At 38.4% G+C, this 60948-nt stretch overlaps 1 protein-coding gene across 1 annotated transcript; it reads left to right on the top strand.

The window, feature by feature from the left end:
- Window positions 1-22868: 22868 nt before the first annotated feature.
- On the top strand, window positions 22869-26907 carry EMB1220 (pre-mRNA processing ribonucleoprotein binding region-containing protein). Its single transcript, XM_089396138.1, has 8 exons — window positions 22869-23323; window positions 23800-23865; window positions 24073-24210; window positions 24392-25284; window positions 25439-25509; window positions 25792-25894; window positions 26181-26256; window positions 26528-26907. The coding sequence occupies exons 1-8, from the start codon at window positions 23321-23323 to the stop codon at window positions 26633-26635; spliced, it is 1458 nt and encodes a 485-aa protein (XP_089252264.1). The 5' UTR covers window positions 22869-23320; the 3' UTR covers window positions 26636-26907.
- Window positions 26908-60948: the final 34041 nt, after the last annotated feature.

Genomic DNA, 60948 nt, shown 5'->3' with positions numbered 1-60948 from the left:
TACATGACCCCCTATGTCTACTTAATTACAATGGTTTTTATCTTGGGTGAATGCTCTTGCATCAGACTCCCAAAGTAGAAAGTATTCATGATCTCCTGATCATGTGTCTTCTGGTCTTCATCTTTCTGTATCCCACACTTTGTTTTGTAACTGTCCACATGCTTTGTTCCCTTGTTGTTGTTGCACTTTTGCTGTCTTTTGCTCCATTTTCTTCTTCTTGTCAATCAAATTCAAGTTCTGATTGATCTTGCTTCCTATTGCTACCATTTTCCTCCATTTGAACTGCTTCATCATCAGCTCCCACATTTTTTCAATTTCTGTTTCCAGTACATCTTTGAACTCGTCCATTTTCTGCTTTGTATTTCTGCCTCTTTCTTTTTGTTTCAGGTTGTTGTTGTCCACTATTTCTTCAATCTGCTGCTGGTTTTCTTTACTTACTTCAACTCTTTCTTGGTTGCATTGCTAACTTCTGTTTTGCTTGCTCCAACTTTAACTATGCTTGCTATGCTGACTCTTGCTTTGCTTGCTGCCTCCCTATCATCCTTACCCTCTTTCATGATTGAATCATGATTGTTCAACATTTTCTCTAGCAATTTAATTTCTCTATTCCATGGATTGAATTCTTCCACAAAATCTCCTTCTTCCATCTTTAAGTGGCTTAGCTGTGCCAAGTCTCCTCCAGCATTTGCAACAAAACCTACATTCAAAAAACACTTGTTAAAATTAAAAACACAAGGCTGTTGTGCCTTGTTTTCTTTTGGAAACAATTCAGTTTGTTGCACTGTTTCTTTCTCCTCTGTCAGCACATCAGTATGCTGATTTGAACTTTCAAACGAATTCATGAGATTGTCCATTAGTCTCTTTTCCACATCATTTCCTTCAATGATATCTTCTTTCTCTTGTTCACTATTGTGAACACCTGTTTCTGCAATCATACTATCATACTCTGAGTTCTTCAGCAAATATTCCAGCAATGCAATTTCTCTGTGACACTTTTCCAGTATTTCATCATCACTTGTGTTTCCTGTATTTACACCTAGATTATTAGTTTGGAAATCATAAGGTTCAACAGTCTCAACTGTTGCCTCACATATCGGCTCTTCAAACTGAACTTCATCTTCTTCTTCCACAAGAACTTGTTCCTGTGTTGTCACATCTTCACACATCCATGCATTGCTAAGTTCCTTCTGCTGCAATAAATCACTGCTTCTCTTATTTAAGAGACATTCTTCATCCTCCTTTACTTCAGAGTTTTTATCTTCTAAAAGATACTTCTCCATACTTCTAACAGTTTCAACAGATTGCTCATCCTCTATAAAACACTCTTTTACTAGTGTTCTTTCTCCCTCTGTTAAGTCTTTTGCATAGACTTCTTCCTTCTTAACATCTTTCAGTAGATGTCCTTCTTTTCCCTTGACTGTCTCAACAGCTTCCATGGCTATTTCCATGGTGCCTATCATCATGGTGGACTGATGATCCTTTACTATGTTTTTAGCTAACATAGTCTCTTCTCCAAGCTTGCCTTCAGTCTCTTGTTATCTACCTTCTCCAAGAACTATCCTTGTCTCATCATCTGCATTATCATTCTCCTGCATTTGATTTTCATCAATAACATCAATCAGACTCATTTGATTACCTTTCTGAGACAGTATTCCTTCATTCTTCATCAAGATAAGATCCTGATTCCTCATCTCCATGACGGCTTCTATAGACTCAACCATAAACTTTTTCTTTTGTATGCAGTCAAATTCTTTCTCTTTAGAAAAGTTTTCTCGGTCGCCTTTTGCTTCTAGATCTTCATCTCCTCTGAAGATATCTTCAAATGATTGCTTTTCTCCTACAATATCTGCCATCATACATAAATTATCAGTTTTAAAAACATAAGACTATGGTCTCACTTGATGGTTCAACCATCATATCTCCTTGTTGTTCTAAATCCTTCACATGATTTAGAATTTTTTGATAGTCTACTCTTCAATCTCTTCAAGCTCTTCACTTGGTTGCTTGACATCTTTCCCCAATTGCATATGAGACCTATCCATCTTATCCTCTTCCAAAACAGAATTTATATTTTGCTGGTCTTCTTCTTCTTTTATGACAATTTCAACAAATTGTCCTTCCTTAGATGTTTTACCTGTAAACATACACAAATTGTCATATTTAAATCCATGTGACCCTTTGGCTTCACTTGAAGTTTCAGTCTTCAGGTCTTCATCTTCACTCTCTTCCAGAATTTCTCCTTGTTCTAGTTCACAAATGGATTCTTCCATTTCTAACTCAACTTCCTTGAGTTTTTCCTTTAGCCACTTTACTTGCATTTGTTGTAGCGTTCTCTGTATTTCTTGCCACTTCACTGGCTTCCTCCTCAAGACCCAACCTAGTCTCTGGCTTTCCTCAAGCATTCTCCTTAATGCATTGAGTTGTTCTTTTAACTCTGCAACTTCCTAGTTAATTTCCTCTTGACTCATCTTTTTGACATTTGCCTTGGCATCCTTCTTCTCATATCTTCTATTGTGGCTTCTCTCTAAACCTTTGTTATGACTATCAGTAGTCATCTTCTTCTTCTCTCTCTTCATGAGTTCCTCACTCCTCTGCAACAAGCCTCTGCAACAACAATTACTCCTTACTGCGATCTTACCTCACTAAGCTCTCCTCACTCAGTCTTTTGGTAAGCACAATCCTTTATTTGGAACCTCCTCTTGAGAAACACCTTTGCTCCTTCTAGGCTTCTGAAATCTCTCTCTCTCTCTTGAGAACACTTAAGTTATCCTCTCTGTCCAAACTCTTATTGGATTCTTCAGGTTCACTGCCACTTCAGAGTGTTTTCCTTACTTTGCTTTTACGAACACATCTGGTTCTTCTCTCACAGCTTCTCTTACTGTCACCTGTGTATTAGTATAGAAATACACATTCTTCATTTGAAACATAACATATTACCTCACCTTAAGATCTCAACATGATCTTGTTTCACCATTCTTCTGCACTTTGAATGGATTGTCCTTTGTTTTGTCCCTCAAGTCCTCCTTTTTCAAAACTTGCATTAAATAATCCTGCTTTCTCTTTCCTTCAAGGAATCCTCTGTTCCTTCGTATTCCAAGCCTCTGCTGGAATGCTACAATCTCCCACTGTAGTCTTTATCATTCATCACATTACCTTTTCTTGTGTGCAAACTCCTTTTTGCTGAAATTTTTCCCACTCTGATTTCAATTCTGCTCTGATTACATACTTCTGCTCTGATACCACTAATGGTGCAGGGTCAAACCCGCACACATACCCATAGTATGCATCAATATGAATAAACACAACTGTCCCAGGTATTTAACTCTACAATGGAGTCAAATCTTCATACATAAAATGGTTAAGGCCCTCTTATACAGTTCCTTTGTATCGGAACCAATCACCTTGCCAAACCTCTTATCGGGGCTTTAAACAACTCTCAAGCCTTTATATAAGATTGTATCAGGGCCTTCCCTCTAATTCCTCTATCGGAACTTTGAACCCCATCTAAACCTTAATTAAGCCTTTTTAAACCCATCGGCGCATCTATAAATATATATCGCATAAAAACCTTTCTTCGAGCAATTTCTTTATAAAACCCTTTACAAAGGGAAATGTATACAAATCCTACCTTTTCCGCCCTTCCGTACGACTTCTGCACAGATTTCAAGGTTAAACCTCATTGTAATTGGCCATCGCATCTTTCATTGGTCATATATCAACATATATCCACCGCTTTCCAATATGTGATTTCCCTCTAGAATCGGGAAATACACTATCGGCACTTAATACATATCCTTTTCGTTTACAAAGGAAAACGCCACTCAAACGTATATGCGGAATTCAAATTCTTAAAACCCACGACTATATTTGTCGTCGGGTTCGCTTCTTATAGTTGCTCCACAGTGCCGCACTACGTTAAGGCCTAATCTCCGATTAGACAATATCTCCCTTCGCCAATAATCCCAAATGTTGAACGTCGATATATCGATATCGGCGATGTTGCAACTCTGTTAAACACCGCCGCTAACCATTGCACCTTCGACTTCCGATTGTGATTTAAATCGTGACCGTTGATCTGGCCACGATCCAACGGTCCACAATTAATCGCTGCTCGTGCTTCTCAAATCTCCAAGGCTAGTTCCAATCACTTTAAAAGGGTCTTCGCCGATGTGACTTAATCTTGGCCATTGATCTTAATGATCCAACGGCTGCTGAGCGTCGAACTTCACTTCTCTATTCTTCCTTTTTCACTTAGTTTTTGCACTAGACCTTAGTTCTTCTGTGGTTTACTCCTCTTCAAAGGCTTCGATTCTTTCACCGTTTCTGTTGCGACTCCCTCCTGAGCTTGATTCCTCAGCGAATCCTTACTTCGCTCCTTCTCTCCAGAGTTTTACTCTGCTTCTTCAATTTGATTCAAGGATCCTTTTACGATTCCTCTGAATCAACTCCATTCCCCTGCGTCCTTCAGAATTCTACCTACAACTTGTTGCAGAGCCTACGAATTCACAAGTAATTCATACATGAAATACTTCTTAAGAATACTGACACAGACAGGAAATAAACTCTGTATATATATGTAAAAACAAAGATTACATTCGAGACTTCTCTATCTCACACAGGCCTGAATTTTCACTATCAGTGGCCTCTCTTTCGACTCTGCCCGTAGGCTTACATATATTATATCTGTCTCGCTATCTATTAATTGAACGCGCAGGTTCACTATTTATAAGAATACATTGGATCGGATCACTATGAAGGATCCAATCACATCCTTTCGTTGAATCACTCAACTAAAGCCCTAAAGCTCGCTACATAATACATATATGGTATTACATTTAATATGTCTCCTCGAGACTTTATCCATTCCATCTTTTCTCTGTTTTAAAACAGATTTGTCCCCTGTTTTTCTCGATGGTCCATGTCTAGGTTCAATTAATTCCTTGAATCATGCAACTATTTAAGAGTTCTATTTGACATTCATCACTTAGTTCTCATTTATTTGAGAGCCTTTACAACTTCCTCCATTATCTAATTAAATCTCACTTAAAGGCCTAAATATTGCATTAGCTTGAGACATAGGAAACTACTTCTCTAAAGCTACATGACCCCCTATGTCTACTTAATTGCAATGGTTTTTATATTGGGTGAATGCTCCTGCATCAGACTCCCAAAGTAGAAAGTATTCATGATCTCCTGATCATGTGTCTTCTGGTCTTCGTCTTTCTGGATCCCACACTTTGTTTTGTATCTGTCCACATGCTTTGTTCCCTTGTTGTTGTTGCACTTTTGTTGTCTTTTGCTCCATTTTCTTCTTCTTGTCAATCAAATTCAAGTTCTGATTGATCTTGCTTCCTGTTGCTACCATTTTCCTCCATTTGAATTGCTTCATCATCAACTCCCATATTTTTTCAATTTATGTTTCCAGTACATCTTTGAACTCGTCCATTTTCTGCTTTGTATTTCTGCCTCTTTCTTTTTGTTTCAGGTTGTTGCTGTCCACTAGTTCTTCAATCTACTGCTAGTTTTCTTTACTTACTTCAACTTTTTCCTTGGTTGCATTGCTGACTTCTGTTTTGCTTGCTATGCTGACTCTTGCTTTGCTTGCTGCCTCCCTATCATCCTTACCCTCTTTCATGATTGAATCATGATTGTTCAACATTTTCTCTAGCAATTTTAATTTCTCTATTCCATGGATTGAATTCTTCCACAAAATCTCCTTCTTCCATCTTTAAGTGGATTAGCTGAGCCAAGTCTCCTCCAGCATTTGCAACAAAACCTGCATTCAAAAAACACTTGTTAAAATTAAAAGCACAAGGTTGTTGTGCCTTGTTTTCTTTTGGCAACAATTCAGTTTGTTGCACTGTTTCTTTCTCCTCTGTCAGCACATCAGTATGCTGAGTTGAACTTTCAAACGAATTCATGAGATTGTCCATTAGTCTCTCTTCCACATCATTTCCTTCAATGATATCTTCCTGCTCTTGTTCACTATTGTGAACTCCTTTTTCTGTAATCATACTATCATACTCTGAGTTCTTCAGCAAATATTCCAACAATGCAATTTCTCTGTGACACTTTGCCAGTATTTCATCATCACTTATGTTTCCTATATTTACACATAGATTATTATTTTGGAAATCATAAGGTTCAACAGTCTCAACTGTTGCCTCACATATCAGCTCTTCAAAATGAACTTCATCTTCTTCTTCCACAAGAACTTGTTCCTGTGTTGTCACATCTTCACACATCCATGCATTGTTAAGTTCCTTTTGCTGCAATAAATCACTGCTTCTCTTATTTAAGAGACATTCTTCACCTCCTTTACTTCAGAGTTTTTATCTTCTAAAAGATACTTCTCCATACTTCTGACAGTTTCAACAGATTGCTCATCCTCTACAAAACACTCTTTTAATAGTGTTCTTTCTCCCTCTGTTAAGTCTTTTGCATAGACTTATTCCTTCTTAACATCTTTCAGTAGATGTCCTTCTTTTCCCTTGACTGTCTCAACAACTTCCATGGCTATTTCCATGGTGCCTATCATCACGGTGGACTGATGATCCTTTACTATGTTTTTAGCTAACATAGTCTCTTCTCCAAGCTTGCCTTCGGTCTCTTGTTGTTTACCTTCTCCAAGAACTATCCTTGTCTCATCATCTGCATTATCATTCTCTTGCATTTGATTTTCATCAATAACATCAATAAAACTCATTTGATTACCTTTATGAGACAATATTCCTTCATTCTTCATCAGTATAAGATCCTAATTCCTCATCTCCATGACAACTTCTCTAGACTCAACCATAGAATTTTTCTTTTGTATGTAGTCAAATTCTTTCTCTTCTGAAAAGTTTTCTCGGTCGCCTTTTGCTTCTAGATCTTCATCTCCTCTGAAGATATCTTCAAATGGTTTCTTTTCTCCTACAATATCTACCATCATACACAAATTATCAGTTTTAAAAACATAAGACTCTATGGTCTCACTTGATGGTTCAACCATCATATCTCCTTGTTGTTCTAAATCCTTCACATGATTTAGAAATTCTTTGATAGTCTCCTCTTCAATCTCTTCAAGCGCTTCACTTGGTTGCTTGACATCTTTCCCCAACTGCATATGAGACCTATCCATCTTATCCTCTTCCAAAACAGAATTTAGATTCTGCTGGTCTTCTTCTTTTTTTATGACAATATCAACAAATTGTCCTTCCTTAGATGTTTTACCTATAAACATACACAAATTGTTATATTTAAATCCATGTGACCCTTTGGCTTCACTTGAAGTTTCAGTCTTCAGGTCTTCATCTTCACTCTCTTCCAGAATTTCTCCTTGTTCTGGTTCACAAATGGATTCTTCCATTTCTAACTCAACTTCCTTGAGTTTTTCCTTCAGCCACTTTACTTGCATTTGCTGTAGCCTTCTCTATATTTCTTGCCACTTCACTGACTTCCTCCTCAAGACCCAACCTAGTCTCTGGCTTTCCTCAAGCATTCTCCTTAATGCATTGAGTTTTTCTTTTAACTCTGCAACTTCCTGGTTAATTTCCTCTTGACTCATATTTTTGACATTTGCCTTGGCATCCTTCTTCTCATATATTCTATTGTGGCTTCTCTCTAAACCTTTGCTATGACTATCAATAGTTATCTTCTTATCCTCTCTCTTCATGAGCTCCTCACTCCTCTGCAACAAGCCTCTGCAACAACAAGTCCTCCTTACTGCGATCTTACCTCACTAAGCTCTCCTCACTTAGTCTTTTGGTAAGCACGGTCCTCTATCTGGAACCTCCTCTTGAGAAACACCTTGCTCCTTCTAGGCTTTTGCAATCTCCCACTCTCTCTTGAGAACACTTAAGCTGTCATCTCTGTCCAATCTCTTATTGGATTCTTCAGGTTCACTGCTCAGAGTGTTTTCCTTGCTCTGCTTTTACGAACACATCTGGTTCTTCTCTCATAGCTTCTCTTGCTGTCACCTGTGTATTAGTATAAGAATACACATTCTTCATTTGAAACATAACATATTACCTCACCTTCAGATCTCAACATGATCTTGTTTCACCATTCTTCTGCACTTTGAATGGATTGTCCTTTGTTTTGTCCCTCAAGTACTCCTTTTTCAAAACTTGCATTAAATAATCTTGCTTTCTCTTTCCTTCAAGGAATCCTCTGTTCCTTCCTATTCCAAGCCTCTGCTGGAATGCTACAATCTCCCACTGTAGTCTTTATCATTCAACACATTACCTTTTCTTGTGTGTAAACTCCCTTTCGCTGAAATTTTTCCCACTCTGATTTCAATTCTGCTCTGATTACATACTTCTGCTCTGATACCACTAATGGTGCAAGGTCAAACCCGCACACATACCCATAGTATGCATCAATATGCATAAACACAACTGTCCCAGGTATTTAAATCTACAATGGAGTCAAATCTTCATACATAAAATGGTTAAGGCCCTCTTATACAGTTCCTTTGTATCGGAACCAATCACCCCGCCAAACCTCCTATCAGGGCTTTAAACAACTCTCAAGCCTTTATATAAGATTGTATTAGGGCCTTCCCTCTAATTCCTCTATCGGAACTTTGAACCCCATCTAAACCTTAATTAAGCCTTCTTAAACCCATCGACGCATCTATAAATATATATCGCATAAAAACCTTTCTTCAAGCAATTTCTTTATAAAACCCTTTACAAAGGGAAATGTATACAAATCCTACCTTTTCCGCCCTTTCGTATGACTTCTGCATAGATTTCAAGGTTAAACCTCATTGTAATCGGCCATCGCGTCTTTCCTTGGTCATATATCAACATATATCTACCGCTTTCCAATATGTGATTTCCCTCTAGAATCGGGAAATACACTATCAACACTTAATACATATCCTTTTCGTTTACAAAGGAAAACGCCACCCGAACGTATATGCGGAATTCAAATTCATAAAACCCGCGACTATATTTGTCGTCGGGTTCGCTTCCTATAGTCGCTCCACAGTGTCGCACTACGTTAAGGCCCGATCTCCGATTAGACGATATCTCCCATTGCCAATAATCCCAAATGTCGAACGCCGATATATCGCTATCAACGAAGTCGCAACTCCGTTAAACACCGCCGCTGACCATTGCACCTCTGACTTCCGATTGTGATTTAAATCATGACCGTTGATTTGGCCATGATCCAACGACCTACAATTAATCGTTGCTCGTTCTTCGCAAATCTCCAAGGCTCGTTCCAATCACTTTAAAAGGGTCTTCGCCGATGTGACTTAATCTTGGCCATTGATCTTAATGATCCAATGGCTGTTGAGTGTCGAACTTCACTTCTTTATTCTTCCTTTTTCAGTTAGTTTTTGCGCTAGACCTCAGTTCTTCTGTGGTTTACTCCTCTTCAAAGGCTTCGATGCTTTCACCATTTATGTTGCGACTCCCTCCTGAGCTTGATTCCTCAGCGAATCCTTACTTCGCTCCTTCTCTCCAGAGTTTTACTCTGCTTCTTCAATTTGATTCAAGGATCCTTTTACGATTCCTCTGAATCAACTCCATTCCCCTGCGTCCTTCAGAATTCTACCTGCAACTTGTTGCAGAGCCTACTAATTCAGAAGTAATTCGTACATGAAATACTTCTTAAGCATACTGACTTAGACAGGAAATAAACTCTGTATATATATGTAAAAAGATTACATTCAGACTTCTCTGTCTCGCACAGGCCTGAATTTTCACTATCAGTGGCCTCTCTTTCGACTATGCCCGTAGGCTTACATATATTATATCTGTCTCTCTATCTATTAATTGAACGCACAAGTTCACTATTTATAAGAATACATTGGATCAGATCACTATGAAGGATCCAATCATATCCTTTCCTTGAATCACTCAACTAAAGCCCTAAAGATCTCTACATAATACATATATGGTATTACATTTAATAAGTCTCCTCGAGACTTTATCCATTCCATCTTTTCTCTGTTTAAAATAGATTTGTCCCCTGTGTTTCTCGATGGTCCACGTCTAGGTTCAATTAATTCCTCGAATCATGCAATTGTTTAAGAGTCATATTTGACATTCATCACTCAGTTCTCATTTATTTGAGAGCCTTTACAACTTCCTCCATTATCTAATTAAATCTCACTTAAAGGCCTAAATATTGCATTAGCTTAAGACTTAGGAAACTACTTCTCTAAAGCTACATGAACCCCTCTGTCTACTTAATTACAATGGTTTTTCTCTCGGGTGAATGCTCCTGCATCATCATCATTAGAAGAAGATATAAGATCATGGTTAACATTTGCAACTAGAAGAGGACAATTATGGTAAAGATGGTCATATTTATGGCACTTTCAACAACTAAGGTGGATATGCTCGTAATCCAGGGTTTTCTTCTAGAGCTCATCTTGATAATAAATATCTATGGATTTTGGGAAAGACTCTGAGATATTCACGAAAAAAAAATACATGCATAAGAAATAGACTTGGCTTGTTTTGGTGCTTCTAAATCTTCGACAAAATGGGTAAGGGTGTTGCCAATACTAGCCATAATTTCCTCGTCCCTCGTCCAAGAATTCCTATAGCAATGAGTACACTCTAATCTAGACCGGAGTTGCTCCGAAATCTTCCTTATTAGATACAAATCTTTCCATCCAAAAGTTGAGAGATACAACCTAACCATGTTGAAAAAGTACAGGCCATTTTTTGAAAACTGGAGTTCTATCTTCAATATTGGTGAATAATATAGTGAAAAAAATTTAAGCCCCAAATTTCAATTTAATTTTCCTCTCAGGCTTTCATTTTAACTGGATATAGTGGGAGAGTGCTTACTCTGAAGGCCAAATGTCAATATTTTTTTCTGATTAGGACATGATCCCGCATGTATTGGATATATTCTCTGATACAATTGGATTGAACTTTGAATTTAGGGTCTATTGATGCTTTAGGAAGATAGCTCCCTGACATTCATTTTCTAAGCGGGTATTGGGTTGCAAGAAAATTTTCTATTCCCCATTAGGGTTTTGGCCAGAGACATTGGGGTTAGAAGTAGGAGGTTACCCAAAAGAATTGTATCTTGCTATAATCCTATTGTAGGAACAAGATCTACTCTTTCCATTGGCATTAGCCATAAGAAGAGTGGCTGGAGAGCCACCATAAACACAATTGCTAGGGTCTAGCTGTAGAACCAAAATTTGTACACCATAGATCCTTAATATCAACCCTTTAAAACACAAGGGTAATGGTTTGAGTATTACAACAATCACCTTGGCAATAATTTTGTACAAACTATTGTTGAGGGAGATTGGCACGAAATCATTGAAACTAGTGGGGTAGTCAACCTTAAATATGAGGGAAATAAACATGGAATTGTAGCTACTATGCATCTTCCTTGACTGTCTAACCCTTTCCATTACCCTTGAGTTTTTAATATGTTATGGGAAAACATGTTTTTAATTTTGAAACATGAGTTTTTGCCTCCACAACATTATGATGAATGAGGTAGAATGTTTTTTTTTTAAGAAACTATTGATCTTTCATTAAAGTCCTTTATATATGGTTTCATATGGTTACATGGTGATTAGGTGCTCAATATTTAGCTAAAAAATCAAAGTTCTTAGACTGGCTCAAAACTTGAATGACCGCGTCCGTCTTAGAAAAACAAACTCAACACAACTCGTTTCGTCGAAAACCAAGTTTGTATGAGGAAGTTATTGTGTTTTCATCGCTTTGTTAAATAGGTGAAATTAAAAAAAAAAAAACCAGTCACTGCACAGTCAGTAGTCCGTACTGCTTACGTGGCAGGTGACTAGGCATGGTCAATAATTGGTCAACAGCGAATCAAGATCGAACAAGTGTCACCATATTGTTGGGTTGTACAACGATGATTTGGCGCGTTCTTATTGGTTTGATCTTAAACCAATGGAAGAATGCCACGTGGCAAGCCAGGAGGTCGCCACATGGCATTTCCCAAGGGTCGGTTTAGTGGTCTACATTGGAAAAAAATTTATTGGCGGATTTCTGGGTCTAACCCATGACCTATAGCCTGCAAACACTATGCCTTAACCGTCGCTCTATCCAATGGTTCTTAACCAATGTATTCACTGCATAAATTTGAATGTGTAAGGTTTGAAGGGTGGCGGTTAATGGAGGTACAACCGCAGGCCAACCTTCCCCCCATGTGAACACAACTCCATAATCCACAAGTGGTTGCAGTCTAGTTCCGACGGTTTTGGCCACCACTCCACGACGGTTTCATGTGAACACAAGTGGGGTAACGCCTAACTGTTAGTAGTTCTGACGGACCCTAACCGTAACGTTTTATGTGACTAACTATTCCATATGAACAGTCCAACATTGCCGCCGAAGGTCATAGTTTGTGCTTAGTGCTAATCCAATTTTGTATTAATTAAGCGTAGTTTTATATTAATTAACTGTAGTTTAAACTGGTAGTGATTTTGGCGGTGCCCCTAAATTCAGGCTTGCCACCAATTTTAGCGGCACTAACTGGAGATGTTCCAGATTTAGAGGAGAAAATGTAGGAAAAGGCTGACTGAGCTCTAGAGAAGTCAATTTTCGACCAAATTGAGCTTAGAAAGAGGTGTTCTCGGCTAATTTAGACATTCTGAACATATTGGTGCAGGTATCAGGAGCCATAGAGATTTGTAAACAACATTTTTGCCACATTGAGCTAATATAGAGTCCCAGGCCATGGAAGCTGGACCAAGGAGATGTAGCCCAGGAGGGGTGAACTCCTTCATCAAAACACTGTGTTAATGTGTCTCTTTGATGGATTTCTTCACTGTACATGTTTGTTGTTCAGTGTTTGTTTCTGAATCTATTTTTCTCATGAATGTCTTTTTAAACTTAAGGAAATTAACTGATTGTATGCACAAAAAACTATGGAAATCTCAGCACAAGAAGCAATAAGCATACACATGTTTATAAATATATAATTGTTATTAGCACAACAAAACTAATCATACAAAAACATATCAAGTTGATATCAGAGCAAATGTTGAATTGCTTGATTGCTTGAGTTTGTGAAATTAGGGTTTTAATGGTTGCAAAATTGTGATGCTTACAAGGTTAAAGTTGCAGAAAGGAGAAGGGAAGCTATTGGTTGCAAGTCCTGAGGTAATGCCCAAAAGAAGGAGAGCCACAAGGACAAAATCTCCACCACCCAAAGTTCCAATTCTAGTTGCACTTGAAACTCCTCAACTTTTGCCTTCAACTGAGATTGAAGAGGTACAAGAAGTACCAATTTCTGAGCTTGAATCCATAGCCATTATGTCTGGAGAAAGAGGGCCTAAAGGTCCCTCTTCAGAAGAGGAAGAATTCAATAAATCTTTCTATACTTTGACTGAGATGGTTAAAGTCCTCTATGAAGAGAGGAACACTATAATGGTTGAAGAGAGTTCTAAACCTCCCCATGGAGAAGGAAGCTCAGAGGACAAAAAAGATGAGAAGAAGGATTCCAAAGGGAATAGTGGAAATCCACCTCCATATCCACCATCCTCATCATCTTCCTCATCATCTTCACCATCTCACACATCATCATATTCCATTATCACCACTGAAACTTCCCATACTCATTCCAAAACCCCAAAAGGAAAGACTCCATTACTGAAATTGGACATAAAATTCGAACTTCCCATGAACAATGGAGAGTTGAATGCAAAAAAATTGGACAACTTAAAAGCAAAAAGCCATTATGAGTTGGCATAATTTTAGGCAACTTAAAAGCCAAACAATCCAAGATTATACATAGGATTTTAGGAAAAGGACTTTGTTATTAGGAGTGAATTTGGATTCCCAAGATACACTGCTGAAATATATTGGGGGTTTACATTCCTATCTGAAACATACTATCCTTATGTTTAATCCAAACAATTTAGATGAGGTATGTGTGCAAGCCACACACCTTGAATCTAGAGGAAAGAACATTCAGGAAGAGGGTAGTAAGAGGAAGCCATTCAAGGGTAAGGAGAAAGAAAAGGGTGGAAAATGGAAGGGAAAGAAGAATGCAAGTGTGAAGAAAGAAGGGGAGAAAATCACATGCAAACACTGTTCCAAAGAGGGGCATGATGAAGCCCACTGCTGGAAATTGCATCCCAAATTAAGGCCTAAGAAACAAAACAATAAGGGAAAACAAAAGACGACTGCTACCACACAACATGACCTTGGTTCAGATTCTGGTGATGAGACCAAGATTTCAGCCATGGTTACAAAAGGAAAAGAAACTGTTGCAAGCACTAGTTCATCACATAGTCAAAACAACACTCCAAATGAAGAGTCAAGAATAGAGTTGTTTCATGTAAGACTGATTTCAAATCATACAAAGATTGATGCATTATTTTATAGTGGGTCACAATCAAACTTGATTTCAGAAGACTTGGTTAAAAAACTAAACCTTGAAACTGTACCTCATCATAAGCCATATCCATTGGGTTGGATAGTAAACAATGCAAACTTACAGGTTGCAAGGAAGTGTTTATTCAAGTTCGCCATTGCTAAAAATTTCATTGATGAAGTTGAGTTAGATGTAGTTCCACTTGACATCCCAGGAATCATTTTGGGTAGTCCTTATTTGTATGATAGAAAAGCAGTATTTTATCGCCATGACAACAAATACATATTGCTCAAGAATAGGGTGGAGTACATAGTGAGAGTCCATCGCAAAAAGCTAAACATTTCTTTGGTTAATGCAGGCAGATGAAGAGACTAGTAAATGCAAGTGAAACTTTTGTGCTTCTCATGGTCAAGAAAAAGAATGATATTGATTATGAATCTTTTGAAGGTTGTGATGATAAATTGAAATCTGATTTGTTTGATGTGGTAAGCAAGCATGGCGAGATGTTTCAGGAACCAAAGGGGTTACCTCCCAAGAGGGGAATTCAACATGAGATTCAGTTGCAACAAGATGTTCCACTTCCAAACATTGGCATGTATCACATGTCTATTATGGAGAGCTTGGAAATCAAAAAGCAAATTCAAGAATTGTTTAACAAAGGTATCATACGCCCATCTACTTCACCATGTGGTTCGCCCATTGTCTTGGTGCCAAAGAAGGATGGAACTTGGCGCATGTGTGTGGATTTTCGTGCACTAAACAAAATCATGGTAAAGAATTGTTATCCACTCCCAAGAATTGATGATTTGCTTGATCAGTTGAGGTATGCAAAGTATTTCACTAAGTTAGACTTACGAAGTGGTTATCATCAAGTTAGGATAGCTGAAGAAGACATTTGGAAAATTGCATTTAAAACTAAACAAGGATTGTTTGAGTGGCTTGTTATGCCTTTCAGTCTTACAAACGCTCCAACTGCTTTCATGAGGGTAATGAATGATGTATTGAGACCATTTCTAGATTATTTTGTCATTGTCTACTTAGATGATATCCTCATATTCAGCAAGTCAAGAGATGAACATGTCATGCATGTAAACAAAGTACTTGATGTCTTGAGAAAAGAACAATTGTTTTTAAATATGCCGAAGTGTGAATTTGGCAAGATTTCTTTAGTGTATTTGGGACACGTTGTTGGAGGAGGTGAACTAAAGATAGATCCCTCTAAGGTTGAGGTCATTCTAAATTGGCCCAAGCCCAATACAATTACAAAGGTAAGAAGCTTTTTAGGGCCAACACAATATTGGAGAAAGTCTATTGCTAATTTTTCTTCCATTACGGCTCCATTACATGCATTGACATGTGTCAATAAAGTCTTCCATTGGGGACATGTACAACAGAAAGCATTTGATGCTTTGAAGCAAAAGATAAGTTCAACATCGGTACTGGCCCTTCCAGATCTTAGATAGCCATTCGACATTCAAACAGATGCAAGCGATTATGCCATGGGAGCAATTCTATTGCAGCATGGTAAGCCAATTTCATTTCATTTTGAAACCTTTAATGGAGTTGTAACTAACTAGCCTACATATGACAAAGAACTTTATGCATTGGTACAAAGTGTTAAGAAATGGAAGCACTATTTGATGGGGAAGGAGACCATCATCCATACCAACCATCACCCATTGCAGTATTTACAATCACAGTCAAAGTTGCAGCAATCACGACATTTCAGATGGATGGGTTTTCTACAACAATTTCATTTGGTTATGAGGTATAAAAAGGGAATCTACAATAAGGTAGCTGATATGGTTTCATTGCCTATTGTAAATTCATTTGTTATACTCAAGCATAATTCAGTTTTGCATGAAAGTTACATAGAACAATATGCAAATGATAGTGACTTTCAAGAAGTATATGCAAACTTGAGTAAAGGAAACCAAATTGAAGAGTTGGATTATCATGTACATAACAATTTGTTGTATCACTTGGGCAAGTTGTGTATTCCACAGGGAGAAAGAAACAATATCATAAGGGAGGCGCACACTTCATTGATTGCTGGACACTTTGGTGTAGGCAAGACAATAGCGAATCTTCAAAGGTATTGTTATTGGCCACACATGTTGGATAATGTTTCTCGTTTCATAAGAGGATGTTCTTTATGTGCTACAAGTAAGCCTAGCAATAGGAAACTTGGTTTATACACTCCACTTCTGGTACCTTCACGTCCATAGGAGAGTATCTCAATTGTATGTAGCTGTAGACAGGTTCATCAAAATGTGCATACTAACACCATGTAAAAAGCAAATTACAAATGAAAAAACAACTCATCTTTTCTTCCAAAAAATTTGGGTTCATTTTGGTCTTCCTACTTCTATTGTAAGCGATCGAGATTCTCGTTTTGTTGGGAATTTTTGGTCAAATTTGTGGGACATGATGGACACAATGTTAAAGAAGAGCACAACCTTTCATCTACAAACAGATGGACAAACTGAGGTGGTCAATCGAACAATTGTTCATCTTCTTTGAGGATATTGCAGCAAACATCCCAAGTTGTGGGATGAACAATTGCATTACATACAACATGCATAAAACAGGGCAAAGCATTCTTCCACAAACACATCACCATTTGAGGCATGTTATGGGTACTTTCCAAGATTTCCATTGGACTTCATCTTTGAGAAAGATGTCGCCATCAATGGTCACAATGACATCAATAAGGCAAGGAAGTTCATAGAGCAAATTCAGTTGATACATCATACAATGCAAGAACAACTTGAGAAAAGTCAAAGCAATTACAAGGCAAGGCATGACAAACATCGGGTTGATCACAAATTTCAAGTTGGAAATGAAGTTTGGTTATATATTAGAAAAGAGAGACTTCAAGGGGAAGGTAAAAAGCTTAAACCAATCTATTATGGTCCTTTTAAAATTTTGGAAAAGATTGGTAACAATGCATTTAAGCTTGGATTGCCTCCTTATATGCAAATATACTTTGTTGTTAATGTTGAGAATTTGAGATTGTTTGAGCCTCCTTTGATTGATGATCAAGGAGAGCATGTTCAGCTACCATCAATAGATGATTTCTCACCAGAATATCTAGATGAGTTTCAACAAGATCTCATACTTGATAAAAGAACCAAAACTTCAAAGAGAGGGGACGTTGAATACCTTAGAGTGAGACTCAAGGGACAAAAGCCTTCTCAAGCCAAATGGTTGCAGACCGAGAAGGTGAGGGAGATGTATCCTCACATGCTGAACAATTGATAGTATATTTTACGGTCCAAAAGGCTTCTAATGGGGAAAAATGATAAGATACTTAATATTTAGCTCAAAAATCATAGTTCTCAGATTGGCTCGAAACCTAAACGACCGCATCCGTCTCAGAAAAATGATCCCAATACAATTCGTTTCGTCGAAAACCGAGTTTGTATGAGGAAGTTATTGTGTTCTGATCACTTTGCTAAACAAGCAAAATTTAAAAAAACTGCCCAGTCACTACACAGTCAGCAGTCTGTTTTGCTGATGTGGTAGGTGACTAGGCATGGTCAATGATTGGTCAACAATGAATCAGGATCGGACAAGTGTCACCATATGGTTGGGTTGTACAATGGTGATTTGGTGCGTTTTTATTGGTTTGATTTTAGACCAATCGAAGAATGCTAGGTGGCAAGCTCGGAGGTTGCCATGTGGCAAGCCCGGAGGCTGCCACATGGCATCTCCCAAGGGTCGGTTTTGTGGTCTAGCAAAATTTATTAGTGGATGTCGAGGTCGAACCCACAACCTACCACCTGCAAACACTACGCCTTAACTGTATGCTCTACCCAATGGTTCTTAATCAATGTATTCATCACATAAATTTGAATGTGTAAGGTTTGAAGGGTGGCGGTTAGGGGAGGGCCAGCCTATAAGCTAGCCCTCCCCCCATGTGAACACAACTCCATAAACCGCAAGCAGTTGTAGTCTAGTTCCGACGGTTCTGACTACTACTCTGCGACGGTTTCATGTGAACGCAAGTGGGGTAACGCCTAACGGTTAGTAGTTTTGATGGTTCCGATGGACCCTAACTGTAACGTTTAATGCGACTAACCTTTCCATGTGAACAACCCAGCATTGCCGTCGAAGGTCACGGTTTGTGCTTAGCGCTAATCCTATTTTGTATTAATTAAGCACAATTCTATATTAATTAATTGCAGTTTAAACTGGCGGTGATTTTGGTGGTGCCCCTAAATTCGGGTCTGCCACCAATTTTAGCGGCACTAACTGGAGATGTTCTAGATTTAGAGGAGAAAATGTAGGAAAAGACTGACTGAGCTCTAGAGAAGTCAATTTTCGACCAAATTGAGCTTAGAAAGAGGTGTTCTTGGCTAATTTAGACATTCTGAACACATTGGTGCATGTATCAAGAGCCATAGAGCTTTGTAAATAATATTTTTTTTCCACATTGAGTTAATACAGAGGCCCAAGCCATGGAAGTTGGACCAAGGAGATGTAGCCCAGGAGGGGTGAAATCCTTCATCAAAACATTGTGTTAATATGTCTCTTTGATGGTTTGCTGCACTGTACATGTTTGTTGTTCAATATTTGTTTTTGAAGCTATTTTTCTCATGAATGTCTTTTTAAACTTAAGGAAATTTCACTAATTGTATGCACAAATAACTAATGAAACCTCAGCACAAGAAGCAATAAGAATACACATGTTTATAAATATGTAATTGTTATTAGCACAACAAAACTAATCATACAAAAACATATCACATGGTTAATGATTAACAAACCTTTAAACAATACATCAATATTATAGGTGGAATTGCATGGATTTTGGGCATTTGTCCTTGTGTTATACGTGGGATTACATGCATGCTGATTGTTTGCCTAATGTCGTCGAGGGAATTGCATGGGAAATGGATGTTAGTCTTGATGTTACATGATTGCATGGGTGTTGGTGTTAAGTTGGGCCACTAAGAGAAGATATCTTGAAGGGGGTTGAATAACTAACATCCACTTCTCGACATTGAACTTGTGCCGATTATTAAACACCATCTAGCTCAATGGTAGTTCAACCCATTGGTTAGAGATAGGTCATGGTTTAATTCTTTGGTCATACATTTTGTTTTCATGGTATCAAAGTCAAGTTGGCTAAGAGATCATAAGTCACACAAACTAGGGGGATAATGTGACATATTATTACAATGGATATATATAATGAAGCCTCACCATGACAGGTAACCCATATTTCATTTCATTATTCATCTAACATAATCTTTATAAACCACGTAATCATTTTACAAGCTAGCTACCATTTGGACTCTATGCCACTAAACATAACCTAAACTAATTGTAATAAACTCATATGGATTTATTATTCCACCACAACTTAAAAGACTATTATCTTTATATATAAAATCTCATTATAACCAAAAATACATGTTTTAAATGTTTAGTAACACTACAATTATTTGATGTCTATAAAAGTAATGAGTTCCTATAACATAATGACTGTTAAATAATTAAATAAATTATATATTTTTTTCTTTTCTCCAGTGGAAAAAGCTGTAACCTTTTATTAAAAAATGAAAAGTTACAAGAGCAGATGCATTACGCATTTCTGTAAGCAGCCACATGGGCTCGGGTGCTTTCGCACCCAACGCAACGTTAGAGGACTAACGTGCACAAAGAAAAAGAAAAGAGAAATAGAGGAGGGAGAGAGAAAGGGCAGAAAAACTGAATTCCAGCACTTCAAGTTTTTCTCCCCTTCTTCTTTTCAACCTTACGCCACTCTCCTTGAGTGGGTTCGATTGAAGCAATGACTAACTGTGATTCTACAATCTGTGGATTTGTTTCTTTGTCTGAGTCTGAAGTATCTGAGTGGTGATGCCGTTTGATGCCTCCCATGCTTGGATCCACGCTTGTCATCTCTGCCTGACTTTGGTGAATCTTTGTGTTCATGTTTGCTGGTGTAGTAAATTTTCCGGAGTCTGAGGACAAATGTTCCTGATTGTTTGCCATGGGGGTGGCAGCCCCTGTATTCTCCCCAATAGGATCTTCATGTTGTTCAGGTGGGAAGTTAGGCTCCCCCTCATCCTCTGTTTCTTCTTCTGGATTCACTGTGCATTGCCAACCTCTTGGTTTGTGAACTTGTTTTTTGTTCCTTCTATTTTCTCTTTTGTTTTGCGGACAGTTATTATGTAGATGTCCTGTTTGATGACAGCCTCGACATCTGAAAGCCGTGTTTTCATAATCCAGAGGTTGTTTCCACTGAGAGTTGTTATGGATTAGTATTATATTGTCAGGAAGTCCTTTACTAAGATCAGCCTCCACACAGATCCTGGCAAAAGTATGAATGCATCTGTCTATTCTTTCCATATCTTGCTTGATGAATGTACCTATCGCATTCCCTATTGCTGCAAAAACATTAGGAAACCAGAAATGCAATGGGAGGTTGTGGAGTCTGACCCAGACCGGCATTTTAGAAACCACCATTGTGGAGGGGTCAAACCCCGGGAACCAGGGGGTCATGAAGAGGCCAGCATTGCCCCAGAACCATGGCCCCTCATGGAGGGCAAAATCTTTTTCCTTGACCGAGTCAAATTTTACAATAAAGAAGCCTTTGGAGCACAAGTGGATGTCACAATTTGGGGTCCATGTGGTGAAAATCCATTGTCTTAAGGCATCTGATTTAGGCCAAAAACCGTTGAATCTGCATATGACAGCCAATGAAGAAAGATCAGAATGAAATTTTTTTACCTCAGGCAGATCGATTTGCAGAACAGGATTCTGGGATCTTTGCTCCACAATGTAGGGACCAGGAAGATCTGTAGGTGATGATGACTTGGTTTTGACTTCCCCCTTCCCTTTGACTGCATCTTTAAAGGAACCAATGCCTTTAGGGCCTGCACCCGAGCTTCCTCCTCTCAGCCTTGTGCTTAAAATGATGGTTGAATCTCGACCAATGCCATAGTGCTGTAGTGTAAAATTTTCCTGCAGAATTTTACCTGCATGTACCAAACTTAGCAGATTTGAAGGGATGCCTGTATCTGCTTGTATTTCTTCCTTTATATTTTTTATCAGTATTCCTGTCCAGATTTGCTTGCATATAGTTTTTCCTGACAGGGTTCTGATGAAAATTTGGGTTCGATCCTGTTCTGGGTCCTTGTGGGCTAGCTTAGATTTTTTTCCTTCTGAACCCAATACTATTTGAGTCACATAGGCGTATTTATCCGGCCCAGATCTGCTGTCTTTGTGGACAAGGTAGGCCGGATCTGAACCGTGCAGCCTCAGAATGCCAAGAAGGGGCAGAGGAATAGGGGATCTGCTCTGTTTCCCGATAACGCAGACAGGGCACATTCTCCAGGGAAAATCACCCGCGCAGGAGGGCGGGTCATCCTGAGACTGAGTGGGGGTCGATAGATTTGAAACATAAAACCCCGGCCTATGAAAAGGGGTGTCCAGAATCGCCCTGAGGAAACCGAAATGAGCCAAAGAAGGGGTAATAACCTCAAATACCTGATTGTTTTGATTCGATACCCGTGGCTCCTTTCCGTTAATGGATCCGGTCCAGATCCTAAGGGTTTCATCGAGCGTTGAGGATCCCGCAGACAGGCACCAGCAATTTCCAGCAACGACCAAAGCTGTGGGGACGGCGGCAGCGTTTGGACCTGCAGCGTCGAACCAAACTGTGGAGACGACGGCGGCAGCAAATGGACCTGCAGCATCGAACAATACTGTGAAGGCGGCGGCGGCAGAGAATGGACCTGCAGAAAACCTAATCTCGCATCCTCCCGCCATGGTTCCCATATCTTCCCTAGTTCAAATAAATTATATTTACTTACTACTTATTACTATTTCTCACTCTTTGATATGGAATATGGCCCATATGTATATGAATAATACAAAAATAAAAACCTAACTAGTTATGATTTAATTTTCTTCAAAATTAACATACTTTTAAATTTTTATAAAAAATATTTTAAATCAATAAAATTATAAATATTAATTATTAACTTTACATAATTTAATTATAATGGAAATAATCAATAACATGATTCTATATTTACATCAAAATAACAAATTTCATTTACCTCAAAATTATAATTCTAATTTTTTTTTTACTTTACTAAATCACATTGACATAAACTTATAAAAGTAAAAGCACTTGGTCATTAACCCCGAGTGGTTGGGACAATCAGCTTATTGCCTTCCCAACTGGGTTCGACTCTCGTTGCATGTTGAGTTGCTCCGCAGCATATTGTACCTATTCCGCTTTGCTGCTCCGCAGCATATTGTACCTATTCCGCTTTGCTGCTCCGCAGCATATTCGGTGTAGGGTTTCAATTATACAACTATTATCTATAATATAATATGTTGCTTCTTCAGCGGGCATTCCTTCCCCTAAAAACTTATAAAAATAAAAATAAAACATCCCACCTTTCAAAATAAAATGTAAAAATAAAACATCGAACCTTTCAAAATAAAAATAAAATAATGCTATTTTCATCACGAAGATATCATCTATATCCCCTTTCCTTGATGAAGAAAGTGGAGAGACCAAAAGCTATAATTGTGTAGAAGCAACTATTGCCAGCTAGTTCCTTCCCACACCGACTTCTTCCTCTTGGGTATTTCGAAAACCCCAACTCTTGGGTATTAGCTAAACTCACCCGCTTTTCTTCCCTTCGTAAACTATTGTCGCAAATTTTATCTCTTCCCACTGGTTTCTTCCCACCGTCTTCGTTAGTCCAGGCCGCTAGAGGGACTAGAGACGGGACCATCAATGACATATAAATCAAACACCAAAAACCACATTTAACTTCCATTTTTTACTGCTTAAATTTGTTGTGTTTTCCGAAGATTAAAATTGAAGGACAAATTCAAGCACAGTACACTTGCTTCAGCGTATCAAATTTCTCCAAATTGGCAGCAAACTCCAGTTTATTTTCAATCTCTGTTCATCGGTCACCAGCTTGCTCGGTTCATCCGCTGCATCTTTAGACGCAGAAGGCCGAAAATGGTAAGTTGTTCCCTTTTTTTCTTTCTTTATTTTAAAGGTAATTTGGTTAAAGATCATGATTTTAGTGGCATAATTCGGTGGCCATGATTACGTTGCTAGGGCTGTATTGTTGCCCCAAAGTGGATAATTGTGTTTTTTTCGGGCCTAGTATTTGGATAAGGGTTTGAGAGAGTTTATTGTAGTTTCAGAACCCTGAAAATCTAGGATCTTTGTACAATGGAACACATGAACAATTATATAAGCTATCACCATATCGCCTTGACCGCTGCATATTGTATACTATTTATTTCTTGAGGAAATTTAGGGTTTTTCTAAACCCTTGTCTATATCGATCCAGGGTTTGATTCTGTAATATGCTGCGTTTTGAGGTTTCTCTTATAAGATAATGCTATTTCCTCGGATTATTTTATTTCTTGTTTATCTGCTCAATAGATATTTTAAATTTCAAAATTTGATATAGTTCTTACTGTGTACAGGCCACACTCGCAGACTCATTTTTGGCCGATCTTGAAGACTTATCAGATAATGATATGCCCCTAGAAGTAAGTTAATGCGAGCTTTCTTCGGTCTTATCAGTCTTATTTAGTAAACTAGTGACCATGCTTTACTCAAATCTGTAATCAGAAAGCCTAAGAACTTATTGCTTTATCGATTTTTACTTCTAAGAATAATTGTTTAGATTTGGCAAATGTGCAAAGATAATAGTATTAGAAGTTCCTAACAGTGCTCCTATTGAGCTATGTTCTCAGGATGAAGAGAATGATGACGCAGGGGAGGAGGCTGAGAATGTTGATGATGACGTGGCTGATGTGGAAACTCTTAACTATGATGATTTGGACAGCGTTTCAAAGCTACAAAAGAGCCAGCGTTATCTGGATATCATGCAGGTATTTGTACAACCGTGAACTAGAACAAAAGATTCCCACAAGACGTGCATCGTATTAATAGTGTTATCTTGCGCATACATTTTTTCAATGCTTATCAAATGTTATGTTCGTAGTGGTTTTGCTGTCTGGTATGCGGATATTCGTTTTGTGCAAGATCTTATTTTGTACGTTCTTTTCTCAGAAAGTTGAAGAAGCTTTGCAAAATGGATCTGAGATTACTAGAAATGGGATAGTCTTGGAGGATGAACCAGAGTATCAACTGATTGTTGATTGTAATGCCTTGTCAGTTGATATTGAGAACGAAATTGTTATCATTCACAACTTCATTCGTGACAAATATAGGCTGAAGTTTCCTGAGTTAGAATCTCTTGTACACCATCCAATTGATTATGCTCGAGTTGTAAAGAAAATTGGAAATGAGATCGATTTAACTCTGGTTGATCTTGAGGGTCTTTTACCTTCGGCAATCATTATGGTTGTTTCTGTCACTGCATCTACCACTAGTGGTAAGCCTCTATCAGAAGAAAACTTGCAAAAGACTTTAGATGCCTGTGATAGAGCGCTTGCACTTGATGCAGCAAAAAAGAAGGTTTTGGATTTTGTTGAGAGTAGGATGGGATACATTGCCCCCAATTTGTCTGCTATTGCAGGGAGTGCGGTTGCAGCGAAATTGATGGGTACTGCAGGGGGTCTCTCTTCACTGGCTAAAATGCCAGCTTGTAATGTGCAGCTTCTAGGTGCAAAGAAAAAGAATTTGGCAGGATTTTCAACAGCGACTTCACAGTTTCGTGTTGGATACCTTGAACAAACAGAGATTTTCCAGAGCACGCCACCTGCTTTGAGAATGCGTGCATGTCGGTTGTTAGCTGCAAAGTCAACACTTGCAGCTCGGGTGGATTCTACAAGAGGTGACTCTACTGGAAAAACTGGCAGAAACCTAAGAGAGGAAATACGCAAGAAAATAGAAAAGTGGCAGGAGCCTCCACCTGCAAAGCAGCCAAAGCCACTGCCAGTTCCAGATTCTGAACCCAAAAAGAAGCGAGGTGGTCGCAGGCTAAGAAAGATGAAAGAAAGGTATCTAGAATCCCCTAATCTGCCCAAATAGTTTGCAGATAAAGTATTTCAATATTACTTGGAAGAAAAAAAGCATGTAATCTTTGGTAAAATTTTGAATAAGGGAAGCATTAGTGTATGGTGGTATTTACTAATATTCTTTGCATGTTGACAGGTATGCTGTAACAGACATGCGGAAACTTGCAAATCGGATGCAATTTGGTGTACCTGAAGAGAGTTCTTTAGGTCAGTAAGGAAATCCTCATCCATAAAAGAATTGAACATTGAATGTGTCAGAGCTTGTTGTTTGCTTTTCTGATTGTATAATTAGATAAATAGCTACTAAGTGGTAAATCATAAAATTGATTAATTGTATTTGATTAAGCTGAAATATAAGTAGAGTTTCCTGGCTGGTGCTTACTTGACTGTTTCTTCAGAAAGTTTCCTAGGATGTTATGCAAACATGGTTAAGAACATAATTAGTTTAGTTATACTATTTGTTATTTTCATTGTTCTTTTGGACAACAGGAGATGGGTTGGGGGAAGGTTATGGTATGTTGGGCCAAGCTGGAAGTGGAAAATTACGTGTATCTGTTGGCCAAAGTAAGCTTGCAGCTAAAGTGGCAAAAAGGTTAGTAGATATCTATGGACAAAGAAGTATTATGTGGATGCATTATTTTAAGCAAATGAGCTGTGTATCATATATAAATCTTACATTTAGGCTGATCTATCGTGAAGCTGTGCTGACAAGGTTGTTTTGGAGAAACAAAATAACTTGTAAAACTGCTGTATATATTGTTTCTAAGTATATCAATATGGAATATTTTGACTATATCTTAAATCATTAAATGGTGTTTTATAAATTGGTTTTGTCATTTTATGTAAATTGATGCATGATGCATTTTACTATTTAACAGATTTAAGGAGAAGAACTATGGAAGCAGTGGTGCAACATCAGGGTTGACCTCGAGTCTGGCATTTACACCTGTGCAGGTTTTTACTTGACAGAAATTCCATTATTATCATATTCTTAATTATAAATAGAATACATAAATAAAATGATCAATTGTCCCCATTCTAGCTCAACGTTCTGCTTTCTACTTCAAAAATTTTGGAATCGATCCTAGAAAATGCCTTGTTTACAATCCATTGATTGCCTGTTTTATATTAAGAAGAAATTTAGCCTTTCTTTGAGATTTGTTGATCTTAATTTTTTCTTATAGCTACTAATAAAACGCCATTGTGTGCTTTAATTGCATTGCAGGGGATTGAACTTACAAACCCACAGGCTCATGGATCTCACCTTGGGAGTGGCATACAAAGTACCTACTTTTCAGAAACAGGAACATTTTCAAAGATCAAAAGGACATGAGAGCATATTAACGGCGGCAGTTTGAAGTCAATTATTTTTGCTGTCTTTTTTGTTTTGGGAGATGTTAATTTTTTAAGTTTTTAGCTATGAATATTTCCCAACACTGCATGCCATTTTTAGTTTGTTAAATCATAAATGCAAAGAATATGTATCTACAAGGCTAAACAAGCTTCAACTGCTTCACAGTTTGAAGATGTAATCTATCAGTGGGTTAAGATGTAACATGTATCTGCCAATGGATTATATTTTTTTTCAGTTTTCTCCGTTTTTTAGTACTTGTGAAGATGCTGGGGAAGAGAGTGGCTTTATGAACTGTTTATTTGTAATTGATTTAATAATGTGACAACTCTATCGAATCAGCCAGCCACTAACATTTGCAACAACCACCTTTAAAGGGAAATGATTCAATTGAATGCAGGTTGCTTCAGTCATAAATACATGTTAGCTTAATATTAAATGCAACTGCTTTACTGGAGCAACAATTCAATTTATGAGGGTCATATGGTTGCGGACGGTTCTCTTCAAGCACAATACTTCTTGAAACCACAACTGCACTATAATTCTCTTCTCCCAGGACTAGGAACCTTGATTCTTGATGACATACATGGGTCTCAAGTAAGGCCATAATCATGACTCCCAAAATTCTCAAATGAAAAGGTAGAAGCACTTTATGAGGTTCCAAACAGAGTAGTCTTTTTGTCCATATATGTCCCAATGTTCTCTGATTTTTGCTGGAAAAATTGACTATGGCAGAGACTATCCCACAAGGTGGATTCGAAGCAGAAAGATTTTCGGAACATAGCCATAATTGTGAGATGTATGAGAATACTAATCAATATGGAAATCTCCCATTGTAGACCCTAGCAACAAACTTTTAAGCCTGTTTGAGTGGCATTGTTCTCATTCTCTAGAATCTTATACCACCCTGGAATAAACATATCACAACAATGGTCAGTCTCAAAGGCATAACAAGCCGCTCAAACAATCCTTGTTTAGTTTTAAATGCAGTTTTCCAAATGTCTTCTTCAGCTATCCTAACTTGATGATAACCACTTCGTTAGTCTAACTTAGTGGAATACTTTGCATATCAAGAAGAAGTGGCTATGATGCTTGATCAGATGATTGCGGGTTTGTGGATTGCTATCGAGGTTATGTAGGTGGTGGCTATTGAGGTGTCTCTTACATGCATGGTGGTGCTTATGGAAGTGGATATCGTGTTGGTGAGTATGGTGGAGGTTATGTCAGTAATGGTCACTTTTTATTGAGGTAGTTTTGGTGGTGGTTATGGAGGTTGGTTAATGGGGGGATATAATGGAGGTGGTTATTGAGGTGGATCTGGCAGTTGTGGTGGAGATGGGTATAGTGAAATGGAGTATGGATGATATTCTAGTGGGGGCTTTGGATGTTACAGTTTAGGTGAAGGTTCTGGAATTTATGGTGGTAGCTAAAGCAGTGAAAGTATCATCCATACAGTGGTTTGAACACCAAGAGTAACTGGGAGAGACATACAGTTTGCTATTCCAATAGCTATGGCCTCAAGTGGTGCCAAGAATACATAGGCCGAATTGTTTACATGTTTTTTCCTGTCCGAATGGGGAATTTTCTGAATGATGTTCATAGGCCATTTATGGATCAATTCTTCGAGGCTACTTTGTTGGATGCCATTTATCTTAATCTTGTTCTTCTCTACTAATCCAAGTGGAATTTTATTATGTTAGCAAGTGTTGTTCTATTACTAGATGAATATTGGTCAAGTAAATCAATTAACCTTTCATTTCTAAGTAATCACTTGAGTGGGAAGGGGTGGGTTTTGCTTTGGTTAGAGTTTGCCAGAGGTACAGTTCAACGAAGCGGGGTTTCTAACCGCATTTTGCAGCGGATCCTTGGATTTTTAAAATATTGGTTTGTAAATTAACATCTGTGCATTCTCATAAAAAAGCTAGCGATGCTTGATTAAGTATTTATCCTATATTCAATCAATATATATATATATTTTGAAATCTCTATCTATATTTATATCCAAGATATAATCGATATTTTAAATTTTAAAATATGCTTTTGTTTACATTAGGTATTGGAGGCTTAAAATATGCTTTTGTTTACATTAAGTATTGGAGGCTATGTGATTCTAGCATGACTTGCAAAGTCAAGGACAATGTAAATAACTGGTACTGAATCAAGGAATATGTAAATAGAAGCAGTTGTTTAAAATGTCCTCTTACATCACATTGGTTTAAAGTGATTCTGTGTACTTCATTATGTGCTTAATGTTTATGTTCCTAGATTCGTCCACATGTTGAAAGCTTGGGGTATGTGTAGTAGGCTACCAACTATGGCAATCGATTAATATACTACTAGGAGTGTAAATTTTGGGAGTATGAATTGTGTATTTGTTCGGTAGAAAACATAGGGTGTGCATCAAGGAGTTTGTCTTAGTCTGAGAAGTGCATTTCATAAACATTGTTGGTATCTTCATCGCATGCATTGGTTCGCATTATGTAAGGTTTACATGTAGTGGTTAATGAGACGGGTCTCCCTATGCTATTTCCAATATCTTTACTTTCGTAAAGATGATATCGACTTTGCTTGTAACGTCTCTTTTCGTTTCAGGACAATCATCTTCTCTTGATTCTTAATCGATCTTTGCAAAACGACTTTCATGACGTTTATAGTTCTATGCATGTTTCATACAGGGTTTTCTCACAACATTCAAGGTTAACACAGGCTTGTGCTGGCGTATATAATAAAACTTATATTTAGGCTTGTGCTGGCGTATATAATAAAACTTAAATAAATATAGAAACTAATACTAATGAAACTTGAATAGAGGTTAACACAGGCTTGTGCTGGCGTATATAATAAAACTTATATTTAGGCTTGTGCTGGCGTATATAATAAAACTTAAATAAATATAGAAACTAATACTAATGAAACTTGAATAGATATAGAAACTAATGAATTTTAGTTTCAATGGAGTTCATTTGTGTTGAATAATGAATTCACTTAAATATTTTGAATATACATTATATAAATACCCAAAAACATTGCTTTGTATTTGCATGATGTAAAAGGCTGGGCAATGCTACACAGTGAAGGCGGATACTGCACATTGTTGGAATTGCTCAAACTTACAATTCCAACAAATCCTTTCTAGATTTTAGACAAAATTGACTAGAAAATATACCTGAGCCAAAACCTAAAACAGTTAAGACTCTTTCTTCTTGTGGAGTGCTTTTTATCTATTTTAGTTTCATTGATCTTTTTTGCTTTACTACATTATTTCTATTGGTAAGGCAATTGGATGGTTTTTTTCTCAGGCCACATTCTTATGCTACCATCTATTACTAATTTCGGTTTCAATGAGGGAAATCTTGTCCACATCCTTAGTTACATGGTCTAGTGCATTGGAGAAAGATCTTAGTCACACTGCAAAGTTGAGTATGTTTTAATTGATTTTAGACTTTAATTGAAATTGTTTCTCGAAGGAGAGCTAAGCACAATGGATGTCATGGTTGGACATAAGAGGTGGATCATGCTTTGAAATCTAGTAATTGAGCAAGTCAAGGTGCAGTGGAGGCACTTTGGACTTGATGAAGCCGCTAGGGAGAGGGATGGGAAAATAAGGGTGCTATACCCATCTTTTATTGAATAAGTGGATGTAAGAATTATTTATAAAGCTTAGTTTTGGTTTAGTATTTTTACTGCTAAGAACATCGAGGACAGTGTTCCCCTTAAGGGGTTGGGGTTTGTAACACTTTAGGTACACCACCCTTGATTTTTGTAATGTAATTGTACTCTGATTATAAATGTTTATAAATTTATTTGAATGGCTTGAAAAGTGGGACCATAGAACCAGGATTTGAGGGGGAAAATGAGGAACCTGAGAGGTGTTAGTTGGCACAATTGCTTAATTAAATGTGCAGTTAGCAAGAAAGATCACAAAGAATGTTCCATGAGGGAAATGAAGAAACACACAAGAAAAATATGATGAAAAGACATTCAAACAACAAAAGAGGGGTGGAACGAAAGAAATTGAATGAAGGACAAAGTTAGATTTTTGGGCTAATAAACTGCTCTCAAAGTGCTTGCCACAACTATTAAACCACTCAGAAATGTGAATTCCCGCAATGCTTGCTATAGCTAATAAACCATCTATGAAGAAAATTCCCATACTCCTTGTGATGAACATGAATTCCACTTGAGTTTGCTTGAAAAAACCCTTTGGATTGTGGATTTGGCTCAAGGTTGACTACTGCAAGAAATATAGGTTGAGGCTACTCTAAGGTTGGGCGGAAAATCGAAGTCCCACCTTCAATTTCAACCATTGTTATATTTCGAATAAGTGTTATTAACTATGCGCTATGAGTATGATGATTAGTTTATTGAAGTGATGTAGAGCTTTGTGATAATCTTGCATGGTTGTAGGAAATTGTTGCATGAAACTAACACACAAAAATGTCTCGAATGTTCCGTGGATTAAATTGGAAATCTATCTTGAGCTTTTAAGAGAGATGTCTTGATTTTTATGTGCGAGTTAATTTTTTGCATAGTTCTATGGCTACAAATTTTCATTTTATGTTACAACCTTTCTTTTATGAGGTTTCAGAGGTTGAAACTTGGACCATGGTGAGGGGAAATCTTGTTGAACCTCTGGTATAGTTTCCAAATCTTGGATCACAAAATTTTATAGAATATGATCAGAGGAAGTTGCACTTCTTAAATGCATCTTTAAATAGGTTCTGATGACATTTCTGCTACAAATTTTCTTATGGGAGGTTCAAGAATCTCAAACTTGGTCCATAGTGAGGGGAATTCCTGTTGATCATCTAGTCTAGCTTTCAGATCTTGGGTCATGATATTTTAGGAGATATGATTAGAGGAAGTTGAGCTTCCTGAATGCTCCTAAACTTGTGCTTTAAACTGGTCATGTTGACATTTCTGCTATAACTTTTCATTTGAGAGGTTTCAAAGGTTGAACGCTGAACCATAGTGAGGGTAACTCACACTGATTATTTGGTTTAGTTTTTAGATCTTGGGTTGCTAGAATTTAAGAGATATGCCCTAAAGAATTTGCTATGTTAGTTTTCATGCAAAGCGTTTGAAGAAATGTCTAAATGGTTAAATTATTCTTTGCATGCAAACTATTTGAGGAAATGCCTCAATGAAAATGTTGTTATGTGGTTGGGTATAATAATGTTGTATTATGGTATTGTTGTAGTTGAGATATGCCTATTTACATGCAAAGAATTTGCTATACTAGTTTGCATGTAGATTGTTTAAATAATTTCTTAAATTGTTAAATGATTCATTGCATACAAACTATTTTATGAAATGCCCCAATGAGAATGTTGTTTTGTTGATGAGGATAATATTGTTGTCACTGGTATATGCCTATTTGCATGCATTTTTTTTGAAGAAATATGTTAAATGTGTTTTTATTACAATTTGCATACAAACTGTTTGATAAAATACTTCAAAGACAAAAATCGAAAGTTGTATGATTGAGTGGTATTTTTTAGTTGGTATGCTATAAGTGGAATTAAAGCAATGTTTCTGATTTGATTTTATATGAAATTGTTGACAAAATGTATAAAAGAAAAATACTACTCAGTTGTATACAAAGTATTTGAAGAAAAGTATAATGTAAAGTGTTTGACAAATGTATGACAGATGAAATCAAGTTTTTACAAGTGTGGTTAGGATAAATTTAATAGGGGTATGCGACAAAGTGGTATGAAAGCATATTGTCAAGTTAGTAAAATGAGAGAAAATTTTGGGTACCTCGTAATATCTGTAAGTAACTTTGGGAACTAAGTATGTTACAAAGTGGTATTAGAGCTTCTAGGTTGAACTCTTCCACTGGATGGGTTCTAGGATAGGTGTAATGAAAGGTAAAGATGCTATAGTAGACCTTTTAGGATTAAAATTTGGAACTATGTTATTTTAAAACAATCATTGTTGTTCGTTGCAAGTGTTTGTTGTTTATTGAATTTCGCTAGTGATTGTGTACTACATGCATATGTTTATGTGAAATTATTTTTCCATATATACAAATACATTGGTGTTACATAAAGATCAATTTGAGTTGATGCAACAAGATAAATACACATAATACTGATTAGATTCCCTAAAGCAACCCAAAGCAAAAGTTCATGGCTAAAGGATGCAGTGAAAGTTATGAGGGGGAATCTTTTAATTTATTTCTTGCTTGGTTACACTTTTCTTAGATGTTTTGAGAAGTTGTCATAAGTTGATGAATAATAGCATAGGCATGATAAAATGCAACAGATGAAATAGTTAGAGATGCATGTCCATCCTTAACTCTGGTTGATCTTGAGGGTCTTTTACCTTTGACAAATATTATGGTTGTTTTTGTCATTGGATCTACCACTAGTGGTCAACCTCTATTAGAAGAAAACTGCAATAGACTTTAGATGTCCGTGATAGAGCACTTGCATTTTATGCAACAAAAAAGAAGGTTTTGGATTTTGTTGAGAGTAAGATGGGATACGTTGGCCCCAATTTCTCTGCTATTGCGGGGAGTACACTTGCAACGAAATTGATGGGTACTGTAGGGGGTCTCTCTCCACTGGCTAAAATGCCAGCGTGTAATGTACAACTTCAAGGTGCAAAGAAAAAGAATTTGGTATGATTTTCAACAATTTAATCTATATCTATATCTGAGATTTAATTTATATTTTTAATTTTTAAATATGTTTTTGTTTACATTAGTTATTGAATACTATGTATGTGATTATAGCATGCAAAATCAAGGACAATGTAAATAACTGGTACTGAATCAAGGAATATGTAAATAGAAATAGTTGTTTAAATATGTCCTCTTATTGGATACTATGTATGTGATTATAGCATGCAAAATCAAGAACAATGTAAATGACTGGTACTGAATCAAGGAATATGTAAATAGAACCAGTGGTTTAAATATGTCCTTCTACATCACATTGTTTTAAAGTGATTATGTGTACTTCATTTTGTGCATAATGTTTGTGTTCCCAGATTCATCCACTTCTTGAAATCTTGGGGTATGCGTAGTAAGCTACTAACTATGGTAATCAATTGATATACTACTAGGAGTGTAAATTGTAGGAGTATAAATTGTCTTTGTTTGGTAAAAAACCTAGGTGTGCATCAAGGAGTTTGTCTTTAGTATGACAAGTGCATCTCATAAACATTGTTGGCATCTTCATCGCATGCATTGGTTCTATTAGCTTTGCTTGTGTCTACCATTTCTCAAAATATTCAATTTCTTTTATTTACTTCCCTTGGCACAAAATTCAGAATGATGGAGGTTTATGGAAAAGAATGATGAACAAATGAATACACTTATGAAAATAATTGTTCTCATTACGTAAGGTTAAATGGAGTTCATTTGTGCTAAAAAATGAAGTCACTTAAATATCTTAAATATATTGAATATACAATTTATAAATACCCAAACACATTACCTTATATTTGCATGATATAAAAGGCAGGGCAATACTACATAGTGAAGTCAGATATTGTACTTTGTTGGAATTTCTTAAACTTGCAATTCCAACAAATCCCTTCTATATTTTAGACAAAATCGACTAGAAAATATGCTTGGAAAAGAGCCAAAACCTAAAATAGTTAATAATCTTTCTTCTAGTGGAGTGCTTCTTATCTATTCTTGTTTCATTGATCTTTTTTCTTTACTACATTATTACTACTGGTAATGCAATTACATAGTTTTTTTCTCAGGCGACATGCTTATGCTACCATCTGTTACTAATTTTGGTTTGAATGAGGGAAATATTGTCCTCAATCCTTAGTTAAACGATCTAGTGCATTGGAGCAAGATCTTAGTCACACTCTAAAGTTGAGTATGTTTTAAATTGATTTAAAACATTATGATTCTCTCTCATGACATATGTGTCTGTGATGTAGGAGAATTAGTGAACTGCCCAATAGTTATATGAGGTTCACTGTAAGGTAAGCAACATCAGCTTAATGACATTAGTGTGTAGGAACATAATGGCGCTGAATACTTCATAAACTAGGCAATTGTGGTGACACTGGAACCATATCATATGCATTGATCTCCATGAGGTGTGCCATGACACATGTTGTTAATAAAGCAAGGAAAATGGATGCCTTGGCTGAGAGAATTCTTCTTGTGTGAGGAAGTCTTTCCAAGGGATGGATTGCTTGAGGGAATGAGGAAGTAGAGAATGAGATGCTTGAACTTGGAAGGTGAATCATTGCACGGAAGAAGAAACAAATCGCTCGAGGGACGAAAGAAACAAAGAAGGGGATGTAGGAACTTGTAACATCTCAGAAATTAAGCATATGAAAAAATACAACCACTGAGCTATTAACATATCTAATAAAAAATTAAATAATGCCGTGTACCCGAGGAGTGAAGATTTCTTACTAATGTTCATGGTGTTGTGATGCTGCTTGAATTCTACTGATTCTGGACCACTACCTACATCAAGGTGTTGTGGACGACTCTCCACCCAACCTTATACGAGCTGCAACTAATCTTTCTCACAGTGGTCACCCCGGAGCCCTCAACCTACTTCCTACTGCCATCGATCTTCTCCTTCCAATATTTCCTTCCTCAAGAATGAGTGAATGAATGCATGGCTCTTCTTCCCCCTTCTTTGTCATTAAATAGAACAAAATGTTTGAAAAATCATAAGGTGATTGAAAAAGGGATTTGCATTGTACACCATCCATGTGTCCATGCCAACTTTTACATTATTTTCTTCGTTATTTGTTATTTTATTTATTAATTGTTATTTCATCTTTTCTTTGTTAATTTTGATTATATTATTATTATTATTACTGGGCATTACATAAGTCCAGAGGGTGTGTAAAGACTTTGATGCCTAGGATTGTGCACCTTAGTGAGTTGTGGAGGGAGTTGGGTCAGCCTTGTGAGATGCCTAGAGTTATTGAATACTAGGACCAGATGCTTGCCTTAAGGCAGATGATGCCTAGGCCTTGGATGGGTCTTAAGGCTATATGATATAGACTTACGAGGCTATATGGATGATTTTAAAAGTGGGAAAGAGGCTTGTGATTTGTCTAGATTTCACGATGTTGTGTAAATTTCGATGCCTGCTGGTAAACTAGTTCAACAAAGGGTTAATCATGGGGTAATAATTAAATAAAGTAAAAGAAAAGAATAAACTTAAATTTAGGACGGAGTCCCCATACTAATAATAATAATAATATATAAATAGAATAACAATTAACAAAGAAAAGGCAAAATAACAATTAATATAGAAAAAATAATAATAAATAAATAAAATAAAAGTTGGCATGGACACATGGATGGTGTACATGCAGATCCCTTTCCAATCCCCTTACGATTTTTAGAACAATTTTTTCTATTAAATGGTAGAGAGGGGGGAGAAGCAACATGCCTTCATTCACTCATTTTTGAAGAAGGGAATGTTTGAGGGATAAGATCACTGGAAGTAGTAAGTTAGTTGAGGGCTTGGGGGTGATAGATGTAAGAAAGATTAGTTGCAACTCGTCTAAGGTTGGGTGGAGAGTCTTCCCCAACACCTTGTTGTGGGTAGCGGTCCCAGATGAATGAAATTCAAGCAACGTCACAACACCGAGAACATAAGTAAAAAATATTCACTCCTCAGGTACAGACAATGTTTAAATTTTTATTGGATATAATAGTTTGGTTATTGTATTTTGGCATATGCTTAATTTCTGGGATATTATAGAACTCGAAAGGTGAATTGGTTTTTACAAAATCACGTCCATACCAATTGGGATGCATTAGGCGTGCCTTGAAAAGCAATGAATTGAAATTGTTTCTTGAAGGAGAGCTAAGCATAGTGGATGGCATGGCTGGACATTGGGGGTAGATCATGCTCTGAAATGTAGTAATTGAGCATGTCAAGGTGCAGTGGAGGCACTTTGGACTTGATGAAGCCATAAGGGAGAGGGATGAGAAAATAAGGGTGCTATACCCATCTTTTATTTGTTGAATAAATGGATGCAAGAATTATTTATAAAACTTAGTTTTGGTTTAGTTTTTTTGCTGTTAAGAACACCAAGTACAATGTTCCTCTTAAGGGGGTGGGGTTTATAACACTTCAAGTATGCTCCCTTGAATTTTTTAAATATAATTTTCGAAATCCTCATTTGGATCTGCAATTTTCGATACTTGAACTATCGTAGAAAAACCCTACAATAATTAGGTTTCAACCCTGTACATCAATTACCTGCAAACGAATTCTTAAAAACAGGAAAAAGACATACAATGGTGAAAAACATAAAAAATAAACATAGAAATTTTCTCCTAGAACCCAAAACTGGGAAAACTAAATTGAATTTTCATTATATTCCTTTCAATGTTACAACACATTATATACATGTTGAAGCATTCTTAAACCCCAACCCATTAACCCTAGATTAGAACGTAACCATAGTTCTCTTGATTGAATCTACAAAATGACATTGAAAATAAATCATCCTGCCCAAAACCACTCACAAAACAATGGGTAGATCTACCCAACATCCTTGGGTCCTCCTCCCATGCTTGGGTCTGCCCAACGATTATGGGGTCCAAATAAAAAAAAATCCTTAAGCATTTCCCTAGACCCTGTGCAAGGGGGGTACCCCCCCTGCGACCCCCGTGCTACGCCTGGTGCAATGTAGCAACGCTTGGGGCTAGTCATGGAAAGAATGTAACACTTACCCAACATTTCCCACTTGCTATTTTCTTTCCACACTAGGGGCTGTAGTAGTGCATAATCATGGGTCCCCGATTACAATGTCCACTGTTTCTCTACACCATGAAAACTTCTTAGTGCCCATAGACTTTGTCAATGCATTTGCAACATTCTTCAAAGTTTCCACCTTGTTATAGCACCATTTACCACCCTTGGTAGATTTGATGCTTTATGATATGGCCTAGGGCATCCCTTCCCTACCAGACTTGGTCCATTTTCTAAAAAACAACGTTTTAAATCCCATATGCGATTATGCCCTATCTAAAGCACGTGTACATGCGTGTTAGCCTATACCAAACCCGTGTATATGTGTTAAAACATTAAAAAATATATAATCTCCCTTAATTCGGGCGGGGTTTACGGGTTTGACCAGATACACACCTATTATAGCCCGTGGCCCAACTGTTTCCCAATTGAAAAAACTAATTTGGAGAAGTATAAATACATCTCCATGGGAAGGCCTAAGGGAGGAGGAAGGATTAGATATTGATATTATAGTCGATTACATCCCTAATCAAGTCTCAATATATCCATGTGCCTTCCGCACTCCCGATCATAGGAAACCCCTGTTTCCTTCTTGAGATGTTCATCATCCCTACATGACATCCTTGTGTACACTTATGGAGGAGGATTGCTGAGGCCTAGGCAGGATAGATCCGGAGGACAGTTTCGCTTGGATCCGGTGGACGACTCTAGTTGTAGATCTTCCGTATTTTCTTTAGCTTACATTAATAAAGAGGCGCTGTCTTGATCCTGATGATTATGGTCTTTATGCATTAATTTATGTCATGCTTTGCTTATAAAATCTCACGTTAATGCTTATTTGATTATATGCTTATAAGATCTAACCTTGATATCATGAACATTCTTTCAGTTATTTTTGGTGTATATGCTTTGCCTTGAATGAATTGCAGGTCTTAAAGCGCAAGGAAGAAGCAAAGGGTTTGAACCCTACGGGAACGACCTCAAATGTAGGACCTACAGGTAAGACCTTCTGTACTAAGTTTAATTATTTAAGTATTAGGATTGCTTGTTTGTGTGTCTCTTTATGCTGTATGCCCTCCACTCTGTTGGGGTTCCCAACCCAAGACCCTAGGGTGATTCTACTTGAAATAGAATTGGCAACTCCACTGGGGAAAGCATTCTTCTTTTTCCTAGATTGAGTTGTTTCTTCTTGACCAGGGCTTGCTTGATTGATTTCTTGCTTTTACAGTGTCTGTGACCTGTTTTCTTCCTGGGAATTGGCCATAGCTTTATAATTTTTTTGAGTCTTTAATTAGTTCTCTTAAATAATTAAAAGTGGCTGATCAACCAGTTCGTCGATCTAGGAGGCTTCGTGGGCTTTCACATACGAGTGTAGAGCCTACTTCTAAAATGTGTAGGAGAAATTCTGTCGGTGATTTCCAATTAGTGGCAGCAGGTGTAACACAGATTTATCCTCTAGTTCAAGCTATTGTTTCACATAATAAACCTAATGTAAGTCGAGATTTGGAGAGGAACACTCGAGTGCTTTCTAGAGTCCTCTTCGAATTGGAAGATGTTATAGAGGTTGAAGAACTCCCTGAGTCTCCTGTGACTCCTTCTTCTCCTCTCCCTCCCGATTATCCAGACGTTCTATTATACGTTGGGACCCCGACCCATAGGCCTTCGAGCCCTAGTCTATATCGATCTTTTCCTTCAATGGCCACTGCTAGGAGCATGGTTTCAACTATGAGTGCTACTAGTGTACATACTCCTTTCTCAGTACAAGGAGGAGGTACAATTTCCATACCTTCAATCACTCTTAACACTACAATCTTTGGCTCTACCTCCATTCCATCTTCGAGTGGGGGCACCCAAGCTTTTGCCTCCAACATTGGTTCTTTCCCCTTTGGAATGCCTTCCAGCGCAATTCCTTCGGTTCCATTAACTTTTCCATCCGCTGCTTCCACGTCTATGACTTCCATGGCGAGTGGGTCAACTTATTTTTCAGAGTTTCCCTTTTGGGAGTGGTCATATACCACATTCTAACCCGTCTCTAGGATCAATACCTTTTCCCTCCAAAGGTCAAGGTTATAATCCTTTCCAAGGATGGACTAATCCAACTATTAGTAGCTTGGGAGCCGGGAATCAATTCTCTTTTGGCCAATAAGGGAACATGCCGTACTCCTCCGTGAGTTCATTTCAGAGTTTTTCTCCCTTTGCTAATGCATGGAACCCTTACCAAGGGCTCTCTGCTCCATTTAATACCTCACTAGGGGGAAATTTCACTGGATATGGAAATTTTTTGGCAGGAGTTGGACAAACTCCAATTTTTTCTAGGCCACAAGGTTTTCCTTATGGTTCAGGCACTTCTACGAATCACCTCAGGCAACTTGGTGCCTTCACAAATCCAGGATATTATTTTTAGAACATTGGGAATTCTGCCCAGAGTGGGTGGAATCCTCAAGGTCCTCTGCGCTTACCTTTCCTGACAACTTTAAACTTGCCAGATCTATCAAATTTGACTAACGATCCTATCCGATACAACCCAGTTTGGCCTCCAGTTCCAACCAAACTTCTGTCGGATGTTGGAAATACTGAGAGGGGGGTGAATCAGTATTTCTTTTCAATTGTTACTTTTACTAGTTTGATCACTTATATTTAGAACACAAAATGATAAATAGAAATAACTGCTTTTATTAATACAATCTTTACAATAAATAAAGTACAATATATTTTGGGCTCCAACCCTAGATGAAGACACCGATCTTCAATCTCCTAGGCTCCAACTTGTATTTGCTAAGCACCGACTTGGACTTCCAAGGCTCCAACCTTGTCAATTTTGAGGCACCAACCCTATATTTGGTTCAGGCTCCGACCTGGTTTCTTGAGGACTCCGATCCTCTAGGGCTCCAACCCTATCTTCCAAGGCACCAACCTTGTCTTTTTGAGGCTCCAACCTTTTGGGCTCCGACCCTTAGCTTCACATTGTCAAGATGTATTTGTTATACTTCACGACTCCCAATGTCTTATTCAATGAGCCCTGTCTATCTTCGTCTTCTCTGTAATCTCCACGTTATGTCATCAATGACAACCTTGATCTCTTCACATGAAGGTGTCTCCGCTGTCCTTCATGGTACCCAAAACAATTTTGCAAGGTCACCTCATGAGGGCTTCAACACAACATCATGTCTCCAACAATATCTTCAAAATGTCTTCAAGAAACCTTCAAAGTGTCTTCAATCTTCTGCCCTCGAGAACTCTCCAAGGGTGTCTTATAAGTCCTTCAATAAGTTGCTTCAAACAAGTCCTCAATATGGTCTGCTCAAGAAATCCTCAGTGATGCTTCTTAATCCTGTTTCAGGTTATCCTTGATAAGCTTCAGGAAGATACTCAACAAGTCTCCAAAATTACTTTGACAGACATCCAAAAGTTCTTCTGTTGTGCTTCAAAAAATTTTCAATGCCTCTTCAACAGGCCCACAAGTCCTTATTCAAGGTCTGCTTTCCAAATAGTTTTCAATGACTGCTCCACAAAAATTTCTTCTGTTATGATGTCAAAACTTTGAGTCAAGTATCATAGGTCAATACATTCTTAGGTTTGTGCTCAAGTTTTTTTTTGAATTGTAAACAGTCTCCACAGGCCTGCAAGGAGTGTCACTATAGGACTAAGATAGTTAGTCACGAGTCTACAAATAATTCGCTGAAAGATGCTTGTCTTTTCTAGCCCTCTTTAGCTCCAAACTCTGTTTTTCAAACCACTCCAAAATTGTGCTATCTAGTCCAAAATTCTGAAATGGTTCCATAGGCCTTCTGAGATGGTTGCACAAGTTCTTGTCAACAAAAATGTTTCTATAAGATGTTTTCTTCTCAAATGTTCAAAGGCTACTTTGCATAAAGGTCTAAATGTCCTTAGGTCCAAAGATGATGACTGCAACAAGTTCAAAAATTTGTGATGGGTTTGATCTCTTTTTCTCCTCCAAAAGATCTGCAAAGAAGTGCCAAAACAGGTCTGAGTTTAACTTCAAAGTGTGCCTCCACAAAATCCGCAAAAGAATGCTACCACAGGTCATAAAAAATAGTCTTCCACAGATCCGAAATTGCAGGCTTCCTCAGAGCTGAAATTGCAGGTCTGAAATTTCAGGACTGATTAGGGCCGAATTGCAGGTCTTCTTTTTAACTCAGATCCCTTGACTTGTATGAATTAGAGTTTTTTCCACAAATTAGACCAAACTGGGCCAAACAATTATCTACAATTTTTTTGTCCTTCTTAGTCTCCTTGTCACTTCAAATCTAGAACTTTTCTCCCTGCACTTGGCCTCCTTATTAGGCTGATATTATAGACATCATATGCCTAAAACTTCTATAGATTAGGGCTCCATCCAATCTCAGATTCAAGCTTATGAATTTTCTTGTCTTAAGCTTCAGATCTAAATGCTTTTTCTTATTCTTCATCGAATTTCTGCACTGAATTCATACTTATACAAATGCACATAGGTTCATATATATAGTTGTTTTCCATAATTGAAGGGACATGTCTATTGAATGGGTATGTTATGTCTTAGTGAGCCTACATGAGTCGGCTAGCAGACTTTGGTCAAATTTGACATATGTTATTTTCAAAAATTAATATCTCCATAATGGAAGGGAGTTAGGGGTTGAGTGAGGGCTCGTTGGAAAGAGGAAAGAGGCCTCTTCAAGATGGTGAAGGAGACAATGTGATAGGATGCGTCCAAGGTGACAAAAATTATTTTTTTTGTGACTGTGATTCAAATTTTTAGTGCAGACCATGGGATGACTGTTTTGGAATTTTTAATGTGACCGGTCATTTATTAGTGCAGAATTTGAGGTAGGGCAGTTAGGCTTCTTCATGGTTTGGCTTCTTGTTAGGCTTCTTCATCATAGGCTTATAATGTTACCAAGATAGTGATATGCCATTAATCATATGCATCATTGACTTTTCCATGTCATCATAAAGTCTTGCATCATCAAGATCATCCGAGGTAAGAACATCTAAGGTTATGGCTTCATCATCAAGGTAATCAAAGGTACATGATTGGAACTTCATAAGTGTCTTGATATCTTCAAGAGTTATGACATCATTTGACATCTCAAGAATATTTGTCATCCTGACCAATACCATATTGACATCAATGACAACCTAGATTAACATTGGACATACCCAAATTCGAAGGGAAGACTGGTGAAGCTCCGACCGACCATATAACCACTTTCGGTTTATGGGGTTCGTCAAACTCCCTGATTGATGATTCAATCAAGTTGAGACTATTTCAACGCACCCTAACTGAAGTGCGGCTAAATGGTATATTGATCTTCCAAGGGGCACCTTTGCTTCGTTTGGTGACTTGGCCACCATATTTTTAAACCATTTTCAGTTGCCCGTTCATTATGATGCTGGAACTGAGCTCTTATCTAATTTCCACCAAGACCACACAACCCACATTTCTGACCACATCCAGGAATGGAGGAGAATTAAAGCTGATATTCCCCAAGAATTCCTTCTTGAATGGTTTCAGCCTGAAATTTCTAAGGATGTATGGCTCTCTGATATATTCACTAAAGAATAGGATATTTTTAGAGCCCAACAACTAGAACTCATATATTCTCAATCTGGGATTCTTGAGAAAATTTTGCTTGATGCTCCTAGATCTAAGGTTGATCTTGCCAAGCCAAAGCCAGGTCCCCATACCGACGATCTAGTAGGATCAATTGATAATAGCACGACTAACCTGCTAAACCAATTGCAACAGTTGTCTTTGCAAACTACTTCTTCTATTCAGGCATCGCCATCAGTGCCCATGCCTTCTCAACCTTCGTCTATCAACACCATTCAAACTTCTAACCCCAAAGGAAATCAACAATCCGATGGGAAGAAGAAAGGACATGGTAAGAAAAAGAATCAGGATGGGAAGGGTAATGAAAATAAGCCTGACAATGATGTTGGGGAGGGTAAAAAAGAGTCCAAGAAGAAAGTGAAGTTTCCATGCAAGTTATGCAATGGTGACCATTTGAATCATCTTTTCCCAAAGATTCAAGATGCTGAGCGCTTGTTGGTTCAACAAGAGTCTTCTAGCTCCGAGGCTGTGTTAACTAACTCTTTTCCCCAAGGGAAAAAGTTGTTAGATGGTGCGAATGCTAGTACTGGTACCCCCATTGGGGGCAACCAGGAAGGGGAAAATCCATCAAATGTTTATATGATGAGTTCACATGTTGACGTTTCTACATGGTCACGTGATTATGGTGAACCGTAATCATCTAAGGCCAAGAGTACTCCCGATGTTTCAGAGCCACTCCATATTGAGAGGCCCGTAGTTGAGCCTATACCTCGGATGTGGAAAGGCTTCGCAGAGCGTTTGACAATCAACCCCAATGCCAAGGCAACTCAGAACTACTCCATTGTAGAAGATCTGGCTCAGAGTCCTTGTGCCATGTCAGCGTTAGAGGTACTCCAGTCGTGCCCAGCACAAAGGAGTACATTGATCACTGCGATCGGAGTGGTAGATCCAAAGAACTCTCCTATCCTTACATTTGACATGTCGAATATCAAAAAGAGACTCCCGCATCATATGGATTTTCAAATCAAGTCTACATACCGAAACACCAATAACTTTTGAAGTGTAGTTGACGAGGGAGATTCCACATGCATAATTTCTATATCATGTTGGAAGGCTATTGAATAACCTCAAGATATTTCATCACCTACTCCCTTAACAACATTTGATGGTCATTCTCATAGGTCGCATGGGATTTTTCAAGCCTTTCCCATCTATGTTGGGGGCAAGGTTGTAAATATCGAAGTAGAAATAGTTGCTGCAAATTTGGATTATAATCTCATTTTGAGAAGAAATTAGGTTTACAAGATGGATTCTATTGTATCATCGTTATTCCGTATCCTCTGTTTTCCTCATGAAGGGAGAATTGTAATGGTTAATCAGATGGATTATTCTCCGGGTGAATCCAATGCATCTTCTGAATCTATTGTTCCCTTAGTGAACAATCCTAAGCAACCTATTGAGAATCTAGGAGTTGGGATGTATTATTCCTTAATGGGTACCTTTGATTTTCTTCTTCTTATTGCTCGAATTAATGCTATTTCATCTTCCAAGGCACCTTCTCGAAGAGAGTTCTTTAGAACTCATTATTTTTCGGATCCTTGGCCCTTACCCTCTTCTACCACCACATTAGATGAGGGGAAGTGGGTGGAATGACATTTCCTATGTCTACAGCTGAAATTGCTTATCAATCTATAGTTAAAACTATAGACTCCGACCCTTTCACCGGAGGATCTGGGTGGGGATGTGGCTACGGCCTAGACTCTAGATTCAACTTCTGCTATGGATTGCCTAGATACGTTTTTGCCATCCAAAGAAGCAATTCTAGAAGCAATGAAGGGAATTGAGAGGCGGTGGGATGATTTACATCATTGGTCATATTTCCTCCTTGATTTGCGAGAAGTAGAATCAATCTTGCCCAGTCCTTCATTACTGGTGATGTTCTGTTGGGTCCCTATAATACTAGTGATTACCCCATTACTTTTGTAGTTATACCCCTTATTTATATTGTTGTGCCCCTATTACCCCCATGTTGTTATTTTTGTGCCCCATGGAATCCCTCTATTGTTATTTTTGTGGCTTTATATTATTATTGTTAGGTCGGCTGGATTATATTGTGACTCCTTAAACTCCTATATATAGAAAGGAGGTTTTGTCATTTGAATCATCGAAGAATTGTTCATTTATGTAATGTAAAGGAGGTTGCCCCCTCGAAGAGGCTGAATTCTAAGGCGTTGATCTATCTTTTCTATCTTTTCTTGAGTTGGTTACATAACATTTGGTATGAGAGCTTTGGATTCTAGGATTTCGCTGCTCCAAACAGGTCATCGTGGAATTTTCGCTATAACTTTTTTTCTGTGATGTTTCAGAAGTCGCAAAAAAAACCCATTTGAGAAGAAATCGCGCTGAACCTTGGGTGCGAATTTCAGATCTTTTCGCGCTATATTTGCGGAGATATGATCTGAGGAAGTTGGTATTTTGCAGACTCTTAAATTACATTCAAAACAGGTGACCTGGGGAAAATAGTCATAACTTTCTCTTTAGGGATCGGATTGAAATTTCGTAAGAAGGTACAGAAAGAGGACGGACTGTAGTTTCCTGTATGCATCTTTTAGATCCAAAGGTCGAAACAGTGACTCGTGGCACGTCGTACAAGTTCTCTCTACTGAACTAGTCTATAAGCAAGTCACTGTGGGAGATTTCACATAACTCTTCCTTGGAGAATCCAATTTGGGTCAGACTTGTGGCATTGGAAAGAGGACACAGAGGGATACTACAACTCACAAATTCAGAAGTAGATGATTGGAAAGTACAGAGATACATCAGAGGCAATATCGAGCTCCTACAAAGTGAAAAAAGGTGTGTAGATTTTCTTAAATTTTTGCTTAAGCTTGGTTTGAAAATTTATTTTGAAGGAATTCAAAGGGCATAGTAGAGCATTATTATCGGTAACTGATGCCCCGAGGAAAGAAAAAGCAAACACCTAGTAAGGAACCTGAAATCTCTAGCATGACTCATGAAGAAGAGGAAGAAATGCAACATGATATATCAAAATTACAAGACCAAGTGCAACAACTGTCCCTTGCACAAAAAGGAACAGAATCTAAGATGGATAGTTTAAAGAAAGATGTAGAAGCTAAGATGGATGGTTTAAAGAAAGGTGTAGAAGCTAAGATGGACTGTTTAAAGAAAGGCGTAGAAGCTAAGATGATTGACGTGGAAGTTAAGATGGATGATTTGAAGATAGATTTGAAGACAGACATGGACGAATTGAAGATAAATATGAATAAGTTGCTACAAGAAATGGTCCCTAAGGGTGAAAGGGTACTAAAGGAAACTCATGATGAGAACAAAAGAAATGTTAATCATGATTCCATAGACGCTAATGTTGGATTGAAGACTCACCATATTCCAAAAATCGATATGAGGAAGTTTGATGGCAAGGATCCCGCCACATGGATATTACAGATGGAGCAGTTCTTCGATCTCAATAATGTGCAAAACACACAAAAGGTACGTATGGCAACTGTATATTTGGAACCAAATCAGTTTGTATGGTATCAATGGCTTTGCTCTCGTAAACAATTTATCACTTGGGCAATTTTTACGGAAGAATTGATAGCACATTATGAAGATACAAAAAGCAACACTTTTTTTAGCCAATTGATAAGTCTCAAACAAAAGGGTTCAGTAATGGAGCACATTGAGGAGTTCCAAAAATTGAACATAAGGGTAAAAGATATTCCAGAGGAGCATAGGATTGATGTGTTCATAGGGTATTTAAAGGATAATATCCAACATGATGTTCACCTTTGGGAACCTGATTCATTAGAGAAGGCATTCAGGTTAGCAAGAAAAATGGAAAGCAAAATTATGGCAACCAGGAAGCATACCACTCACAACTATAAAGACGGAAGTGTTGCCCCTAGTCTTCCACAACCTATAAGGTTGACACCACAACAATTGGAAGAAAAAAGAGCAAAAGGGCTTTGTTACAGTTGTGATAGCAAATACACTAAAGGTCATAAGTGTGCTGAGAAGAAATTATTCTACATAGATTGTGAAGAGGAAGAAGAAAAGGAGCAAGAAAGGTCAAAAGAAGAAGATATACTCCAGGAACAAAGCCTAGATGAAGAACAAATAAATCCGACCATATCTTGTAATGCATTGGCGGGAATTACCACTCCTCAAACCATCAAGATAGAAGGACAAATCAAGAAGAAAAAGGTAATAGTGTTGATTGATTCAGGAAGCACCCACAATTTTATTCATTGTAGGGTAGCAAAAGAATTGAATTGCTTCCTATATCCAGCACCAGAGTGTCAAGTGATGATTGCAAATGGAGGAACAATAAATTGCTCTAGAAGGTGCCATAATATCAAGCTATCCATGGGAGAATATGTATTGACTAGCCCAATGCTTTCCATTCCAATGGGAGGTGCTGATGTTGTACTAGGAGTCCAATGGCTACAATCCTTGGGTACAATAGCTTTTAATTTTCAAGAACTTTTCATCAAATTTTCTACGGAAGGAAAGGAAGTTGAATTAAGGGGTATTGTAGGGAAACCGGGAAAGATAATAAACTCTAATGGTATGACAAAGCTTCTAAAAAAGGAGCAAAGAGGTGTAATTGCACAATTATGTTCGCTAGATGTTTCCACATCGGAATCATCTATTTCTCCAGATCTCCAAAATGTCCTGGACAATCATTCCAAGGTATTTGAGACTCCCAAAGGTCTCCCACCTATGCGTGATCATGATCATGCTATTCATCTAATTCCAGGAAGTGTTCCTCCAAACATCAGGCCGTACAGATATCCCTGTCCAAAAAAGTGAAATTGAACGTATGGTTGCAGAAATGCTAGAGGCTGGTATAATTCAACCAAGTCAAAGTTCTTTCTCTGCTCCAGTAGTATTGGTGCACAAGAAGGATGGATCATGGCGCATGTGTCCGGATTATAGGGAGCTCAACAAGCTCACTATTAAAGATAAGTTCCCCATTCCTGTCATTGATGAATTACTGGATGAATTGCATGGATCAATTTACTTCACCAAGTTGGATCTTCGTTCGGGATATCATCAAATCAGAATGAAGATTGAAGACATTCCGAAAACGGCATTTAGAACTCATGAGGGTCATTATGAATTTTTGGTCATGCCTTTTGGCCTTACCAATGCACCTTCAACATTTCAAGGTTTGATGAATTCAATTTTCAAACCATTCCTTAGAAAATTTGTGTTAGTATTTTTTGATGATATACTAATCTACAGCAAGTCTTGGAAGGATCATGTTGAACATGTTGACAAGGTGCTACAACTATTGGAGGAGAAACAATTATATGCAAAAAGATCCAAATGTTTCTTTGGAGTCCAAGAGGTGGAATATTTGGGTCATATTGTATCTCATGAAGGAGTTAAGGTAGACCCTAGCAAAATTAAAGCCATTAAGGAATGGAAAATCCCCACATCCATAAAGCATCTGCGAGGATTTCTTGGGTTGACAGGGTATTATCGCAAATTTGTTAAGAATTATGGGAGAATAGCAGCACCTCTAACAACATTATTGAAGAAAGATGCATTTTCATGGACTCCGGAAGCAACAAAGGCCTTTGAACATCTTAAAGAGGCAATGTGCCAAGCACCGGTCTTAGCTACACCGGACTTCACAAAAACCTTTATTGTGGAATGTGATGCTTCAGGAAATGGAATTGGTGCTTTTCTAATGCAAGATGAAAGACCCATTGCTTTTGAAAGTCGTCCAATCAAGGGAAAGTTTTTAAGCAAAGCTATTTATGAGAAGGAAATGTTGGCAATACTCCATGCACTTAAGAAATGGCGACCCTACCTAATGGGAAGACACTTCAAGGTAAAAACGGATCATGATAGCCTTAAATACTTTTTAGAACAAAGATTATCCTCTGAAGAGCAACAAAAGTGGGTCACAAAGATGTTGGGTTATGACTTTGAAATCATCTACAAAAAAGGGAAGCAAAATGTGGTGGCAGATGCACTCTCAAGAAAGGATGAGGATGTGGAAGCATTGTTGTGCGCCATTTCTATTATCCAACCAGATTGGATAAACGAAGCAAGGGAGGAATGGAAGAATGATGAAGAAGTGTGGGCACTTATTCGAAAGCTACAACAAGATTCCCGTACGTCTGATACATTTAGCTGGAAAAATGATTCGTTATGGTACAAAGATTGCTTATACCTCTGTAAGAATTCCCAGCTAAAACAAAAGATTCTTATGGAATTGCACAGTTCTCCCTTAGGAGGGCACTCAGGATTTTTAAAAACTTACCACAGGGTTAAGAAGGATTTTTTTTGGGATGGCCTTAAATCAGATATTCAAAAGTTTGTGGCGGAATGTTTGGTTTGCCAACAAAATAAAGTTGAAACAATTAAGACACCGGGTCTATTACAACCTTTATCCATTCCAAGCCAATGTTGGGAGGAGGTTTCAATGGATTTTATCACAGGTGATGAGCCCCAAAAATGGACAATTATTTGGGCTCATTCAACCTCCTAAGTTGACTTAATCCACCATTCTAATTGGTTTATTGCATGTTTTTGATTATTTTTATGTTAATAGAGTGAATTTGGTTAGTCATTATGCCAACAAGTCTAATGGGTGCTTTGTGTAGCCTTTTTGGTCCACTTGGAGACAAAATTGAAGGTCTTAATGAGCACTTGGCAGCCAAATTCGTGGGAGAACAAGCTAGAGGATTTGTAGGAAGGTGTCCCCCTCATTTATGGGCCCTTACCTCGAATTCTCCACCATCAGCTCGGAGTTCAAAGGCCACCAAATCAATGAGCACAAGGGCAGCCAAACAAGTCAAGTAGGACTGCTGTTAACTACAAGTCTTGGGCAGCCAAGTCCCTAAATTTTAGGAGGACTGTTGGGTCCTCAAATTGTATAAATAAGAAGGCTTAGGGCCTCATTTTGGTTAGCCAGTTAGTCATTTTGTTAGCCAGTGGATGTTAGCTAGTTAGCCAGTAGATAGTAGCTAGTAGTTAGTCATTTCATAGCCTTGTTGTAGTCATTTTGTAATTCGATTTGTATGCAATAGATTAGCTTTGCTTTCAGCTCATTCTCAAGCTATCCTTGTGGACAGTTTTGATGTAATTCTTCATTCTTGATTAATAAAGATGAATTCAACTTTGCACCAGCTCTAAATCTCTCTTGGGAGGCTGTAGCTCTTGGGGTTGGGCCCATCTCAAGCGTCCAGTACCTCCCCTGTTTATCTTTATGTGTGTTTGCTGCGTTCTTAAAATAAAATCTGCTCTTTAGATCTTGCTTTGTTATTTTGGTTGTTTTTGTTGGTTAAAGTAGCTTTTTATGTTTGGGAATCGATTGGTAGGAGTTTGTCATGCATTTAGATCTTTCAGAATGTTCTTGCTCACGTGATGTACATGGTTCTCTTTCCAAACGAGGCTGCTGTTTATTCATTTCATTGACAGTTAGATTAAGTTAGCTAGGACTTAGTTTGTTTGCAAGAATTCATTGATTCGGTTGAATGTGCATTGTGCAGGGCATCTCTATCACTCACTCACATGGTCAAGCTTCATCAGAGCCATCTGATTCATCCCATATCTAGGCTTCTCGCTTCACACCCATCCTCTTGCCCACGTAACCCTACCTTCTTCTCCATTGTTGTCTCAACTACCTTAAAGCCAAATCAGCCTTCCACATATCATCTCACCACTCCATCCATCAGTTTCTGGGTCACTTCAGACCCCCATCCTACCTCCATAACCATCCATGCATCTTCCATCAATCACCCATCCTCAAAAATCCCATTTCGAAACATCCTGTAGAAGAACTTCAGAACTTCCTGTAGAAACTCCTGCAGACTTCCTGTAGAAGTTCATAAACACGGTTGCATGGCATCCAGACTTTGTGAGACTCTCTGGAAGGGTGTTAGGGACCCCTTAGACCCTCTTTGAACCTTCCCAACCTTTCCCAAGCATTTCTCCTCCTCGATCCACCTCTGCACAGTGAAAAGCCAGTTAAAAGCACATGCATGATAATCCTAATAACTTAAACAAAAATACAAAAATATGTTTTCTTCAGATAGTGATAACTTAGACACATGCATTTTACCTTCCTAGAAGTAATGGCATCTCTTCTCGTAGTTTGCATTCTCATTTTTGCATCAGTAGGACTAGTTGGTAGAATTAGGGTTTGCTAGGGTTTGTATTTCTTTTTGGCTTTCAGTTTCTTTCCGCAAGTAGATTAGCTTCCTTTGAGTTAGTTTTCGTCCATCAGTTAAAAAGCTTCTTCTAAGAGCTCATAGAAGTTGGCTTGAGCCCCTAGCGGACTTGTGCGAGCTGACCAAGTGACAGCTGCGGCAAGAGCTAGTACTTGTGCATACAACACCGTCGCTTCCAAGTTTGTTACGAACTACCGGGTTGATAAAATTAAAGAAGGGAGTTCCAGGAGTTGTAGCATTATTGCTACAATACTGGGGCCCACCATCTTTTTGGCACCGTTGCCGGGGAAGCGTCAGAGTATTGGTGATTGTCGCTTTTCTTCTATTTTCCACTACAATCTTCTGCTAAGTAGTTTATTTCATTTCCATTATGCAATTTCGTTTATGCAAAAGTAGATTAGCCTTTCCCGCTTTCATAGATTAGCATTTCAATTCCGCAATTTCATTTCCGCAAGCGTAGATTAACATTTCAATTCTGCAAGCGTAGCCTAGCATTTCATTCCTGCAATTTCATTTGAGCAAAATAGATTAGTCATTTCCTGCTTTCATTTCAATTCCGCATTTTCATTTTAGCAAGATAGTTAGTTGCAGTTCAATCTATTTCAGTTTTGCATGTAGAAGTAGAAAAAAAGGAAAAAATCAACCAAAAAGATTTCATTTCATGTCTTGTAGGAGTAGAGATAAGTTAAAAAAAAAATGATTGCACAACACCCCCACTGCTTCACACAGCCAACGTTCTCTCTTCTTCGATGGCTGTGATTAAAGAACCCCTAGGTGGACATCAAGGCATATTTAAAGAACCTCTAGGGAAGAAGAAGAAGAAACCATTCCTCTGGAGCAAATGGCTACAAGCAGAAATGTTGGGAGCAACATCTTGTCCAAAGATGAATTTGAAAATCAGATCAAAGATTTCAAGAGTGATATGAGGCAGTTTCTTGCCATGCAACTGGATACCTTGCGGATCCAACAGAAGCAAGAGGAAGCCAAGAGGGCTTTGGTCATTTTTTGTCCTAGGTGCACTAGAAAGCATCCTAGGAACGAATGTCCATTGTACTCCATAGAAGTGTGTTTTGTCTGTGAAGAATACCATCCTACAGATCAGTGCCCTTCCTTACCCAGAATCAAAGCTGCATATCAGAGAGCCAAGGGAGCCACTGAATCACTCTATTATATGAACCAAAGGAGGCCACATGGACCTAGATCTTACCAGCAGGAACTGCAAGGGACCCCCGAGACCTATTATGACCCCTATCAAGCCACTTTCATGCCTTCTTGGGGTCCCCCTGCTCATCCTTCCTGGTCTACACCTCCTCCTTGGTCATCTTCTCCTTGTTCCTTCACAGATCCATATTATTCCCCACCAGTTGCTCATTTGTTTCACTCTTATGCTCAGCAACAGCCTCAGTGGAATGCACCTTATCAGGAGTGGAGGCCCCAGTACAACTCTCATCCCGCTCATTGTCCTCCACCACCTGCTCATCCACAACCATCACCTCCTCCTCCACCAAGGCAACCCCAAATGCCTACCCAACCACAACCCCATCCGCATCCATCTCAAATACACACCTCCACTCAACTACCCGTACCACCATTTCCAAAACCATACCATGGAGCAGCTCAACCCAATTGCAAAGTTGAGGCACAACATATCCAAATGACTCCTCTTGAGCTCAATGATCTTCACCATAGCTCAGGAAAAGCATTGCAAAAAGAGATCATCTTGAAAGCATTGAAGGATCACATCCAGCAAAAGAAGATTCAAAAGAGGAGATCAAAGAACCATGGGCTGCACTTGATGAAGAGAAGAGATCAGAATTAGAGATCGAGAGAGTTCCCTCATGGTTACCATCAAATCCTCCATGTACTCAAGAGAAAGATCAGCAAAAAGAGGAAGATGAGAAAATCATGATAGAAGGTGACATGAAGAATGATCCAGATCAGCAATAGGACCAAGGATATCAAAGCTATATTGAGACATGGTTCCAGATAGTCACTAAGTTGCAGCAGTACTCTCTTCCTCAGCTATGTTTGATCCCTTCAAGGTCAGATCATTTGGTCTCTGAGATCTGGATACCTATCAAAGCATGCATTTCGAGCCTTCACATCATTTTTTCTCTAATCTCGATGTGCACATGGCTCCATTGGAAGTATTCTTATAATTGATAATGATTTTGTTTTTCAAGTAGGGTAGGGTAGAAAAAAGAAAAAAAGAAAAAAAGAGAAAAAAGAAAAAGGAAAAAAATGAAAAAAGAGGAAAATAGAAATCTAAGGTGAAAACCTCCTCGGAGGCGCCTTAGATTGGCTCATTGATTGAAAACCTCCATGAGGCGGTCAATGGGTTGGAAAAAAAAAGAGAAAAGAGAATAAGATCTCTGGGTGAAAACCTCCCTTGGAGGCGCCCAGGGCAGGCAATTAGGGTGAAAACCTCCATGAGGCGCCCTAGTTGTTTTTCAAAAAAAAAAAGAGAAAAAGAAAAATAAAACTAATTCCATTGGCTAATTGCAGGTTGCAAGAAGGACGTTTCATGACAGGAGGAGCACTCAAATCAAGGTTAAAGGAGTTTTTCTTGTGCCTTCTACAGGAAGCTCTGTATTTCTACAGGAAACATCTTGTAGAACCTTTGGACGAGCCAAATCCAATTTCAAAAGTGAATCTAATGGTGGGAATCTGTTGATGAGGCCTACAAGCACTTGTGTGTCCATCCCTTGCCTTTCTCCATCATTTTTCCACCTCATTGTGCTTCTCATTGTGCTTCTACAGGAACTTCCTGTAGAAATTGTGGGAAACTAGACATGGATTTCAAAAAGTGGTTTGGTGAACATGGTAGCTTCCTCAAGGGTTCAGAAGCCCTCATGCAATCTTCCAACTCCTCCTCCATCATCTCCATACCTGCATCACAACCCAAGCTCAGTTTTTCATGCAAACACATGCAAAGTGCCTTGAAGCAAAAACACCTAGAACAAAATTTGTTTTTGCCATAACTTGAAAACCATGCATCCATTTGAAAAACCGTTTTATGGGGAATTGTACAAGGGTGATGACAACATGCTTGAGAAGTTTCAGCCAATTCCGGTGCACGGTTTCCAAGAAATTAGCCTCCATCACCATCAACCTTTTTTGCATTTTCTCCATATCCGTGCATCCGTTTCAAAACCTGTTTCATGGGGATATGCATGTGAGTGATGGTAACCTACCCAAGCAGTTTCAGCCGATTCCGATGTACGGTTTCTGAGAAATCGAGCTCTGAAATCTTCAGCCGTTTTCCATTTTTCTCGAAATCCGTGCATCCATTGATCACGATTTTGCTATGGGAGATGCATAATGATGATAGGAACATGCTCACCGAGTTTCAGATCAATCCGATTTACCGTTTGAGATCAATTTCGAAAACAAGTTCTGGTTTTGTGACCATGCAGAAGCAGCAGCTTGAAGGTGCAGATCTGAACGTGGAAACAATTGCATGCAGCTCAGATCCGGCCAGAGGACACCTGCACAAGGAAAAAAACAATCAAAGATTAGCAGCCAAGCCACATGCAATCAGAAAAACCAATGCATGCAGCAATGACAGGCCACAACAGCTCACGGCAGCCATTCAACTTCGAGGTATATGACTGAAACTCATTCTTCTATTGCATAAATTTAATTTCAAAACTGCATGAATTAATAGAATGGTGGGATTAAGCCACGAATTATCAAGGTTAAGCTGATTGTCTTCTCTAGAACTCAGCCGGCAGTCACGCAGTACACGTGGACAGTTGACTCACGTGGAAATTTAAAAAACAGGAAGTGTTGGCCGTTTGAACTCCAGTGCAACTAATGGTGAGTGATTACAGGCAGAGAACTACAGTTCATAATTACACTACAGTGAGGAACAACACTTCTAGTTGCATGAGGCCACGTACACTTGGCCACTTCTCTCTCTCACGTGAATCACGCCTCAATTAAAGTTGCTCGGCTGACTCTCACCATCCGCTGATTAATTTTTCCACGTTCTTGACAACAACCAATGCAATACATACAACCCTGAGACGCTGCAACTCTGATCTTTTTGTCTTGGCTACTTTCTGTGGTGCAGTCATAAACAAGCCTTCCATCATCCAGTCTACTGTCATCATCATATGGAACTGAATATTTGCAAGCTTTGGGATAAGAATTGGTTTTAGTAACAATCTCTTCCACTGTAAACCACCATCTAAAAGGTAATTCAGCTTCTAAAGGTGTCTCTTGTTATCCCAAAAAGACCACCAATTCTCAACTACTTCAATCCGTGCATGCTGCATTCTCTGTGTGCTTTGACATTTTTTTTTTTACAAGTACCTGTGCAACAAAGTGAAAAATGAACAAGTACTCATGGAACATCCTTTAAGTGATGGCATTTTAAAGCTTGCTGCGAGGTATTAAGGTCATTTGCAAAATTTGAGATCAGTGGTGCCTGAAAATTACAGATGGACTAAAGTAAGTTGTAAACTTCAGTCCAAATTTGCGATGTTGGTACCTATCGTTGGCATGTGTTGTGATTGGCATTAGGAAATGTTCAAGATTGCAAGGTGAAGTATGGAGGAGTCATTTTTCATTTTTTTTATCTGAGCCTGTAAGATCTTTTCTCAGTTGAAAATGTTTGCAAGGTCCTGTGCGCTGCAGTGAAAAATGAACAGATGGACTCAAACAAGGTGTAGCTGTCAGTCAAAAAGTATGAAGATTGGTACCTGTCTTTGGTGGCAGATGGCTTGGTCTATCATATTCTAAGGGGACATTATCAAAGAGCTGCCTTACTGATTGAAAGTTAATACGGTTGTCTGTGGTCATGCTATTCAGCCCAAAGCATCATGTTTTGGTGCCAGGGTAAGGGAAAACAGGAGCTACAATGAGAATGCTTATAAGGGTTGGCTCGAAAATTTGTGGAGAGTCATTTCTGAGGTGGAAGCAACAATAGGGACTGTTGCCATTGCTCTAGTTTCAAGCAAGGGTTTGAACTTTGTTCATCATCTAATTAGCACGAATAACTGGAAAGAGGTTAGGGCTGTCTTTATTCTATTGGCAGTATGTGTCCTTGGTCAGGTCAGCAAGTAAACTGGGAAGAGGTTAGGGCCGTCTTTGTTCTTTTGGCAGTTGCAAAGGAGAGGCAGGTGGACGATATGTGATTCTTTGAGGACTCAAAGCCGTTGATGAAATGGATGAGGGGAGGATATACAATAATCAGAACCTACTGCTTCCGGATGCAATAAGGATGGCTAATGACAGCAGTTCCTCACATATCTACAGAGAAGAAAACACTGAAGCTGACAGTCTTGCAAATAGGGCCGAGGAGTTACATTATGGGCTGTTGATGGTATGAAATTGCAGCAGATGAGGTTTTATCGTTCCCCGCTTAACAGATTCTTGAGTAGTTTTGATCGTGTCTGTGTGCTCTCTCCCGAAATGGTTTGTGCTTTACCCAGGGATGGGATGTTACAGGCTTGAGTCTAGGATAGCCACGGCCAAGATGAAAGGAAAATCACCCACATCCGAGCAGGATATAGTGGTGCTGTCTGTTTCTACAGGAAGCCAGAACTCAACTACAGGACTGTTTCTACAGGAAGACAAAGAACTGTTTCTACAGGAAGTTTGGAGAAATGGTAGCAGAAGGAGAAATTGGCCGAGATTGTAGCTAAGGAGGCCACCAGGGCCATCAAAGATGAGGAGAGAGATTGGTTGCTCAGAGGATGAGCAACACTTTCAGTAGGGGGGTGATGATGAGCCCCAAAAATGGACAATTATTTGGGTTCATTCAACCTCCTAAGTTAACTTAATCCACCATTCTCATTGGTTTATTGCATGTTTTTGATTATTTTTATGTTAATAGAGTGAATTTTTTTAGTCATTATGCCAACAAGTCTAATGGGTGCTTTGTGTAGCCTTTTTGGTCCACTTGGAGACAAAATTGAAGGTCTTAATGAGCACTTGGCAGCCAAATTCGTGGGAGAACAAGCTAGAGGATTTGTAGGAAGGTGTCCCCCTCATTTATGGGCCCTTACCTCGAATTCTCCACCATCAGCTCGGAGTTCAAAGGCCACCAAATCAATGAGCACAAGGGCAGCCAAGCAAGTCAAGTAGGACTGCTGTTAACTACAAGTCTTGGGCAACCAAGTCCCTAAATTTTAGGAGGATTGTTGGGTCCTCAAATTGTATAAATAAGAAGGCTTAGGGCCTCATTTTGGTTAGCCAGTTAGTCATTTTGTTTGCCAGTGGATGTTAGCTAGTTATCCAATAGATAGTAGCTAGTAGTTAGTCATTTCATAGCCTTGTTGTAGTCATTTTGTAATTCGATTTGTATGCAATAGATTAGCTTTGCTTTCAGCTCATTCTCAAGCTATCCTTGTGGATAGTTTTGATGTAACTCTTCATTCTTGATTAATAAAGATGAATTCAGCTTTGCACCAGCTCTAAATCTCTCTTGGGAGGCTGTAGCTCTTGGGGTTGGGCCCATCTCAAGTGCCCAATACCTCCCCTGTTTATCTTTATGTGTGTTTGCTGCGTTCTTAAAATAAAATCTGCTCTTTAGATATTGCTTTGTTATTTTGGTTGTTTTTGTTGGTTAAAGTAGCTTTTTATGTTTGGGAATCGATTGGTAGGAGTTTGTCATGCATTTAGATCTTTCGGAATGTTCTTGCTCACGTGATGTACATGGTTCTCTTTCCAAACGAGGCTGCTGTTTATTCATTTCATTGACAGTTAGATTAAGTTAGCTAGGACTTAGTTTGTTTGCAAGAATTCATTGATTCGGTTGAATGTGCATTGTGCAGGGCATCTCTATCACTCACTCACATGGTCAAGCTTCATCAGAGCCATCTGATTCATCCCATATCTAGGCTTCTCGCTTCACACCCATCCTCTTGCCCACGTAACCCTACCTTCTTCTCCATTGTTGTCTCAACTACCTTAAAGCCAAATCAGCCTTCCACATATCATCTCACCACTCCATCCATCAGTTTCTGGGTCACTTCAGACCCCCATCCTACCTCCATAACCATCCATGCATCTTCCATCAATCACCCATCCTCAAAAATCCCATTTCGAAACATCCTGTAGAAGAACTTCAGAACTTCCTGTAGAAACCCCTGCAGACTTCCTGTAGAAGTTCATAAACACGGTTGCATGGCATCCAGACTTTGTGAGACTCTCTGGAAGGGTGTTAGGGACCCCTTAGACCCTCTTTGAACCTTCCCAACCTTTCCCAAGCATTTCTCCTCCTCGATCCACCTCTGCACAGTGAAAAGCCAGTTAAAAGCACATGCATGATAATCCTAATAACTTAAACAAAAATACAAAAAGATGTTTTCTTCAGATAGTGATAACTTAGACACATGCATTTTACCTTCTTAGAAGTAATGGCATCTCTTCTCGTAGTTTGCATTCTCATTTTTGCATCAGTAGGACTAGTTGGTAGAATTAGGGTTTGCTAGGGTTTGTATTTCTTTTTGGCTTTCAGTTTCTTTCCGCAAGTAGATTAGCTTCCTTTGAGTTAGCTTTCGTCCATCAGTTAAAAAGCTTCTTCTAAGAGCTCATAGAAGTTGGCTTGAGCCCCTAGCGGACTTGTGCGAGCTGACCAAGTGACAGCTGCGGCAAGAGCTAGTACTTGTGCATACAACACCGTCGCTTCCAAGTTTGTTACGAACTACCGGGTTGATAAAATTAAAGAAGGGAGTTCCAGGAGTTGTAGCATTATTGCTACAATACTGGGGCCCACCAACAGGTTTACCCAAGTCTGAGGGAAAGAGTGTAATCATGGTGGTAGTTGACAGACTTACCAAGTATGCACACTTTTGTGCATTATCACATCCATTTAAAGCCAGTACAGTTTCTACTGCATTTGTGGAAAAAATTCAAAAGCTACATGGAAACCCAAAGATTATTGTAAGTGACAGAGATCCCATTTTCACTTGAAATTTTTGGACATAATTATTTTCTTGTCTTGGTACTCAGTTAGCTCATAGCTCATCTTATCATCCTCAATCTGATGGGCAAACTAAGATAGTAAACAAATGTTTGGAAGATATCTTCGTTGCTTTGTATCTGATAAATAGACACAATGGGTCAAATGGTTGCCTTTGGTTGAATGGTGGTATAACACTTCCTTCCATACAACAACAAAAATGACCCCATTTATGGCACTTTATGGGTATCAAACACCATCCATCACATCATATTTAAGATAAAATTCTAAGGTTCAGGCAGTGGAACATCACATCGAACATCAACAACAAGTCCTCCAACTCTTAAAGGATAACCTCGTGTTGGCACAAAATAGAATGAAACAACAGGTAGATCAGCATCGCAGTGATAGAAGTTTTGATGTAGGTGATTGGGTATTCCTACGGCTACAACCATACAAGCAAATGTCCCTAAAGCAAGCTAAGAAGGATAATAAATTATTACCAAAGTATTATGGTCCGTACAAGGTGTTGCAAAAGATTGGTATTATGGCATACAAATTGGAGCTTCCCGCAGCTTCTCGATTGCACCCAGTTTTCCATGTTTCATGTTTAAAGAAGGTTATAGGCGACAAGCTCCCAGTTCAAACAATATTGCCAGAACTTGACGAGGAAGGAAAAATTATATTGGAACCGGAAGCAGTCACAGAAACAAGAACTCGACAGCTACGAAATCGATCAATTTCAGAGTATCTTATCAAGTGGAAGAACTTATCCGCTGAAGATTCCACATGGGAGGATGAGAATTTTATGCAGAAGTATCCATAACTACTCAAGCGTTGAGGACAACACTTTTTTGAAGGAGAGGGGCATGTTGGGTCCCTATAATACTAGTGATTACCCCATTACTATTTTAGTTATACCCCTTACTTATATTGTTGTGCCCCTATTACCCCCATGTTGTTATTTCTGTGCCCCATGGAATCCCTCTATTGTTATTTTTGTTGCTTTATATTATTATTGTTAGGTCGGCTGGATTATATTGTGACTCCTTAGACTTCTATATATAGAAAGGAGGTTTTGTCATTTGAATCATCGAAGAATTGTTCATTTATGTAATGTAAAGGAGGTTGCCCCCTCGAAGAGGCTGAATTCTAAGGCGTTGATCTATCTTTTCTATCTTTTCTTGAGCTGGTTACATAACATGTTCACACAGTTTTAAATCCTTTTGCTCCAGTGCAGTTTTCGACTGATGGTAACATGTTTGTCATTTCGAAAACTGTTCCAGTGAACATCTCTAGGAATCCCAACGTTATCGAGAATGTCTTCATTGGAGTTGATTGTTCCACTGAATAAATTTGAATTTATACTGATCTCTTTAAAGAGTTTCGAGACATGCTTTCTTGGTCTTATGAGGAAATGCCTGGGATAGATCCATCCATAGTATAGCCTGATATCAAGACATATGAAAATGAAAAACCTATTCGCGAGAAGCTTCGATCGGTAAACCCTAGGAAAGTAGCAGCTATCAAAGCTGAGGTTGAAAAGTTGCTTAAGGCAGGTTTCATATACCCCATTCCTTTAACTGAGTGGGTCTCGAATCTAGTCCCAGTTGATAAGAAGCAAGGAACGATCCGTGTGTGCATTGACTTTAGGGACTTGAATAAGGCTTGTCCTAAAGATAATTACCCGACACCATTTATTGATCAGATTATCAATGAGTGTTGCGGTAATAAGATTTTCTCTTTTATGGACGGATTTTCCGGTTATAATCAAATCACTATTCGTTCAGAAGATCAAAATAAGACAACTTTTATTTTCCCTTGGGTACATTTGCATATAAGAATATTCCTTTTGGCCTGAAGAATGCTGGAGCTACCTTTCAAAGGGCCATTTCATATGCTTTCCACGATAT

This window comes from Pinus tabuliformis, chromosome 1_2 (genome assembly GCF_031772625.1).
Source record: "Pinus tabuliformis cultivar Carrire ecotype Pingquan chromosome 1_2, CPIR1, whole genome shotgun sequence".
In the NCBI taxonomy this organism is placed as follows: domain Eukaryota; kingdom Viridiplantae; phylum Streptophyta; class Pinopsida; order Pinales; family Pinaceae; genus Pinus; species Pinus tabuliformis.
This window is presented reverse-complemented; position numbering and strand designations above follow the sequence as displayed.

What these genes read in the sequence shown, in the direction of transcription:
- EMB1220 (XM_089396138.1), top strand. An exon ending in CTAAGAAAGATGAAAGAAAG is followed by an intron (nt 25,285 to 25,438) that starts GTATCTAGAATC and finishes GCATGTTGACAG; the next exon opens with GTATGCTGTAACAGACATGC. An exon ending in TGGCATTTACACCTGTGCAG is followed by an intron (nt 26,257 to 26,527) that starts GTTTTTACTTGA and finishes ATTGCATTGCAG; the next exon opens with GGGATTGAACTTACAAACCC.